This window comes from Gopherus evgoodei, chromosome 2, assembly GCF_007399415.2.
Source record: "Gopherus evgoodei ecotype Sinaloan lineage chromosome 2, rGopEvg1_v1.p, whole genome shotgun sequence".
NCBI classification, from domain to species: Eukaryota; Metazoa; Chordata; order Testudines; family Testudinidae; genus Gopherus; species Gopherus evgoodei.
In genome coordinates, this window is record NC_044323.1 from 26,405,336 (window position 1) to 26,477,424 (window position 72,089).

At 41.3% G+C, this 72,089-nt stretch overlaps 1 long non-coding RNA gene across 1 annotated transcript; it reads right to left on the reverse strand.

Moving 5' to 3' along the window:
- Nucleotides 1–18,339: 18,339 nt before the first annotated feature.
- LOC115644842 lies at nucleotides 18,340–38,437 on the reverse strand. Its single transcript, XR_003998602.1, has 3 exons — nucleotides 38,330–38,437; nucleotides 20,991–20,993; nucleotides 18,340–18,350 (listed from the first exon to the last, which is right to left on the reverse strand). It is a non-coding gene; the product is annotated as an uncharacterized LOC115644842 (long non-coding RNA).
- Nucleotides 38,438–72,089: the final 33,652 nt, after the last annotated feature.

A 72,089-nucleotide genomic window follows, 5' to 3' on the forward strand; every position in this document is an offset into this window, starting at 1 on the left:
CTGTATTTTCCACTGCATGCATCCAATGAAGTGGGTTTTAGCCCACGAAAGCTTATGCCCAAATAAATTTGTTAGTCTCTAAGGTGCCACAAGTACTCTTCATTCTTTATACCATTGAGTGTACATCTACACTCCAATAAAAGACCAACAGCACAGCCATGGCTGGGATAGGTCAATTAACTTAGGCTGTGAGGCTATAAAATTGCAGAGCAGATATTTGGGCTCAGGTTGGAGCCTGGACTCTGAGGCTCAGTGCCGCAAGTTTTTTATCGCAATGTAGCTGTACCTTTGGACAGCTCTGTGCAGTGTAGAGTCATACCACCCCCCAAAGAGAGCACCAGCACAAAGTCCTGAAAACTCAGCCTGGGATCTAAACTTTAATCGGGGGTCTTTCTGGCTCTGGCCCTGTCAGTAACAAAGAACCTGCAACTGGAACATAGTTAATTTTTCTGTTGAAGTGTGAGCCAAAAAATAATCCAGTTCCTTTTCTTATAACTTCATTGGCTCTGAGTGATAACAGGAATTAAAACATAATAAAAATTATTTTAGTCAAAGAGGTATATATTACTGTGAATATGGCAGAAGAAACCTATTGAACAGTGCCAGACCATTTTCACTCAGTCCCTTATCAGTTCAATGCACTTTCACTCACTCTTGAACCACATATGACCATGACTTAAAAATGATGGATCATGCGTGGTATCTGAAATGAACATAACCAGAGAGTATGACATACATCTGAAGGGGCTGCTAGTGTCTATTGCATCCATAATTTGCTTTAAAAAGATTTAAACAATAGAGCACGTTGAATCTGAAGGACCTGTTACTGTCCACCAGGATGATAATGAGAATTTTGAGAGCTTCTTAAGAAGGCCAATCATCTGGATTTTTAAATATGTATTAAATTAATCTGTGATGTAAAATTCTCTATATTTATGCTTACATGAGTATGGACTGTAATGGGCAACAATGGTTTACTAAGACATCAGTTTGCACTTTTGTGAGAGATGTTTCTTCTGCGGCACAAGTGAAGACAGCTATTGAATAAGTGAGTGAAAACAACACAAGGACCACCAGCTACAGAATGAAATTGTTACATTCAGTTGTCTTGTTCCTAAACTGGATTTCTTGATGTCAGTGCTTTGGATATAAATTTACATCAAAGGAAGATTAGTGAAAAGTGTTTTCTGACATGTGCAAATATCGGAACAATGCCAAAATTATATGTATCAGCTGTGAGTACCAGTAAGAAACTGACCCAGTTACTTAAGAAAAACATCACATCCACACTATTGCCCATCTCAAATATTTTTTAAAAAATCACAAGTCAGGGTTCAAAAATTAGTTTTTAAATAAATAAATACATTTAGGCTCATTTTACAAGTCCTCTAGTTTCTTGAGATTTTAGGGTACACTTGAGTGACATTTCAAAACTTTTCTCCACACATAAGCAAGAAACTTGATCTTCTTTTTAAAAAAATGAAAGCTGTGATTCACACATGATTATATAAACCCAGGAGCTGGGGCTTTATGAAAAAACACCAAGTATCATGAGCCTTGCAACAAAACCACAAGAGCTGGCAGCACTGCCTTCCTAAAGATATTAACTGACTGAAACAGACTAGTATAAATTAAAAGAAGCACACAGATCAGAGGTATCACTTTTATAGAGTCATTCTTGCATTCTCGTAAACATTTTATATTTGACTATCCAGTGTTTTCTTATTGTTACCAAGTCTATTACTGTCACTTTGATTGAAATAAGCAGCTGATCTCATTATCTTTATGATCACCACGGTGCACATCACAGCTTGCATAGCAAACAGCAGCGCTTATGTCAATAACTATGTCTGATTAACAACTTTCAGATGCACTCATCTTCCTTGAGCCTTGATCTTTCATTTACAATGTTGACCTTCCCAATTAATTAATCAGGAACTTTCTATGCTATAGCCAGTGACTGAACTGGCCGGCAATAGTTGCCCAAAGCAATTAAAGAGGAGAAAGTCATTGCAGTACAAATGATTTTGTTCCTGAGGTTTTCAGCTAATTAAATGGAGGTTCAAAATTGAATTAAATGGAAAGCACTGGAGATATTTTTTTATTTTATGTTATTTTTTTCTCATTCATCCCAGGGGGCATAAGCAAATGTACAAAAAGGAAAATGAAATACAGTTGCAAAATAATCTGCATACAACTCATAAGTGTGCCCATTTGTGATATGTGTCAGGGCACAGAAACCAGAATAACCCGGGCCAGATGAGAGCACCAATGAGTATAAACAAGTATTACAGGTCAAACTAGTTGTTTCATAATGATAGCCAAAGGGGCTTCTTTTCTTTGCCTGCCAAAGAAAGTGGAGAAGGAGGTCTCCTACTCTACCTGGGTTAATACTGGAGTTTCATTTACAGTATTGGACCAAATGAGTTCCTAAAACACATGGTCTAAATTAGCAAAACTAGTATGCAGCTGCTGCTGACTCTGACCTCAGATTCCTTAAGCCAGGCATAAGACATCTTGCAACATCTTTGGCCTTTCTGTGTCTCTCGCTCTCTTTAGCTTGGCATGTGAAACTGAGAGTAAGTATCCTCTCCATTTGGAAGGCAGCCATAGTAACACCTGTCCGCAAGATGGGAGATCCTGGCAGGACTGACAATTATCACCCTATTTTTGTTCTGTCATCTCTGTATAATATCCAAAAAAAATTAGCACATGAGCAACTGCAAGGATCACTAACAGATTTCAATGCATTATTAAATGCTAATCTAGTTTTGGAGACCACAACTAAACTGAGACAGCACTTTTAAAATCACTGATTCGTGCTCTAACTTTGGATACCAATACAGGGAAAATGATTGGAATAACCTTTGCCGGGGTTGATTTTCTATGTCAGTGTCACTCAGCCAAACAACTAAACTGATGGAAATAGGGCTAGTTTTCAGTCCTAGGAAATAATTTTTAGATTCATTGGAAGATTGATGGTGTTTATGTTAGTATTTGACCCAGGACATTTAGAAGGTTCCAAGATAATTTTGAAATCAATAGCTGTTGCTGTATAATGGAGAAGCAAAAATGTGTAGTACAACAGATTTGGTTTGGACAATTTCCAATCTAACTTGCAAAGCACATGTATATATAATTCACATACTGGTGCCTTTTCCAGCATACCCAATAATAAAGTATTTGCCTTTATATATAGTTCCTTTTAGCTAAGGATCTCAAAATACTTTATAAACACTCATTAATCCAACAGCATAGTCCAATGGGAAATTGTTATGCCCAGGTGCACTGAATGTTAAGTGATTTGCCCAAGATTACACAAGAAGTCTGTGACAGAGGCATGAACCAAACTTAGATTTTTTGACTCTCAGTTTTGTGGTCTAAACATAAAACCAATCCTTCTCCTCTGCTAGCCTGAAATGTGCTATTTTTAAAGCTTCCATGTAAATCTGAAACTAGATTTCCCCGCCTTCATGACTATTTAGCGGGCATTTGGAAATCTCCATGGAGTATGCTAACTTTGAATGTGGACTCCCAGGAAGGCAGAACCAGATCCCATGGTATAAAGTTGTCTCATTCCCTTTTCTGCTACTCTTAGGTCATTTCTACCTTTAAAAAAACCTCCTGTTTGCTCCCTTCTCATACAGTAGGATAAGGGCCCTTAATGCTGAATTTGGAAGTGAATTGTATATTACCATACAGCTGGGAGCAAGGGGAAGGGTTCATCTCAGCTTTTCCATGTTCTGGAGGATATTTTTCTTACAAGTAATTTGGTTTTAACAATGTACTCTGCATGGTTTTGCATTATCAAATTACTTCATAGCTTGTAGTGTGTCATTTTCTCATGTTGTTGTTCACAGTGCTGAACTTTTGTGCAACACCAAGCTCTTCCTCAGATCTGAGAAAGGCTCTCAGAGTGTCCCAGCTAAATACAATACAAGATTGTTAAGCATAAGTAGTTAACACATATTGTAAGAGATCAGTCAAAGCGAAGTCGCCCATTAATACCTCTGCAGTCATAAGACAAAAAAGGAGGGTTAGTCAGTTACAGATTTTATGGCTTATTACAACATCCAGTGTCTTTATTAAGGCTATGATTTTTATTGTCTAGCAAAGTTATGAATTTAAGCTTCCAGGCTCATCTTTTGCAGATTTCCTCTGAGGACAAGGACTGAGTTATCAGATATATGGAGTGATTGTTTTGTCTTATTTCACCCACATAGTTGTTATTGGGGCATGTAGTAAACTGGATGAGGTACACCACATGTTATGATAGGCATGTGTAGGACCCATGGAACTTAAAAGATGTGTTGTGGGTGGGATTGATCAGCAGTGGAGATATGTCTACAGGTTTTGCATCTGTTATGGCAGGATCTCATGCTGCTGGTACCTTTCCCAAACCTGAACCGAAGAGCTCTGTGCACTCAGAAGCATGTCTCTCACCAACAGAAGTTGATCCAATAAAAGATATTATCTCACTCACCTTGTCTCTAATTTTCTCACATAATATTTCACTTTCTGACATCTCCTGCTGACAGGAGTTTCTGGAATGAGAGAGAATGTGTAGGTGTTGGTGAAACACTCTCACAACATTTTGTCTGCCAACTGATGACGAAACTTGTCCAGTCACTGAACATCTTGTCCTGTGGCTGAACAGTGCAGTCTGAGCATTAACTCAGCTGGGACCCTTTGAATTGTTTATACCATTACCAGCTCCACCGAAAGTGAGTTTCCTTCTGGCTGAATTAGCAAAAACTGTGCTAAGCTTGCATCAACTGGAAGTTGTTTAATGCCTATCTTGCAATCACTGTTCCCAAATGCTGATAGTAATAATATACCTAAGCACCTCAAACTTTATTCATAATAGCTTAACACAAAAAACACCTAATAAAACCAGACATGGCATGTCAGTCTGACACACCCACCCAGGAAATTCAGAAACGCTTAGATCTCTGCTGCAAAGCCTCATTGAGAAACTAATTAATATGTTTGCAATGTTATTGATAATGGATATTTATGGTGCAGTTACTTAAATGCAGAAAACAAATAATGATGCAGAAGTAATGATTACCATTTTTTTAAAAAAGCTGTTTTCCAGGAAGCATTCATCCTGGAACAAAAAAAAATCATCATCCCGCAATTATTTCAGAAGTGTAATCCTCAGGCAAAAGTCAAACTATGTATTCTGCCACCAAATGAATTGTACTAGAAGAGCTGGAAGACAGACTGACAGATCCTCAAGTAGTATAAATCAACATAGTTCTGTAAAATTCATTGGAGAACCACGGAAAGAAGATACAACAGTTATGTTTACAGGAACCTTAGAAATCAAAGGAACTGGGTCAAGGAAATGATGAGGGAAAGGGGCAAATCTAAAGCCAGGTTAATTATTTCAAAAATGGTGAGGGCCTGGCCAGGAAATCAATATTTTAAATGGGGAAAACCATTGGGAAGACAGATTAATGAACACCTAGAGATGGTAAGATAGAATTTAGGCTCTTTGCCTGTAAAGCATTCAGATGTATGTGCTTGTATACAGCACTGCTATCTCCTGGATGAAACACGGCAGCCCATTGTCAATGTGTATACCTAGACTTTCTCTACTAACTGAGCCAATGGAGCAGCTTCTTTTGCTTCCTGCATACAGGCATGTGTTTTTGGAATGAGGGTTATGAGATTCACTCCTGCTGTGTGTTTGTGGTTAATAAATGAACTTGAAACCAGGTGAGAAATTGCCATAAATATGAGACATATTGTGTTTAGAATAAAATTGTTTAAGAACGTTAAAACATAGTAAGAACAAAACAACTTGTTTCTTCAACTAAATTTAACAAACAAACACAAAATGAAACATGACAATCTGAAGCAGAGACATGATGCTCCACTGGTTAGGGACTTGCCCGGGGCTTAGGAGACTAGCTGCAATTCTCTGTCTACCACAACCTTCCTATCTGACCTTGAGTCAGATAGTCACTTAAGCCCACTGGGATTTAGGCATCTAGGTCTAGTGAAGACCTACTAAATCGACTACCAATTGCTCTCCCATCGACTCCAGTACTCCACTGGAATGAGAAGCATAAGGTAAGTCAACAGGAGAGTTTCTCCTGTTAACCCAGTGCAGTATAGATACCGCAACAAATCGACATAAGCTACTTCAACTCCAACCACGTTATTCACGTAGCTGGAATTGTGTAACTTAAGTTGACTTAAGCCCACTGTGTAAACCTGCTCTTAGTCTCGATATCATTCAGTTCCGCATCTGTAAAATATAATAGTGTTGCTCTACCTCATAAGGAGGTTGTGAGGATGACTTAATATAAAAAGACTGAAGCATTCAGGCCTGATCTACATATACAATTTGGTTAACAAACCTACAGAGCTCAGGAGTATGAAAAATTCACACTGCAAGTGCCATAACTTTGCTGACCTAACCCACAGTGCAGCCGCAGCTAAGTGGATGAAAGAATGCTTGTGTTGACCTACCTACTGTTGCTCAAGGAGGTGGAGTTCCTACAGTGAGAGAAAAAAAACCCTTCCATTGCTATAGTCTGCGTCTATACTATCGGGTTACAGAATCATAGCTATGGTGTCATGGCTATACGGCTGTTGTACTCATAGTGTAGACATGACTTCAGTGATGGGAGCCAGGTAACTACCAGAGAGAGAGATTTTTCTGCTTAGAAGTGAATTTTATACCCCATTTCTTTCCTCATTTTGTCCTGAGGTAGCAAGGCTCCCTCCCATTTTCTCCAAGTTCTTTAGTGTCTGAATGCTACTAATCAAATACATTTTATCAAAAAAAAAAAAATAAGGGGTACAACAACAAGCTTTCCCTCTCTAACTTTCACTGAACTCTGCATCCTAGTCCAGCCCCATCTTCATGGTGCAGTTTTTCACTCACTGCCTGCAGAAATGTGTTCATCACTGAAGGGGAAAGTGAGCCTGTCTGCCCATGCCCACCTCTCTGCCTTATTAGAAATGGGTGATGCTCACAAGGTTTAATTAGGACAAACTGCCATAAATTTAGTGGAACCACCCAAATTCCCTGAGTCTGTACAATTAGATGTAAATGCACAAGAGGGTATTAGTACCTCTTGCTTCTGGTCTTGGCAGATCCAGAAAGTGCAGCAGGGCACAGGAAAATGAAAAATAATGTAATGTCTGGAAGGAGGAAGCTCTGATACTGTTCATATTTTATCCAGCCTTACCAAGAGCCTTCTCAGTATGGTAAGCAAATATTTCATTGTGGTTAATCTGCTGCTATCCTAGAGTGGCACTGCAGAGATTATTATATTGATTAATTGTATCACAGTAGCACTTAGGTACCCTAACTCTGGACCAGCATCTCATTATAGTAGGCGCTATACGAACACATTAAAAAATGGTGCCTGCTGGAGAAAAGCTTACACGCTAAAGACTAGAGTGAAATAATGGAGGAAGTTGTGTTCCACTGCTGCTTTAGCCCTGCTGTAAAGTGGCACATCCCAGTTCTTTGCCACTCGTTTTCAAGTGGCAGTAGAGCGCTTTGTTTCTGGATATCAAAACCAGTATAAAAGCAACCTTCAATAGGTACAAAATCTCCTGTACAGCAGACGCAATTATTGTAGGTCACATCTCAGACAGGATGGTGCATTTCCAATCCGTGGAAAACCCCCACAGAAAATCCATTCTGCCCCAATTTACATCTCATGAGAGTGAAGTACTAAATAGCCTATTTTAAAAAATATGGCCCATTTGCAGCTAGAACAGTTAGCAAAACTTTACTTGAGAGTTGCACAGGATGGAAATCAGCAGAATAGCATCCAATGCATCTAATCCCAAAATGTCTCTTGGGCTATAGATCTAAGCTCCAGTGTTTAAAAAAACTATTTCTCTTGGCCCAGTTCAGAAACTATCACTTCTGTTTCACTGTACAACCCATGAGCAGTAAAACTGGAAAGAGACAAACAAATTAGGCTATGCTGTCAATTAGTATAACGAGATAGATCAGGTTTGAAAGGGGAATCCTCCTAGCCTTATTGTTCTCTAAATTACAGACATTTCAATTATTGTCTTTGAACCAAGTGACTTCTTGTCGTATTTTAACATAGATAGGATAGAAGATGTATTGTTCCTTTTATTGACTTCTTGCTACTGAGGATTTGATTAATAATTTTTTAATTCAGTTACATTGTTCTTTTGGAATTATACTGAAATAAGCTATTTCACCAACGGCTCAAGAGACTAGGTTCCTGGAATTCTTAATTTACTTAATGTCTAAAAACAGAAAGAAGGGATGAGCTTTTTTTGCATTTAGTAATTAATTATTTTCTGATTGGCAATTGCCATAACCATATGTAATTTTTATGCCCATGTGCACTCTCCTTAATAGCTGAATAAAACTGAATAGCATCTCCTGCACATTTCTTCTGGAAATAGAGAATCCATATCCGTCAGAAAAATAAATGAACACAGTAAATACTCCCTAGGCTTCAGGTCTTCTCACAAGGGTTGCAGAGAAGGCAAAAGTTGAGAGCCACTACACCGCTAACCATTACATAAAGTTTACATAACCACAATACATCTATTACAAGACTACAAGTAACTGCATGGGAATGAAAGCAGAGCTGGTCAAAGTATGTTCAACAAAACTTATTTCCAATCAAAACTGAAGTGTTTCTCTAAATCAGGCGCAACAGGGATCTGAACGCAGCTCTTCTTCAGCCTAAACCATTAGCTTAACCACTATGCTTTATAGACAGAAATGTAAAAAGAGAGAGCCTATATATGGGTGTGAATGAATGTGTGCCATTTTTGTCCCACACTGGAATGGAAACAAGTTTCAAAATGAAATTGTATACGCTATTATTCAGGAACGCAGTACTAAACACAGGGCAAGTCATATAAACAGAACATCACACAAGTTAGCTGAGCAGTGCAAAGCTAGGAGTTCAGTTCTACTCAGCCGATGACACACTTTGAAAGGAGGTTGCATTAGTCAAGAGACTTATCCCCCTCTTTATTTACCACTCCAGCAAGTGTGTCTCAGGTGCAAGTTTTACTAGTGAAGATTTTATTTCTTCCAAATCACTGAAAGTTATTGAATAGCACTGGTCCAAGAACAGCTTCCACTAGAAACACCCCATGAGACAATGATTTCGCATTCACATTTTGAGCTGTATCAGTTAGCCAGTTTTTAATCCACTTTATTTAGGCTACATTGATTTAGCATACAGCTAATTAAACTAAACCTTGGAGAATGTCAAGCAGGACTAAATCAAATGCCTTCCAAAAATCTAAATATTTTGTCAACAGTTACCATTATCAACCAGACTTGTAATCTTCTCATCGTTTTCCCTTTTTAAATATTGAAAATACATTAGCTTTTTTCCCAGTCTTCTGGAATTTCCCCAGTGTTATTAGTGATTACTTGTATTATCGTAGCACCTAGGAGACCCAGTAATGGACCAGAAACTCATTGTGTTACATGCTGCATAAACACAGAACAAAAAGACAGTCCATACTCCAAAAATTACATTAATGGCTCAGAGAGCTTGCCAGCCAATTTTGCTAATACTCTTGGGTATCCAAGTTAAAAAGAGTATTAAAAAGTGCTTAACTTTAATAGTTTCTGTTTAAAGATCCTCCTTGGTTACAGATGGAATAGAAAGTATTTCCTTGTCACTGTAAGATATGAATATATCATCCTGCTTCTTTCCAAATCATCTGCCCCCCACCCCACCTCACCCCCCTCCACCCCCATCTCTGGTGCCAAGGTTGGGTAGGGCCAAGGTTATGAGCAAAGTTTTTGCTTATTTTGCCCATTTATTGGTTAAAGTAAGTACCTGAACTGCCATCCACCTCAGGTCTAGGTAGCCCTGTCCAATTCACTACCCATTAGGAGTCCAGTTCACTACCCATTACATAGCCAGAGTGGGATATTGGGCTTGTAGCCCTGTCAGAAGGTCCCTCCTTCCACTGAAGGTATCACAGGGGTAGCCCTGTTAGTATTTGATGCACCAGCAAGATCAGGAAGCAGGAAATCAGTTCACCCTTTGCAATTCTTCTTTCCAAACACAACAGAAATATTTGTTGACTACTTCCATATTTTCAGAATGATTGACATCCTTATCAGAACTACACCATTGTTAGGATTTTGTTTATTCTTGGCACATTTAAAGAATTCCCTTAACCCTACTGGCCACAGAGTTTCCATTGAAACCTTGAGCTTCCCTTATCAGTTGTCTGTATTTCCTAACTGCCATTTTGTACTCATCTCTATCAACTTCTCCATTTTTCCACTTGTTATAGATGGTTATTTTAAAAACATTTACTTGCTACTTTCATTTACTCTCTTCACCATGATTTTTTTAAACCAAAGAAGTCTTATGTGATTGCAGAACTGGGATTTGGGGGCATCTGATACATACAAAAGTATATATTAGGAGGCAGAATAATCCAGTGACTAGAGCACTCTCCTGACCATCAGGGCACTTGGATTCAAATCCTGGACCTGCTACCAAACAGTGTATGACCCTAAGCAAGTCATTTCACCTCTCAGTGTTTCTATTTCTCCTCCCACCTTTTGAACATAAGCTCTTTGTGGCAGGGATTGCCACTCTGTTTGTACAATGCCAAGCACACTTGGGCGCAAATCTCAGCTGGGGCCTCTAGCTTTGACTTCAGTAGAAATAATAGTATGTCTAAAAAGAGAGTGAAGCAAAAAAAAGAGGTGAGTCTTGCTGCAGTCTCCCTCTCTTTCCTCCTATTGCTTTACACTGTATATTTCTCACATATGAAAATTGCATGCCTCTTCTCATGCTATTTTGCAATAGTAGTTTTTGGTGGTGATGCAGAGGCGGAGGGATTATTTGTTTGCCACAGTTATGACAGGTCATAACACTAAATTTCTATTCAGAAAACCGAATCAGCAGCTTGCAAACCTCCTACAGTTTATTTTTCTTTAGTAAGATTTGGCCATTATAATAAGATGATGCAATGCTGAGAAACACAACTGGTCAGCAGTTTCCATTTCAGTGTTTCCCGCCTCAGTTCACCACAGCTGCTCATCTGTCAACTTGATGTCTCCAGAGATTAACTGACTACGGCTCAGAATGTGAGTTTAAGATCCAAAAAGGACATAAAATAGGGAAGCTAGCTTGTATGAAATAAAATAATAGACACAAACCACCACCCACAACTTTCTGAGGTTCTATAAATGTTAGATAGCTTGTCTCTTACCCCACCCCTCCATGTCGGCATATAGCACATTATCAACCCAAAACAGAAGAAACAAAATGCCATGAGAAACTGTTTATGTGTATTTCTGACCTGGATGAAGCCAAAAAATACCAAATATATCAAGACTTTCAACCCAGTTTCTAATTGAAATAAATCTGGACAAGCCTGTACTCGCTCACCCCCACAGTACGTAGTGCTAAAAAGGTGATGAATGAGGGGTGCAAATTAAGCTAAATGGCTATAGGAGAGTAGAATTTACACAGAAAAGCTATGGACAGCAGTGTGAGATATTGTTGGGTGTGCTCTACTTATACTACAGCTTCTTACACTCTCCTGTAGGTTGCTTGCTGTGATCCGGGGACCCTCTGGTTGCCAACTGGCAGAGGACACAAGAGGTGCACAGGGTTTTGTCGGGATCCCCTGGATTAGATATATGCATAATAGGTCAGCAAAGGGTGGCATGTGAGGTCTCTTATCAAAAGTCAAGAATCCATTGGTGAACGTAATCAGTACAAAATATATGTACTTGATTCCTTAAATAATATCTGTATCTATACTAAAAAATATGTTAACAGGTCTGGGAGTTAAGAGTTCCAGGAGGTGACATACCTTGGACATGTTCCTTTCAGACAGGAGGTAACAAATCTTATCTTTGTCTGGCCATGTGAGTGTTGTGTATTGTATGCCTCACAAAGGATGCCTATTTGCATAGGTGATGGAACTAGGGGTGCAGGGGGTGCTGTCGCACCCCCTGGCTTGAAGTGGCTTCCATTATATACAGAGTTTACAGTTTGGTTCAATGGCTCTCAGCACCCTCACTATAAAAACTGTTCCAGCAGCCCTGCCTATTCGCATATGAGCCATACACCAGTGAGAAGAAGTGTGAAATCTAAGAAAGAAAATATCCAGTATCAAAGGATTAGTCTGGTATATCAGGGAATGCAAAGAAACACAACAGATTCTTCACCAAGGAGACAGTTTGACAGCTTGTGGTGTCTCTTGAAAGAGGGGTCACAGCTAGGCTTGCTGGAAAGCACTGGTGAGCAATACTTTATTAGATATGAGAGTATCTTGTTAGTTAGGCCTAGGCTCTAGAATGCGTGATATAATTTTATATTTAACTATTTGTTTCCAGTACTTCTCCCGGCTTTCACAATAATCTCTGGTCTTGGTTAAATCAACTCAGAGTTTAACATGGATAAAAAGGATGCTGACTTTCTGAGTTTCCCCTGGCCCCCATGTCCTTCCATCCACTTCTCTTCTCTTCCTTGGCCATGGAAGCCCTCCACCTACTTTGCACTGGACATCTCACACCCACATTCCAAAACCAGCTTCATACCAACCACCAGATCATACCCCTTCCATTCCATGGCTTCCTTCTCAGTGCCCACCCCTTTGCCCTTTCCCAGATTCCTTTCCTCTGCACATCATCCCTTCTTTTACTCATCTTCTATTCCCCTTCCATGCCTGGTGTTAGTTATAGATCCATAACTACGTATTTTAAACATTGCCCTGTATGCACAAAAAAACACCTCTGCAAGTGTGACCCAAGCTGCAGCAGCAAGTAACAAGAAGGGGTAAAACAGGTCAGAAAGAAAGAAAATACTGCATTCTACCACCTAAGGGACACACACAGCTCGGCAGAGAGCTCTGCCCTGGTACAAGGCTGACACTTAGGGCTTATCTTCACATACAGCACTATAGTGGCTGTAATGGTGCCTCTGCGCCACAGTAGCTCTTTAATGAAGACACTACTAGGCCAATGGGAGAGCTTTGCCAATGAGAGGCGGTAGCTATGTTGGCAGGAGAAGCTCTCCCATTGACAAAATGCTTTCTACAGTGGGGGGTGGGGGCGGGATAGATTGGCATAATTTCATCGCTCGGGGATATGGATTTTTCCCACCCCAAGTGACAAAGTTATACCAATATAGGTCTGTAATGTAGATCTGGCCTTAATTTCAACCTCAGCCCCCAAACCCTGCAAACAAACAAAAGATAGGAAAATGCTAAATAGTCCTTAACTCACAACATCTCTTCTAAGAAGTAGAGCAAGATGGTTGGTCTGGGTTTTCCAAGTGCTCCCTGCTGCCTGTGCTGGGCTTGGGTACACTCTGACAAACCCTTTTCCAACCTTCCTGTGCCTTCTATTCATATTCGTGCTCTAATGAGTCCCTAGTTATTACTCTTTCTTGCCCACATTGGTGTGGGTTTTATTATATTATAAAACTGTATTATAGGCACAGCTGATAGCAATGCCTATACTTAACGTTGCCTAACACTTGCCATTATAAATCCTCTTTTCAGTTACTTTTAACTTTGCCAAACTTTAACCATTCAGGATGAAAATTTTCATTTTAGGTACCACCCTCAGGCCGGATTTTGTAGGAAGTTTCAGCTAAAATGGTTCAGTGGTTTCCTTGAATAAGGTTAGGGAGAAATATGTTGTTTTATACTTGTGCATATGCATTGTGATACAGTTGTTAATTACGTGATCACATATTATTTTCTCCATAGGATTCTCCAGCCTCATTCAGTATATAGGCTGGACGGCGCTCACTGGGTGGGTAGTTATTCAGTATTTCCTTTTATCCTTGGCAAATCAATCTGCATCCTAAGGCCTTATTTACTATATGCCATCCAAACCCTGCACTGACTGTAAAATGAATTTCCTCATGAGACTTTCTGTGATATTCATTACTGCAGTAACTGAATGAGTCACAAACATTCATGATTTTAAAATCTTGACAACACATCTATGAAATGAGGTGATATTATTATTCCCATTTTACAGATGGGAATCAGTCATGATGAATGTCAAAGTTATATGTCCAGTAATTTTGGATACCCAACTTTAAAGATCTAGAACTTGATTCTTCAGCATATTTAGCATATTTTAACACTTCAGATGTTCCAGGCTCAGCTCCAATGGACTTCAGCTGCAGCTGTGAGAGCTCAGCACTTTTGTACATCAGATCCCAATGCCCTAAGTTAGGCCCCCAGAAAATCAGAAAAACACAATTAGTGGAGATCTGTGCAAAGTTTTGTTTTAAGTAACTTGTCTAGCATCACATAAAAACTCTGTAGCCAATGATGGGATAGCATCCAGTTCTCCAGGAAACTGTCAACTCCTTTAACAATGAGAACATTCTTTCTCTTTCCGTGATTCCCTGCTTCATTCACTGCACACCCTCTGACTTCTGCAACAAGTGTGGTAGAGACAACAGCCTCCTTCACTACACAGCTCTGATTCATCTTCAGAGCAGGTCCAGCTTATGCACTGAATGAGGCAGGGATCCTATGGAAAAAGAATATGTGATCATGTAATTAGAAACTGCATCTTAATGCTTACACACAAGGAGGGCAAACTAAAGTTACACAGGCAACCTTAATTCTAGAATTTTCTAACTCTACTTTGCCTTGGTAACATTCTTTTTACATACATATTTTGTTTGTTTATGTCATTTGTTATCTTGCTCTCTCTCTCTGCAATTCCACCCTTTCCCACAAACATACTAAACGACACTCTCTTCTGCAAGGCCAACACAACAACACATAGTTAGATTTTCTAATCCACATCATTTTAGAGTTACGAGCTGGAAAAAAAAATGGGGACATTTCCAAATAAATAAATAAGAAGGAAAAAAATTCAGAGCATTATACCTTTAAAAATTCCTGTTCTGATTTTTTGCCAAACATCCCCACTCCAAAAAAAACCCCTCTGAGACGAATACAGTATGCAAAAAATTTAGTGCTATTAGTTTCTTTTGATGGAACTTTAACTGTGGAGAATTTCTTGCTCCTGTGAAACTAATGTGGGTGCAATAAGAGCAAATGTATAAGTACTTCACTTAGAGTGTTAGTGCCTTAGAAATTTAAAGTTTTTCTATGGCCAAGATGGTGCTAATAGTAGCCTGTTTCCGTTCCATGTACCAACAAAACATGTAAGAGTTTTTCCATTAGAGACCCAAATTAGTCATGAGCCAGAAGGTTTGAGGAGCACAAAGGAATAAATTACAAAGCAGCATGCAGGGGTTTAGCCATACAACTCCCATCAACATCAACGGAATTTAACAGCGCAACTGCCTGTGCCCCACTTTGAAAATTTACCCCATATAGACTAGTGTGGAAATTCCTGAATAGTGTGCGGCGGGGAAGTGGCTGTCGCTGTAAACAGAAGGGAGCTGCAGCCTCAAACATCTCTGTACTACAACCAAGATCATTTAGAGAAACATGTTGCCCCCAACATGACCAGAGGCCAGGAAACAATGACACTAGCACAGAACTCCAGCACCATTAGGAAATCCAGTTCCAGAAACAAGAATTTTTTAAAATGTTACTACTCTCTCCCACTGCCAGATTCCAAATCTACTGAAGCTAGCAATATCTGATCCCCCTAGTCCCATGAAAGAACTGAGACTGAAGAGCAGCTCACAATAGTAACACTGTACTCTCTCTCTCTCTCTCTCTCTCAAATAAGCTGAGCAACTCAAAAGAACATTTGATTCTGCTGCTTCCTTTGATCCTAGGTCTTAATGAGGAATGACTTTGCATTTGGTTGTAAGTTTTTCCTTCTCTAAATAAGGTTTGCTGGTTTTTTTAATCATAAAAATACAAAACAATTTGAATCAAGAAAAAAAAATTCCCTCAATATTTAAACAAGTTTTAAAAAAAATAATCTCATATAATAGCTGCTCTGATTCTTTCATGATTAGGTACTAGAAGTTCACATCTTGTGCACCATGTATGCTGCCTTGAACTGTCTAATTCCTGCCTGACTCAAGGAGTGAAGATCCTGCATTTCCACAGCTGAGAGACACATGCTAAATGAGCAAATGAAACAAACAGAATACATGAGAGGGTTGGGCAAGAGTGAAGTTACCACTGATATGTTGGGGATGAACAGGACTGGGAGAGTCCAGGGAATTTTTAGGAAAAAGTTAAGAGGCCGTGGTGAAAATGTTTTTTAAAAAATAAACAAATGTATAGAATTTTGAGTCAAAAGTCACAAGTATTTCCATTTCTAGTGCAAGGCAGAAGCAGTGCATGTACTTTGCTGAAGTTTTTGAAAGTAGGACTTGCTGTATCAGAGTTCATCTTTGCAAATCCAACCTGGGTCTCCATATTTCAAATTAAGCCATTGATCCTGCACAGGCAGACTGTTGCACCCATGTGTTGTCTCCTTTGAGCTTCCTCCAGGTGAAGCAATCCGCCCATATGCTATCCACTGCAGGATTGGGGCCTAACATTGTCTTTTCATTACCTGGAAGATACTGATCCCTTTAGGAACAGAGGGCCACAACCTTAGTTGAGGTAAATCTTCAATTGACCCACTACAGCTATGCCAATTAACACCGACTGAAGCTCTGGCTCTGAATCTCTCAAAGACCTCAGTGATCTGGCCCTTCATGTTACCAGAGAATGTTGTCAAGCTCGTTGTCAGGAGCCTTTCCACACAGCTCCAGATTTGACTTTATAGCCCTCAGTTAAAGTTTGTTCAGCATCATGTCCAAGAACTTCCACAAAATCCCTTTAAGTATTGTTTTCAGTCTGAACATATCACCTGCTCTTTGAATCCCTCCACTGGTTGCCTATTATGCAGCACATCAAATTGGGGACTATCCTTGGCCCTTATTAAGTGCAGCACACAGGGCCTTTAAAATCTGCCTTAGATAGGCAGCTGATGAGAGTAGGACAAGAATAGAGGAAAAAATTAAGGCCCTCAGAAATTCCTTCTGCATTGAATTCATTGGGGATGGGGGGAAGGGGAAAGAGGTGGACTTTGATCCTTGATTGTAGATATTTCAATAATTTTAAAAATATGTGCAGGTAAACGCAGTTTTGTTTTAATGCATCTGTCTTTATATTATTGCCAGGCAGTGTCCAGGCACTTCAAATAAAGATTGATGATCTGTACCCAATCTCCCTCAGTAATGGTGTGCCTCTGATTCTTTGCCTCCTTTGCTTCTTCAGTCCAATATTATCACTCCAGACCAGCCTTCTTGAGGGACTGTCAGACAGCAGAAGAGGAAGAAGGATGGGCCAGGGAAGTGGCCAAATACCTTCCTCATTTGCCTCTCTGACTACATCAACTGCCTCATCAGGGCCCTTCAGGGTCTACATTTTCTTCCATTTCAGATTCAAAGTCTCACAGAAGGATCTTCACAGCTGTGTCCCTTATCAGATCTCACAGTAGTGTCCCTTACTATTCACTTGCCAGACACCATACACTGATTCTGTTTCTTTTCACGCCTCCTTTATTGCCTTCCTCCACAAAAAAAAATAAATAAATTTAAAGGCTTATCAGTCTCTCCTCTTATTAACCCTAGCCATTACCTTAAAAAAAACAGTGCATTTCAAAAATTCAGTTAGGACCTTGCAAGAAGCCCCATCACTTGGGACTTCTAAAACTAAACTGGACAAGGCATAAGAAAATAGACAGTAAGGAACAGTTCTTCACTGAGAGGGGGATAAAGTAAATGGCAATGATATAGCCTGTTCAACCTAATATTTCTAGGATGTGTCTCCTTCATCAGACCTATTCACTATATCCAGCAGCCAGTGCATTGATTAGTTTTAGATCTTTACAGTGTGATAAGTAACAGGAATAATAGTAAAACAAATTGTTTAACTATAAATATCTGCAGGAACCACTTGTTGAAATTTGTTGTCCTATCTGATCATAACAGTCTATGAACTAAAGAATTAAGAAAGCCATTGTAACCAAAACACAAAGTTATTGCTTCCATCTTGGGCCTTGTCTACACTACACAGTTTTGTCAACAAAAGTTATGACGTTAATCAAAAAGCGCTATAATTACATCTCTAGTGCATGTTCACAGAATGCTCCTTCTGTTGGCAGAGCACATCCACACTTGGTGCTCTAGCACTGACAGTGAGAGGAGTGCACTGTGGGTAGCTATCTCACTATGCTACTTACCAAATTCTGCAGGTAGGAGTTGTGGGAAGGCGGAGTGGTTTGCAGTGCGTCATGGGTAAGGGTCAATGTTGCATGACGCAGTTTTTGCCAGCCCACCATTCCATGGGCTTCCAACTGGTTTTGTGGCATTTTTCAGCAGTGCCTGTTTACTGTGTGCCCTCCATCTGTGTGTAAAAGGATGGATTCTGCACTGCTTTCTACTGGTGTTCACTGTTATGAACACATAGCAGACGGTGATGCAGTAGATCATGAGCACCCAATCTGAACAGGAATCAGAGTTGCCTAATTTTCTGTGTGCCATGGAAATAAACAATACCAGATTACTTTTGGCATTCATGGAGCAGTTGACCATGGTGGACCATTGCTTTCGGGCTCAGGAAACAAGTGCTGAGTGGTGGGATCACATTGTTATGCAGGTCTGGAATGATGAGCAATGGCTGTAGAATTTTTGGATGCAGAAAGCCACCTTCCTGGAACTGTGTGCAGAGTTGACCCCAGTCCTGTGGCACAAGGACACCAAAATGGGAACCATCCTCTCAGTGGCGATTGCTGTGTGGAAGCTAGGTTGCAAATCAATTTGGAGTTGGGAAGTTCACCATTGGGGAAGTGTTAACACAAGTGTGCAGGGCCATTAATTGCATCCTGCTACAAAGGATTGTTACTCTTGGCAATGTGCGTGAAATAGTGGATGGCTTTGTAGCAATGGGTTTCCCTAACTGCAGAGGGGAGATAGATGGCATACATATTCCAATTTTGGCCCCAGACCATCTTACGATGGAGTACATCAACAGAAAGGGCTACTTCTCTGTAGTACAGTAGGCACTTGTGGATCACCATGGGCATTTCACAGACACCAATGTGGAGTGGTCAAGGAAGATGCATGAAGCACACATCTTCAGAAACACTGGCCTGTACAGAAAGCTGCAAGCAGAGACTTTCCTTCCAGACCATAAGATGCCAGTGGAGGATATTGAAATGCCCATAGTGATCCTGGGAGACCCAGCACACTCCTTGCTCCCATGGCTCATGAAGCCTTACACGGGAAACCTGGACAGCAGCAAGGAGCACTTCAACAACAGGCTGAGCAGGTGTTGAATGACCATAGAATGTGCCTTTGGCAGATTAAAAGCATGCTGGTGCTACCTTTATGGCAGGCTTGACCTAAATTAGGAAAACATTCCAATGGTCATAGCAACCTGTTGCATGCTCCATAATATTTGTGAGGCTAATGGTGAAAAGTTTCCCCTGGAGTGGAGCATGGACGCAGATCACCTGGTTGCTGATTTTGAGCAGTCAGATACCAGGGCAATTAGAGGGACACAACAGGACGCAATTCAAATCAGGGAAGCTTTAAGGCAACATTTTGATAATGAGTACCAGTAACGTGTCTTCCTATACAGACTCTGCCATGCTTTATTAACTTATGTTATCTTATTTTGCATGAAAATTTTGATGATTCCTGAGCTGAATTTGTAGTCAGCAAATGATCAGACTGCATCTATATATTATTACCAATAGCAATCACCATGTGTAGAAGACAAAGATTGGTTATCTCTCAGGGTGTTTGTTTTCATTAAATACTAATTAACAACACACACTAAAGGCTTGGGGGGAAGGGAGATAACAGTGCAGGGTAGTGTACGCTCTCTTAGCTGTGAATAAGTCCAGTTATCATTTTGGAAGCAGTCAGAAGGAGTGGAGTGAATGGGTTATTGAGACATTCCAGGAAGTTGCTAGGAATATGTGGGAGTTGTTTGGGGAGGGCATGGAAAGCAGTTCTGTATCGGTTGCAAGGGTGGGCGAGCACACATCTATTATGAGTGTAGGGTGATTAGGGACTTCAACATCTCTGTTTGCTCCTTCATTACTTTTATCATCCACGTCTGGCCCTTTAGAATGTGTTCCTCACTCTCCTTTCTCTCCTGCCTTTCCATTTTAAATTTTTCCTTGAGGTTCTCTCTCCAGTCCCTGCATTCTCTTTTTTCTCTCTCCAAGAATTGGAGCACATCTCAGAACATGTCCTCCTTGCTCCACCTTGGGCACTTCTTTATCTGGTAGAGGCACTCCACTGATGTGTAAGGGGTTCCCCTGAAGGCCACATCTTCAGACACACAAGCATGATTGTTAATTCATGCAGATCATTGAATTATTACAGTAAAACACACCTCTTGTAACATACCAATCACTTTCTCACTGTCCCTTGGCAAGCACACATCTCGGCAAACACCCTGAAAATGGTAAGTTCAGCCCAGGTGGGGGTTGGGCACCCAAGATGGTGCAAAGGGCCTAGGTGATGTTTTAAGGGGATCACTGCAGGTGACTAAGAACAATATTGTAAATTCTGCCACCATTTTCCACAGGTGGGGGTCATTGAAGCTGATATCTCACTCTTGAAGGTAAGCAATGATGCAAGGCTGCATCTACTGCATGCCTGCAGCTTCAGACCTGGTCCCTCTGCTGCCTACCTGTGTGCCACTTGGGTCCCTGCACAAATAATTGCCAAGTGGCATGCAAAAGTTTCCTACAATGGGGGAAGGAACAAAGCAGCTCTGCCAAGGAACCTTCAGCAGATGATTGGTGAGTGCCTTCAGGAAAGTTTGCTAGAGCTCTCTGTGGAGGATTCCCATGAAATCTCGATGTGCATTAACACACTGTTTCACCACACTATTTACCTGCACAGGGGAATGTGAAGCACAAACACAGCTAGTCTTGTACATTTCTATCCCTTCACCGACTTCTAGAATATACAGAACAAATAACACCTATACCTAATATAACTGAGTAGCATCAACTCAGAAAGATCACTTACCAGGGGTCTTCTCTCCTGCAACACGCTCTCCAGAGCTGGAGTGCTGGGACTGGCTAGACCCCTTCAGAGTGGAAAAGAGGTGCCAATGAATGACTCACTGTGCCAATGGACAACCTCGCCATGTGCTCCACATCGTCCTCCGACTCAACCTCCTTGTCCACAACTTCATCCTCGGGGTTAGGGGCACTGTCTGCCACCACCAACCCCGCCAAAGTATACACGGGGCTCTTGGCAGTGGAGATGGGGTTGCCGCCAAGCATGGACTCCAGGTCCTTATAGAATCGGCAGGTTTTCAGAGCAGCACCAGAGAGACAGTTTACCTCCCTTACCTTCTAGTACGCTCACCTCAGCTCCTTTATCTTCACTAGGCAGTGCACCATGTCTTGTTCGTGGCCCTTCTCCAAGAAGCTAAGAGAAATCTGCCCATAGGTATTGATTCACAGCAAGGATGTGTTATATCCTCTATGATCCAGATGTGCTGTTGCCAACATCCTTGATGCTGAAGAGGTAACATGATGAAAGTTTGCTTAATTAAAAAAATGTTCCTGGAGAGGGTGATCCTCAAGAACACTGTAAATGAAACAGAATTGAATCCAGTTCTCTGAGTTGTTGTTTTTTTTTTATTTAATGAACAGGCTTGGATTCAATGCTGTTATTTTTTTCCAGTTACAGTGATCTCTCCAACAACATGAATTTCTTATCCATCAAACTTTCATCAAGTTATCCATAAAGCAAAAAGGGTCATTGGCAGTAACAACATTTAATAAGTGGACTCACAACATCTGGATTGCATTGGGGAGAACACCCCCTTGCTGAGGATCAACACAGATGTGCACGATGCTTTACGGACAAGCAGAAGCCATATTCACTGCCCCAATAAAATTACTTTTAAGTTAAGATATAATTAAGGATAGGTGTCAGGGCTGGGGCTGGGGCCTGGGCAGCCTGGCCTAGGGATTAGTGTAGGCAAAGGGAGAGTGGTCAGGATGGAACACCAGGAGATTAAAAATAAAGAGACAAACCAGAGGGCAGGGATCAAGAGATAAGATACCCCATGATTGGGTTTGGGCAACAGAACCAAAGGGCTGGAACCAGGAGGCAGTTATCAAGAGTCAGGTTGAATCAGGATACTAGGAGGTCAGGATCAGAAGGCAGAAACAGGTAAACATCAGACCAGCAGTTCATGGCAGGGTAAAGCCCAGCTCTACAGATAACTTCCTGTAGCCTCCTCTATCTTAAATAGGGGCTGTGGCCCAATAAAGAGCCTTGGAGTGCTCTCAACCAGAGCACTGGGGTGGAGCACAAGTGAGCTTCATGGACCCCAACCCCAGCTGTCTGAGAGCTGCCAGGTGGAGATCTGGAATATGATGATCCCCATGGACCCATGTGTTAGACCTGTGGGGTCTGATGGAAAACACAGGAGAGATGAGAAGAAGGAGGACAAGGGTTACAGGTGTAACAATGTCAGGTAGTTTCTCTGGTTGGTGAGGTGGACATCTTCAGGGCCAGTGGTGGGTTGTGTTTCTTGATTATACTGTTTCCAAGAGGAGAAAACTACATTTCATAGGCCTCATGGGCGAATGTAATTTAAGGAGAGATTAAGCTATGATGGAATGTGCCAGGAAGAAGCTTCCAATCCGAGAGTCACATGGACCGGGAATAAAGAGGCGAATGAGAGCCGGCAATAAAGAAGTAGTTATTTCTGTGGCATGGAGAGAGCAAAGTGCAGATAGCTGGTGAAGAGCAAAGGAAAGGGATTGTGTTTGATGCAGCAGACAAGAGGAAGCCAGCAAAGAGCTTTAAATAAGACTGGATGTGGACAGAGATGCAGACAAAGTATATGACTTTCAGGGCTGCATTTTATATGGGTGGGGGTCAAAAAGTGAGGCCAGGCTCCAAAGAAGAATGGCTACTATAGTCATAGTCTGGACCAGGGTTTTGGCAATGGAGATGGAATGAATGAATTTTGGTGACATTGTAGAGGAAGAAATGATGGGAGTAACCCAATGAGAAGAGTAGTCAAAGTAGACAACAAAGTTGCAGGCCCATAGGACACAGACAGGAATGAAGGAGGGAAAAGGAGAGAGGGTGAAGAGAAAGCTACAGTGGTAAGGTAAGTTAATAATAATAATCATTTATATTGCAATAGTAGCCAAAGGCTCCAAGCAGAATCAGGGCCTCCTTGTGTTTGGTGCTGGGCTAATACAGGTGAAGAGACAGTACCGAGCCCAGATAACTTATAAAGATACAGGAACAGACTTAGGGTAGGAATAGAATATACAATTAAAAATCTCAATTATTTAGTGAGACAAAAACATTTTGCTACCTCTCAAACCTAAACATATGTTACTAGCCTGATATATTTACAGTGTTCTCCAGTGTGACAATCCCGCTATAAATTAATGTTCTAACATGTATCTCTCATTTCTGTTAACATCTTGCTTTCTGGTCTTTGAATCCTCATTTGAGTTTGAACTTGGCGTTTCAGTCCACAGCAGCATATGCGTTATATGATAAAAGACATTCCTAGATGGCATCAGCTTGCTTCCGCACTCTCCATTCATTATCTTTGTGTCTACGGCAGGATCAACAGGTATCTATTTCCTCTTCTGTATTATCTTCGGAATCTCACTTACCATGTTCCCATTTGTTGAGTAACTAATACTTTTGTATCTCTTAGCTTCTCTATTAGCACTGACTCTCCTGAGCCCCTTTAAAGTGGATTCTCAGATTAAAATCAGCTGTCCGTACAGTCTCTTCATTCAAAACGTATTGAAAACCACTGAGAGGGGACTATATGTTGTATAATTTTCCCGATAAATAGCTCAGAATGGTGAAATGATACAGAAATTCTTTTTCGTGTTACAAGCATGTGATCACATCAGAGTCATCCTGCAGGGTCAGCAATGCACACTTGCTAGTTCTGCTGAACGACCCCCCGTATTGTTACTTTTAAAAAAATAACTACTTTAAAAATGCACATTGAATCAAGAAAGTCTGTCTACCACTCAACAAAAATACTACTGTTCCTGACAATATATTCCTTTCCTTTATAATATCTCACTTCTTCAATGAAAATACTCCAAATGACACTATAATGCCCAGCATGAATTTGTATAGATGCGTCTGTAGATTATATGTATTTTGTGTCTGATCTGATGTCATTTTCCATCATTTGAATTTTATGGCACTATTACAAATATGGGCTAAGGGGAACAGGGAGAAAGCCTTACTATTACAGACTGAAAACAGTCTTGCCAATTCTTGTGATTTTAATACAAGTTTTGCAATATTTGGTGTTTTTCTAAAAGCTCTGGAATCACATTGTTATGAGAAAATCTCAACTTCCTTTCATTTAAAACAAAAAGCATCTAGCCCCTGTGTAGCGAAAAGCTAGCAAGGAAAAGCTGAAAAACATGAATTTTAAAGGCTAGAAAATAAAAAAGGCAAATAAAAAGCATATCCAACAATTATGTACCCAGCAAAACAAAGGCAAATAGATGCCTAGATATTTGGTTAGCATTTATTCAATGCTATGTAGACAAAGTGCATTCATCTGGGAAAAAATAAAAGCAACCTGTCTTCCCCACTCCCACCCCCGCCCCAATATTAACATTTGATAGAGATGTCTGGTTGGTTAAATAGGTGTCAATCACATAATTCACTCAATTTAATAAAATCACTAGAAAAGACATGTCATGGGTAGTGTAAAGATGGTCATTCTATAACATGGTAACACCCTGTTAAATAGAGAGATCCAATGATTATACAACTGTATAATGTTTCTCTTAACAAAAGGTCACTGTTGTAATGATTATTGTATTGTCTGATATTTATGTGGCTAAGATTTGCTAAGCTGTTAAAACTTCCTGAATAAATATAGTTTAAACAACAACAAACAAAGACTCCAAGTTACTTCTTTTAAATGTATTATTTTATTTTAAGTCTAAAAATTTTTAAGCGAAATGCAAGATTTCTTGGAACCTAATGTGATATTTGAACACAAGTGGTTGGCAAGACAATGGAGATCCTGTGTGGTGACATTAGCCAGTATACTTACATTTAGGTAGTCTGCAAGCTAGAGACCCAGAAAGAACTACAGAATCCTGGCTGTGTTCAGCAGCCTGAACACAGATTTGTCCTGTTTCTTCTTTACCACAAGAAAAACACCTAGCAATCAGCATCAGAATAATAGGACATACAGAAAACCAGTCATAATTGTTTTTATACCATCAATTTTATAAATCCTCTACCTCTTGCTTTTCATGGTGGAGAACCCCACCTGCATGCTGGCTCTTCGCACACACAAGCGGGTCATGGATAACTGCGGATATGTCTATACTGCAATTAAAAACCCATGGCTGGCCGATGACAGCTGACTCAGGCTGCAGGTTTCATTGCAACGTAGACTTCTGGACTCAAGCTGCAGCCCAAGCTCTGGGACCTTCCCATCTTGCAGGGTCCTAGGTCCCAGTTCCAGCCCGAGCCTAGAAGTCTACATTGTAATGAAACAGCCTCGCAGCCCAAGCCCTGCAAGCCTGAATCAGCTGGCACAGGCCAACTGTGGGTTTTTAATTGCAGTGTGTAGACATACCCTTCAACTGCCTCAGGCCTCATTGACTGGCTTCAGGTACATGGGAAGGACTCTTAAATTGGTTCCCTCCCACTTCCATTTTTCTCTCTTTTCCTGTCCCCTGACCAACTGCTTTCTCTGAGTGATGGCAACTGCAATTGTTTCCAAGAAAAAAAAATTAGTCCCCAGCAGGAACTGAACTCATAGCTCTACAGCCAGCCTAATGCACTTTAGTTCCTGAGACTACAACACCATCTATTAGCTTTTCCCCCTGTAAGGGCAGGCATGAAAGAGGCTGGGAATTTGAGCTAACTCTGCTGTCAGTTGCAGTACTGATCTCAAAGGACAGACACTGGATATGTGCAGAGATCAAGACTACCAGCTATAAGAGTTTTGCAATTAGGCAGACCATTGTGCCTGAGTAGAGCACCAATGACTTTGAATGAGGTGCTGTAGGTGCAGGGATCTACCTTTCTGCAACTAACTGCAGGATCAGGGCCTTGTCTCTAGGCTTCAGGTTACTAGTTTCTGTTTCTGATACATTCTCATGGGCAGAAGACTTAAGAAAAAAAATCACCAACTCTTCCAAACCAACATGAGACTTATCAGGTGTTGTAAATCTGTTGTGTGGCAGAAGGAACCACTTGTCAGGAATCCAGTTTCTACACTTTGTCCAAAAGCATCATGATGTCTAAAATTATGGTGTCCATCAGAGAGCTGTCAGTGCCTGCAGCTTTGAGTTGCACTCTATGGTCACACGGGATGTGAGTCATATATAGCAGCAGATAGCTTTCCCTTTTTATAAATTTCACTTGTAGTTTGGGGCTGGAGGCTCAAGAGAAAAGTTACAGTTTAATAAAGAGAAAAAGTCAAACTGTTTAGTCCAGTTCCTTTTTGGGAACTCCCTACCTCCAGCCCTTTGTTTTCTTCAAGGTGTGAAGGTTACTAGCAGAGTTAAGGTGCAACATTCATTCCTGAGTTGCCATTCTCCCTCACCCTAGAGTCCCACTTTGGCTTTTTCCCCAACTGTGTTCCCTTCTGCTGTGCACACTGGGAGTTGGGAGGGTGGATGATTTTTTTTTTATTTTGATATGTGTTGGGGTATTTGGTTTAGTCTGATCTGATTATTAGAGCAATAATGTTACTATGAGGAGAAGCCTCTGCAAGGAACCTATATGCTAAAGTAATGAGATCTAACTTCACATAGTTGGGGCGGGTGGACATTTTCTAGAACATCGATTTGTATCTGTTCTGCACCACATATTTTGTCTTAAACATAAAGGTTTATAGCCATTTTAACTGTGATAATTGTTCTGTGTAACCTATATTATGACTTGTGATTAGCATTAAGAATATACTGAAGTACTGCCCCAAGTTCTTCTCTTCTGAAGTCTCCAGCCAGTGGCCTTTTTCACAGTTGAAATACATTGTTACCTAGCCACTGTCTACTTCCTTTTCTCTGTTAAATTTGGATGTGCTGGATTAAGAGCCCTATAAACTACAGCCCTCTAACCAACCATGGAACAACTACAGCATGGTCATATGCAGGGCAAGTATCTCTTCATTGTTCTACCTCACCACCATATTTCACTGATCATCTGCAGTGACCCACTGTAGGGCCCAGTTTCGGGGCACATCTTTAGGACTGTGTTTAGTAAGACTGACAACATGATGTTGTAGGACAGGGGTAGGCAACCTATGGCACGGGTGCCAAAGGCAGCACACAAGCTGATTTTCAGTGGCACTCAAACTGCCTGGGTCCTGGCCACTAGTTCAAGGGGCTCTAAATTTAATTTTAAATGAAGCTTCTTAAACATTCTGAAACCTTATTTACTTTACATACAACAATACTTTAGTTATATAGTATAGACTTATAGAAAAAGACATTCTAAAAAAGTTAAAATGTATTATTGGCATGCAAAACCTTAAATTAAAGTGAATAAATGAAGATTCGGCACGACGCTTCTGAAAGGTTGTCGACCCCTGTTGTAGAATCATAGAATCATAGAATATCAGGGTTGGAAGGGACCTCAGGAGGTCATCTAGTCCAACCCTCTGCTCAAAGCAGGACCAACCCCAACTAAATCATCCCAGCCAGGGCTTTGTCAAGCCTGACCTTAAAAACTTCTAAGGAAGAAGATTCCACCATCTCCCTAGGTAACCCATTCCAGTGCTTCACCAGCCTCCTAGTGAAAAAGTTTTTCCTAATATCCAACCTAAACCTCCCCCACTACCATTATTACTCCTTGTTCTGTCATCTGGTACCACCGAGAATCCTAGATCCATCCTCTTTGGAACCCCCTTTCAGGTAGTTGAAAGCAGCTATCAAATCTCCCCTCATTCTTCTCTTCAGCAAACTAAACAATCCCAGTTCCCTCAGTCTCTCCTCATAAGTCATGTGCTCCAGCACCCTAATCATTTTGTTGCCCTCCGCTGGACTCTTTCCAATTTTTCCATATCCTTCTTGTAGTGTGGGGCCCAAAACTAGACACAGTACTCCAAATGAAGCCACACCAATGTCGAATAGACAATGCTGTGTGCCATTTGTGGTGGTAGTAGATACTGAGAGACGGAGACCTGTTGACAAGAGCTAGCAGTAAGACACTACCAGTTCACTTCACTGAAACCAGTGAACTTCATTCAAGTAAGTGTAACCCGCACACCTCCTGGGTGTGATGTTCCATCCCATCTAAGCACACGCACACATAAGGACATATGTAATCACTATTGTCCTGGGTCAGATTCAGACCCATAGAGGTAAAAGATAATATCCTACTACCATAACTTGGGCCTAATATCCTACTACAATTACTGCCCTTTCAGTTGCTGAGCTAATATCAGCAACATACCAAAATAAGGAGCTCTATATTTGGATTGTAAGTTATCTGACAAGTGAGCACACTAAAATCTCAGAGGAATGAACTAACTGTTAGGAGACAGGCAAAATGCCTAGCTTTCTGGTAATAGAAGCTACGATGGTATTCATCAGGTAGGAGAAAAATAGCTAATTGCCAAAAACAGTAGATATATTATAAAATATGAAGGAGTATATGCTGTATGAACAGACTTTATTTTCCTGGAATGGTTACAATCAGATAGAGTATATTCATTGGCTCTAAATCTTGAAGAAAAGTCCATCCAAGATATTCACTGTAAATCTATCATCCAGTGATTCCTGTGATATTTTGCTGAGTCTTTGATTTTCACTCCCATATAAAGCTTCAGGTGGAGACATTTTGGCTAGTGTTCCTGTGATAACATTAATAGCCTCCTTCCATCACTTTATGACTGCCTACCCTGTAATTTATTACTTGACTTCAGGAAGTTATAACACTAAGAACAAACTTGTAGGTTACAACCCATTAAAGCAACCTACAATTGTTTGGATTTCTCAAGTCATAACTTGAATATGCAAAGTGAGGAACAAAGGCACAACAGTCTCACTGCCTAAAATGTGAGAGCTTTTAAACTATAATAAGAGGCTGAGGTTCCCACTGTTAATACCACTGACTGCAGCTTTGGTGTCTTTTTTAATCCCTCTATATGCCAAGTTCAGAAGATGGTTTGCAAACAAAGAAAGCCACTGTCAGAGAGGATAATAAGGAAGAAATCGATGCCCATAAAAATACAATTATAAAAAAATTAAGTGTACAGTTTGTACCGTGAGATCCCTGCAATTATTTCTGTTACTGGGGAGAGTCAATGCACTGTGTGTTACCTTCAGAACAAAAACAGGTCAAAACTATTAGGTACAGGATGTCAAGAGCAAAGTATTTGTGCCCTGTGCTGTTGATGGAACTTTTGAGTTGCTTCCACCACTTTGAGACAAACTTTGACAAATGCAAGCCACAGCTGCACACAGAAGCACTGCTGCTGAGTTTGGAAATATTTCTGAGACAGATTCTGCCAACTTAGAAAAATGAGGCTCATTTTCTGGAAGAGACGAAACATCTGTGCTGTACCATGTTCTCGTGGTGGTCTGCAAGGTTTCCTTCCATCAGATATCTCTATATACTACACAGAATAAACATGATTCTAGAAAGATTAACCTCCCTGCCATTGTGTACACCTACTTGCTTTTAAGTGCAATGCAGATTGGACTGCATATTGTCAGGTTTTGTAATTGCATATTTATTGTTCTCCTCTGTCTACTACTGCAATTCTTCTATCCTGTATTGCAATAAGAGCCCTATTCAGCATTCCTTATTCAGGCAAAGCTCCAGTTCTACTCCATTAGGAGATTTGCCTAAGTTAAGAGTGCTCAGTAAGTTCTAAGAGTAAAGAAGAAAAAACCCTAAAGTAAAGCCTTGTATGGTAGAAAAAACTACATTCCATCTCCTAAAATTGCATCAGTTAAAGAAGTTTTAATATATTAGACCTCAGGATGTTTCATGTATGAACTTGAAAAGCTGCCTTTCAGTGGTCAGAAGTACGTTTTGAGCTGTAAGCCGTATGGAGTAACAGAGCTATATCAAATTGCGCATGGAACACTAAAACAGATAAGAGTATCCTTGAACTTGACTAAGTCGTGAGGTATTCATTAATTCCGAACAACTCCAGCTGGTTTTACAGTGCCAGAACTGTTGTAAAGAAGTGTATATTTTCTAATTTTCAGTCAGGGAAAAATCCTTCCAGACAATGGGTTTTGCCTTTAGAGGAGCGGTGTAATGTTGCAATGAAGCTCTTGGTCTCTTGAGATGAAGAAGTCTCTCATATGTTTATTTCTATGAGGAAGAACATACCCGAAGGAGCTGGTAATTTATTACCACTGGTCAACATTTTCCAGAACTGTTTTTTTTTCTGTGATATATTTTTTGTCAAAATTTTGGCTTTAGTTGGGAAAAAGTCCACAAAAATTGATATTTAATTAATTGGATTTCACATTTTCTGACCAGCTACCGAACTGATAGAACAAATAATTTTGAAACTGACAATATTTTTCATTTTAATTCTGAACTTTGACAGAAAAAAATGCAAAGGTTCTATTAAGTTGTATGGCAGTGGCATACTGAGGTCTGAGTCATGGAACAGGGCCCCACCACAGGTGGCACTGGGGACACATATGATGAAATGACATTCTCCATCCCAGAAAGTTTACGATCTAAGTAATCAGAGCTTACAATCTAACAGCCAGATCCTGCAATTGAACTCATGAAGCCTCATGAAGCATGCATAGGAAAACAGGGTCTCTCTAGTAAGTGTTAGGAACCAACATGAAGCTGCAGGTATTTCTGCTGACTCAGGCTGCTAGTAGCACCAAGGATTGGAGTGACCTGGAGCCACGGGCAGCTCTAGGCATTTTGCCTGCGCCCCCTGCGGCTTGCTGCCCCAAGCACGCATTTGGTGTGCTGGGGCCTGGAGCCGCCCTTGCCTGGAGCATGTCTCTGAAGAAAAGGGAAGACGGGGCAGATAGGACACAGAGGAGAAAGAACCTAGGAACAGCCAAGCTCAAGGAAAACAGCTTAGACTAAAGTTCATGTTTTGTTGTTAAGTCAAAAGCCAAAGCAAACCCCTAGGAAGGAAGGGAGAACTGGCTCAATGATTTAAATTAGTTCAGTTTAGAAGCAAATTCTGAACAAGCAATTAATATGCAAATATCAGGGGACACATATGTAGGGGGTTAAAGTGGAAAAACCTTAAAGCTCCCGATCTTTGGAAGTGCAGTGTCAGTAGTTCTGTTACTATGAAGTCATTGCTTTCCCCTGCCTGGGAACTTTAAAACAGCTCTGCCTGTGTGTGGAGCACAGTTGCCATTTTGCTGGGGAAGTGGACAGATGCACTTACTGTTCTCTCAAAGACTTTACTTTCACTGTTTTTCTTAATCTAAAATAACTCATGTATAATAAAAATTGGGGGACAGCACAGAGCTGAGTTCCATGGCAGCTCTTGCTACATTAGCACTAAGGGTGTGACAGAGAGGTCTCCACTGGGTCCAAACTGTACAGATATATTCGCCACAACTGGCTAGAGTGCCAGCTGTTTGCTATAGCCCTTCAACCTGCCTCATAGTAGGGGGTTAAGTAACAAATCTGTCCTCTCCCAAACCTCTTGTGCACAAAGCTCAATTATTATGGACTTCAAATATGGAAAAAAAGATGTGACTCAACATGGGCAAATGTTGGGAAACATCCTAAGAGATACATAAATAACTTACTCTATGATCTAATTCTGCCACTCTTTCTCATGCTGAATACTACCTTCTGTTAGAACTGTAAGGGGCTTCCAAGTGTGAGAAAAGGGGGCAGAATAGGCCTACACAGCTTTAGAAGTCAGAGCTGGATGGGACCTTCTCCTATTGAAACTCTTTGCCCATCCTGCTCAATATTTCCTTCTTCCCCTGTGTGTGTGTGTGCACGCACCTCCTGATTAAAATGGAATCAGAATCCAACCCTACTAAAATCGGAGTTTAAGAAAATTCATAGTTTCGTATTATCCTTTTAAAAAAACAGGATGGAAATCAGCCTTTTTGGTTTGGACAAGGATTTAATACTCCAGAGGCTGCTCGCATGGGCAGATAATGACTTGGCGCCATGCCCCCTTACCCTGAGTGTTGAGAGGCAGGACTGCTAAGTAAACATACATCCCTGGAGTGTGATGAATAGAAAATACAGGATATAAGGATGAGCTCAACCAGAAAAGTATGCAGAAGCTTGGTTTTGCAGGATTTGGTAGGTTGATGTCAGAACCATGAACTTGCTCATTAGCAGCCAAGTATCAGTCCAGTGAAAATGGGCTTGTATAGAATCACAAAGCATGATCTGTCTACAGAGGACCATAAAGGTGAAGAATTTCAGAGAGTCAACTGAGCATTTTCATAAGTTACTTACTTATTGAAACCAAGACTCTTATGATTACCTGTCAAGACACCCAAATATCTTTGCTAAATCCTTGGGGGCCAAAGAGGTTTTGGCAAGTTAGAAAAAGATGTTTAACCTCTCCTCACAGTTTAGATTATCTGAGATTCACTATAGATTCACTATAGATCTTATGGGTTGGATTTTAATCTTCCCCTGGACCAAGAAAAAAAAATCTATAATAAACAGGTGTCCAGAGATTATGTCTGCTCCCTTTGTTTCAGCCCAAATCTGCAGCAGTACTGTAGCTGTTTATAAATAAACACTAGGGAACCAACAAACAAGGTTAGTATCATAGAGCACATGATTCTAGCACTAAGACCTAGGATCATGACATTGCCATGAAGTAACATACAGTAATATGTAATAAAAGTGTCAGGATCTGGCCCTGTATATGTAGAGTAACACCTTACTCCACAAATGCTCCTGATGGCTTCAATGAGACTACTCCCAGAGTAAGATTCGACTGGTCTTGAGTAAGGGTAGCAGAATCTGGGCCACCATGGGTTTCATTTTCTACAAACCAATCACCACTGCACACAAGCATTAACAATCCGCTCCACATGCATAAGCACAATGCACTGCTTTTCTGCTCTGTTCTCTCTCACCAGAATTAACTGGCAGCAGTGTGGATCCACATATTTAATAGATATTCATCAAGTTGCACTCTGATCTTCTGCAGAGTTTCCTGCCTCAGGGATGCATTTCTTGCCCTCCCCCCTCAGAGAGGGGCAAATGACCAAACAATACACATGGCAAAACACATTGCCCACAAAGAAGCAGATACCAGCCTCACAAAATTGTGACCTCATTTTGATCAGTGCTTTATACAAGACTCGCATATTTCTAAAGCCAGGGAGTGTTTTTGACCCAAGTGACTGTTTGTGATTATTCGATGGTGCCTTGTGTAAAGGTGGTTTTGTTGTGTGGTGCTCATGGTGACAACACGTTTGCTCACCTTCCACAGCTTGGACTTGTCGCCTTTATTGGTTATGATCCGCTGGAAAGCCTGCGAACTGTGGGTGCTCCAGAAGTTTTCTTGACAGCTAACTAAGCCGGAGGCAAAAACAGGCTCATACTGCTCCAAACAAACCTACCTGCGATTACTCTCTCCCTTCCACCATGCGCTGTATTTAACAGTAATTGCTTATGATAAGGAGACTCTAATTAGGAACATGTATTGAAATAAGTGGCCAGATAGTCCAGCATTTTATATGCCAAGCATGTGCCACCACTGCGATCATATTACCTCCAAGGATTCTTTTAAATAAGTGATTTTTCATCTAATTTTTAAAAAGAGGGGTTCCCCCCAGTCTACAGTCAATTTTGGGGGGATGCTTGTTCAAATCCAGCCAGAGTTATTAGTGAGAGACTTAAAGATTTGTAAATGGAGTTGCTGGTTTCAGCCCAGTGGCTAGTATGCAAGTGTCAAAGAAACCACAGCAGTGAGCGCTCTAGATGGCAGTCCCCTTGGGGACGTTAAGCACTGAACAAGTGTGCCGACTGAACTATCTACTCTTTCACGCCAAGCCAAGGTCAGACATGGTGAGTGAAGCAGTCGGGGGGAAGCTTGCCCTGCCACTCTATGTGCTGGCTGTGCTTTGTAGCTGAAAGAAAGGAATTCAGAATCTAGGACGGCCAAGCTGAATATCCTGTTCACACACCAATATACCAAGCTACATATAGCCTCCAAAATCATTGTGTGGTGGTGGGTTATATACCCCCCTTGAAATGAGTGCATATGTCGATGTTGCCAAGCGTTCCAGCCACACAGAGAAGAGACAATAGCCCATGAGGATGAAAGATTCAGATGTATAACAACAGACAAGAAAGAGATTGGTAATTTGAATCCAACATTAACATTCCTTGCTAAAAAGTTGCCTACTCACTGGTGCACTCAATATGTTACCTCATTTCTGTTTGGCCAAAGGTAATGTCTGTAATTTCACATGCATTCAAGTTTCAAGCAAAGTAAAGTGCAAGTTAGGATTCCTAGCCTCTGGCTGATAGAAGAATCTCACAGCTGTCAAGGCAGTAGCACGTTCACACATCAGGTAAATGAGAGATCTGACTAGCAAGGGCTGTGCCATGGCAATGTATTTTATCTGATATATAGACAGCAATACCTAACTAAGGAACAAATATATTCAATGCAAACACTTAGATATTAGAAATTAATGAGGTCTACTAATTGAGTTTCTCCTTTTAAAGTAATAAAATTCTAGCAAATATAAAAAAGTGTGTGTTTGCCTTATGTTGCCTACAAACAAATCATTAATACCTTGATATTCTAGAACTTTGTGCAAATATTACAAACAATGCTATTCCAGTACCATGAATTACTAATTTACTGAAACAAAAAAACCCTATCCTGGAGATGTGGGCACTTTTACAAATATTGTTTAAATCTACAGACTAATCCAAAATATGGATGAACCAGGCAGGTCAGCCTCAACCTATAGAATGTAAATCAAACCACCAGCTAGACCACAAGTTTCTCAAACTGGAGATCATGACAAGGTGTCAGTGAGTTATCGCCTGCTGACCCTCTCTGTGTAGCTAAATAGGAGAGGAGTCCCTGTATGGGAATGATTGAGAACCACCGAGCCAGACTATAAATTCCCCAACCTTTGTTCTCCAATGACTCCTACCCAACAACCCACTCTGTCATCTAAAGCCTAAGAAAATAAAGGGGCCCTGTCCTGAAGGTAAAGATATTTGGGCTATTTCAGATCCAGGGATGAGTTTTTAATTGAAAGAACACTGAATAGATTTTCTGGATAGTAAACTAACTCCTGAATGGGAAATGAGACAGAATCTTTCCCCCTCTGCAACCTTCCAAGCTCAGAAGCCCCTGCTACCAGTGGTGGTTCATCTATAGAGGGCATTGGTGCAGCAAAGTACGCAGAAACACACGTGTGTGTGAGTGTGCTTGTGTCACTAAATATGAACCATGAACACACTATATCTATAGCAGCCTTCCATAGAATCCAGCCTCACAGCTGGGGAGGAATCTAGGGCCCAGGTTAGTCATTACTTGGAGACCCAGCTTTCTTTTTCTGTTGTATCCCACAGTTCACCAGCTGCCACTACCAACTATCCTGATGCCAGCTTTAGTTCATAACAATGTGGGGCATGCCAAGAATGATCCATAGCAGAACTGTTAGCAATATGTATGAAATGAAGCCTGATTTTTTTTCATTTCCTCTCACAGAAGGAAGATGATACAGCCTCATGCTTGCTTCAGTGAGAGCAGAAGAATTTGCATTGAAGCTTTTCAGGTGAAAGAGACATTAACCCTTAGCTATCTGTTTATGACAAAGGTAAACAGGAAAAGGCCCACGAATTTTTGAATTTCATTTCCTGTTTGGCCACCGTGGTGAGCTGATCAGAACAGGTGACAATGCAGAGCTTATCAGCACAGGTAACCATGGAGTCCTAGAATCGCAAAAGAGCTCCAGCATTGACCGAACAGGAGGTATAGGATCTGATCGCTGTATGGGGAAACAAATCTGTGCTATCAGAACTCCGTTCTAAAAGACAAAATGCTAAAACTTTTGAAAAAATCTCATGAAAGCCATGAAGGACAGAGGCTATAACAGGGACCCGCAGCAGTAGCACATGAAACTTAAGGAGCTGAGGCAAGCCTACCAAAAAAACAGGGCGGCGAATGGATGCTCCAGGTCAGAGCCCCAGACATGCCGCTTCTATGATGAGCTGCATGCCATTCTAGGGTGTGCCCCTACAACTACCCCACTCCTGTGCTTTGACTCTGTCAATGGATTCTCATGCAACAGGGATGAGGATTTGAGGGAAGAGGAAGAGGAGGAGGAGGAGGAGGAGGTTGAAGATAGCTCACAGCAAGAAAGTGGAGTAACCATTTTTCCCGACAGCCAGGAACTGTTTTTCACCCTGGATCCCAAGGTGGGCTTTTGGACCTAGAAGGTGGAGAAGGGACCTCTGGTGAGTGTACCTTTGTAAATATTGTACATGGTTTAAAAGCAAGCGTGTTTAATGATTAATTTGCCCTGAAGACTTGGGATGCACTCAAGGCCAGTACAGCTACTGGAAAAGTCTGTTAATGTGTATGGGAATGGAGCCTAAATCCTTCAGGGACATCTCAGTGAAGCTCTCCTGGATGTACTCCCAAAGCCATTGCAAAAGCCTTATTCCGTCCTCCGTTACCATGCCAGGCCAATAGCACGTAGTCTGGAATCACTGGATAACAAAGCATGGCAGCGTATGGTTTGCTGGCATTCAAGCAACATCCGTTTTTTATCTCTCTGTGTTATTCTCAGGAGAGTAATATTATTCCTGGTCACCTAGTTGAAATAGGGGAATTTTATTAAGGGGACATTCAGAGGTGGCCGTTCCTGCTGGGCTGTTTGCCTGTGGCTGAACAGAAATCATCGCCGCTGTGTTCCATGTGGTGGGTGGAGGAGTGAAGCAATCATCCCAGAGCATAGAGTGGGGTGGAACTGTTTAGTTGGGTTTGTGCTCCGTGTTAATCCGAAAACTGCAGCTTCTCCTTTTAAATGGCCAATCCATTTTAAATGGCCAACCCAATGGGTGCTTGGTATGGGACATGAGGGCACTGCTGTTTGAAACCATTCCCACATGTTATGAAGGTTAAAAAGCAAAAGACTGTGGCTTACCATATCTGCCTGCAAACCAAATTCTGTTGCCCACCGGACCTGCATATGTGATCTCTCACACCAAACAAGCAGGCCCTCAATATAAGAGGCAAAATGCGACCTTGTAAAGAAAGCACACATGCTATATAATGTTAACAGCTTGGTTCACCATGAAAGAGTCTATCCATTGTTCTCTAAAATGTGTCTTTTTAAATACTACTCTCCCTTTTTTTCCTCCCACAGCCGCAAATATTTCAATGTTCCATGTATCATCTCCATCCCAGAGGCTAGCGAAGATTAGAAGGAGAAAAAAATGCACTCGTGATGAAATGTTCTCTGAGCTCATGCAGTCCTCCCACACTGAAAGAGCCCAGCACAATGCATGGAGGCAAACAATGTCAAAGTGCAGAAAAGCACAAAATTAATGAAAGGATAAGAGGAAAAATGGCGGGATCAAGATGATAGTTGGTGTTAGCATAATGAAAGGAAGCAGGAAGCAATGCTTAGGCTACTGGAGGATCAAACTAATATTCTCCGGCATATTGCTGAGGTGCAGGACAGGCAGCAGGAGCACAGACCACCGCTGCAGCCCCTCTGTAACCAACCACCCTCCTCCTCAAGTTCCATAGTCTCCTCACCCAGACGCCCAAGAATGCAGTGGGGGGGCCTTCAGGCACCCACTCACTCCACCCCAGAGGACTACCCAAGCAACAGAAGGCTGGCATTCAATAAATAAGTTTTGAAGTGCAGTGTGGCCTTGTCCTTCCCTCCTCCCGTCCTCCCACACTCCACCCAGTGCTTCCCTCCTCTCCCACCCCTCCCAGGCTGTCTTGACAGTTATCCCTCCATTTGTGTGATGAATTAATAAAGAATGCAGGAATTTGAAACAGCAATGACTTTATTGCCTCTGCAAGCGGTGATCCAAGGTGGGAGGGGAGGGCTGTTGGCTTACAGGGAGGTAGAGTGAAGCAAGGGAGCGGGTTTTCATCAAGGAGAAACAAACAGAACTCTCACACCATAGCCTGGCCAGTCATGAAACTGGTTTTCAAAGCTTCTCTGATGTGCATTGCACCCTGCTGCGCTCTTCTAACTGCCCTGGTGTCTGGATACACATAATCAGCAGCCGGGTAATTTGCCTCAACCTCCCACTCCCCCATAAACGTCTTCCCCTTACTCTCACAGATATTGTGGAGCACACATCAAGCAGTAATAAGGATGGGCATATTGGTTTTATCTGAGGTCTAACCGAGTCAGTAAACTGCACCAGTGCACTTTTAAATGTCCAAAGGCTCATTCTTTCACCATTCTGCAGTTGAACAGCTCCTCACTACTGTTCAGGGTGCCTGTGTATGGCTTCATGAGCCATGGCATTAAGGGGTAGACTGGGTCCCCAAGGATAACTACAGGCATTTTAACATCCCCAGTGGTTATTTTCTGATCTGGAAAGTCCCTTTCTCTCGCTGTTCAAACAGACCAGAGTTCCCGAAGATGCAAGCGTCATGTACCTTTCCCAGCCATCCCACGTTGAAGTTGGTGAAACATCCTTTGTGATCCCCACCAGTGCTTGCAGCACCATTGAGAAGTACCCTTTTCGGTTTATGTACTGGCTGCCTTGGTGCTCTGGTGCCAAGATAAGGATATGCGTTCCATCTATCACCCCACCATAGTCAGGGAATCCCATTGCAGCAAAGCTATCCATATGACCTGCACATTTCCCAGAGTCACTACCCTTGATAGCAGCAACTCAGTGATTGCGTTGGCTGCTTGGATCACAGCAGCCCCCACAGTAGATTTGCCCACTCCAAATTGATCCCAAACTGATCAGTAGCTGTCTGGCGTTGCAAGCTTCCAGAGGCCTAACACCACTCACTTGTGAAATGTGAGGGCTGCTTTCATCTTGGTATTCTTGCGCTTCAGGACAGGGAAAAACAAGTCTCAAAGTTCCATGAAAGTGCCCTTATGCATGTGAAAGTTTTTGCAGCCACTGGGAATCATCCCAGACCTGCAATACTATGTGGTCCCACCAGTCTGTGCTTGTTTCCCGGGCCCAGAATCGGCGTTCCATGGCATGAACCTGCCTCATTGCCACCAGGGTAGCCAAATTTCAGGGGGCCGTGCTTTGAGAGAAGTCTGTGTCCATGTCCTCATCATTCTTGTCATCGCACCTCCTCACCTGCTTTTGCAGATTCTGTTGCATACGCTGCAGGGTAATGTGCATGGTGTTTATAGTGCTCATAAGTGCCATGGCAATCTGAGCAAGCTCCATGCTTGCTGTGGTATGGCATCTGCCTGGAAAAAAAGACACGAAATGATTCTCAGCCATTGCTTTCACTGAGGGAGGGGCAACTGATGACATGGCTTACGGGGTTGGCTTACTGAACTGTTCCCGCAGTCTCTGCAGCCCATCGGAATTCTGGGTTGCACTCCCAGTGCCTGATGGGGCAAAAACATTGTTGTGGGTGGTTCTGGGTACATGTCGTCAGCCCTTCCTCTCCCCCCATGAAAGCAACGGCAAAAAAATAGTTTCTCACTTTTTTCCTGGGTTACACGTGTAGACAATATACCACAGCAAGCATAGAATCCACTCAGCTCACTGTCACGGTACGTCTCCTGGGTGCTGCTAGCAGACGTGGTACTGCAGTGCTACACAGCAGCATCTCCTTGGCTTGCCCTGTGGATGGCAGACAGTACAATACGACTGCTAGCCGTCTTCATCATCCTGTGGGTGATCCTGGCCGACTTCGGTTAGGTTGGTCGGGGATGCCTGGGCAGACATGGGTGCTCCTGACCGGCCTTGGTGAGGTCGGTCTGGGGCTCCTGGACAAAAATGGAAATAACTCCAGGTCATTCTCTTCTTTAAGTTTTGTCTCATGGAGATTCAGTCCTGCCTGGAATATCATGCCAGCCGGAGGCTTCTGCCTCAGGCTGCTCTCCCAGTCAGTAGGACCACGTGGTCACACATACCCCAGCCTATCCCTTGCTCCCATGGCTCATGAAGCCTGGACAGTAATAAGGAGCAGTTCAACTGTAGGCTGAGCAAGTGCAGAATGGTGGTTCACTCTACTTCCATGTAAGCCAACCACCCTCCCCTCCCGCCTTTGATCTCCACTTGCAGAGGCAATAAAGTCATTGTTTCAAATTCATTCATTCTTTAATATTTCATGACACAAACGGTGGGATAACTGACAAGGTAGCCCAGGAGGGGTGGGGGAGAAGGGAAGCACAGGGGTGGGGTAGTTGTAGGTGCACCCCCTTGAATGGCATGCAGCTTGTCAAAGAATCAAGATGTCTGGGGCTCTGACCCGGAGTGGCTGTTTGCCTCTCTGGTTCTTTGGTAGGCTTGCCTGATATTCCAGGCAGGACTAAATTCCATTAGATGAAACTTAAATAAGAGAATAAACTAGAGTCACTCCCATTTATGTCCAGGTGCCCCCAACCGACCTCACTGAGGCCGGCCAGGAGCACCCATGTCTGCCCAGGAGCCCCCAGCCAACCTCACCAAAGCCGGCCAGGAGGAACCAGGAGACAGCAGCAGACGGTACAGTAGAGCTGGTAACCATCTTCGCTAACTTACAAAAAAAGGAGCTGCTGCTGTGTAGCACTATAGTACTGTATCTGCCAGCAGCACCCAGGAGACATATGGTAACAGTGAGCTGAGTGGGCTCCAAGCTTGCCGTGCTATGTTGTCTGTACAGGTAACCCAGGGAAAAAGGGGAGAAATGATTTTTTGCTATTCCTTTCATGGGGGAGACAAGAGGGGAAGGGGGCTGAAAACATGTACCCAGAACCACCCGGGCCAATGTTTTTGCCCCATCAGGCATTGGGAGCTCAACCTAGAATTCCAATGACGGCGGAGTCTGTGGGAACTGTGGGATAGCTACCCACAGTGCAATGCTCTGAAAGTTGACGCTAGCCTCGGTACTGTGGACTCACTCACCGACTTAATGGTCTTAAGTGGGGACACACACAATCAACTATATCAGATCAATTTCTAAAGAATTGACATATTAAATCGACCTAATTTCATAGTGTAGACATACCCCTAGATTATAGGGAGCAGTAGTGGCAACCCCAACCCCCTATTTATGTTGCCTAGAATTTCCATCATAAAAATAAAATCTTATATCCCTTTTTTAAGAAATTCTAATACCTCAACTGTTTGCAGCAGGCCTTTGAAGTTCATCAGGAAGGAAGCCCATAGGCTAGAGAAGTGTCTTTTCCTTATCTCGTGAAATTCCATTCAGGTTTAGCCAAGCTAAAAATCAGAAAAAAAATCACCATTTCACTTCTTTCTCCTAGGTTTCCCAGAAATATGTTGACAGCCTGCCAAAACAATAAATGAACATTCTGAAGAGCTGAGCTCACACCATTACCAAAGCAGTAGCAGTGCATGCTGCATTGGGATGACCTGGGAGTTACTACTACTTGGGGAAAAGAACTAGGCCAGGCTCCTCCTGACTACCCTCCTGGCCCCAGCAGCCCATCTCTCTCTCTCTCTCTCTCTCTCTCTCTCTCTCTGAGGCACTGCATGGGACAGGAGTTCCCCAAGATCCTTCTCAAGGAGAGGGAAAGGAAACAAAAAGAGCTAGTTTCTCACCAAGAATCTCAGCCAATTTACTTTGTATGGAATAACAGCCTTCTACTGGTGCCAGTTAACATAACTCAAAAGATAGTCATCTGTGCCGCAGTGCTTATGGGTCAGGGTCAAAATGATGGTGATGATGCAGGGATCAGCAGGGTACAGTGGCACATAACAGAGGTATGTAATGTAATTTCTAGAGTGAAGAACAAAATGGAATTTCCATCCAGCAGAAAATCCCAATATTGCAATACTTGTTTTTGTCCCAAATTGGGACAAAAAGTCAAAATATTGAAGCTTCCTTCAGCATGAAAAGCTCAACAAAATTTAGTTTGACATTTTCAATTGAAAATGGAGGCATGCTCTGGACAAATTAAGTTCTATAAAACTCTTGATTCCTAAGAATTCTGGAAATAAACAGCCCCTAAATGTCTCACGTTGGGCTCCCAAAGTAAGTGGAAGCTTGTGACAGTTTTGGCTTGAATCTCTCTTTGCCTCAGCTCCTCATTTGTAAAATGGGGCTAGTAATACCTGATCTCATAGAGTCTGAAGATAAATTCTACAGCTGTCAAGCGGTTAAAAAAATTAATCACAATGAATCGTGAGATTAATCGTGCTATTAAACAATAATAGAATATCATTTAAATTTAAATATTCTGGATGTTTTCTACATTTTTGAATATATTGATTTCAATTACAACACAGAATACAAAGTGTACAGTGCTCACTTTATATTTATTCTTGATTACAAATATTTGCACTGTAAAAAACAAAAGAAATAGTATTTTTCAATTCAACTAATACAAGTACTGATAATCTCTTTATCATAAAAGTTGAACTTACAAATGTAGAATTATGCACAAAAAAATTACTGCATTCAAAAATAAAACAACGTAAAACTGTAGATCCTACAAGTCCATTCAGTCCTACTTAAGCCAATCGCTCAGAAAAACAAATTTGGTTACAATTTACAGGAGATGATGCTGCCTGCATCTTGCTTAAAATGTCACCGGAAATTGAGACTGTTGTAGCCGGCGTCACAAGTTATTTACATGCCAGATGCACTAAAGATTCATGTCCCTTCATGCTTCAACCCCTGTTCCGGAGGAGAGGGCATGTGTCCATGCTGATGGTGGGTTCAGCTCAATAACGGTCCAAAGCAGATCAGACTGACACATGTTTATTTTCATCATCTGAGTCAGATGCCATCAGCAGAAGGTTGATTTTCTGTTTTGGTGCTTCGGGTTCTGTAGTATCCACATCTGAGTGTTGCGCTTATAAGACTTCTGAAAGCATCCTCCACAACTCGACCCTCTCCGATTTTGGATGGCACTTCAGATTCTTAAATCTTGGGTCAAGTGCTGTACCTATTTTTAGAAATCTCACATTAATACCTTCTTGGCGTTTTGCCAAATCTGCCGTTAAAATGGTCTTAAAACAGTATGTGCTGGGTAATCACCCTAGATGTCTATAACATTCAATATATGGCAGAATGCGGGTAAAACAGAACAGGAGACATGCAATTCTCCACCCCAAGGAGTTCAGTAACAAATTTCATTAGCATATTATTTTTTTAACAAGTATCGTCAGCATGGAAGCATGCCTCTGAAATGGTAGCCGAAGAATGAAGGGGCATACAAATGTTTAGCAAATCTGGCATGTAAATACCTTGCAATGCTGGCTACAACAGTGCCTGTTCTCACTTTCAGCTAACATTGTAAATAAGAAGCGGGCAGTATTATCTCCCATAAATGTAAACAAACTTGTTTCTCTTAGCATTTGACTGAACAAGAAGGAGGCCTGAGTGGACTGCTAGGCTCTAAAGTTTTATATTGTTTTGTTTTTGAATGCAGTTATGTAACAAAAACAGTCTACATTTGTAAGTTAAACTTTCAAGATAAAGAGATTGCACTATAGTACTTGTATGAGGTTAACTGAAAAATCCTATTTCTTTTATCATTTTTACAATGCAAATATTTTTAGTCAAAAGTAATAATATAAAGTGAGCACTGTAAACTTTGTATTCTATGTTGCAATAGAAATCAATACATTTGAAAATGTAGAAAAAAACTCCCAAAAATATTTTCTAAATTTCAGTTGGTATTCTATTGTTTAACAGAGCGATTAATCGTGATTATTTTTTTGAGTTAATCACATGAGTTAACTGAGATTAATCGATAGCCCTAATAAATTCATTACTTCTTGTGAAGCACTCAGATACTATGGTGAGAGCATCCTAGACACTCTCATGGGGATATAAATAATTCTGGCTTCAGTGCAGGTTTTGGATGGTATCCTATAAACAAGCCTAGGGCCACACAATGAGTGAGGAGGTTAAAAAAGGAATATTGAAATCACACTAAGCAAGCACCATCCTGTCTGTGCACTCAATGAGACGGGGTCCTGTGGGGAAAAAAATGTGATTACAAAAATAAAATGTATCAAAATGCATACACACAAAGGGGCCAAAAATGTTAGCAACCTTATTTTGGGCATTTCCTCTCTTTCAAATGCTTGACTCGTGTGTGTGTGTAAAGTATAGATTATCTAAGTGACAACAAAGGTCTGACATCGTAACTATCTAAAGTTATATGAAGTATGCATACATCAATGAGGGAGATAAATTATTTAGGGTAATGTAAGCAGCAGAAATACTGGACTGAAATTAAGAAAAGGAAAATTTAGGCTAAACACCAGGGAAACTTCCTGACAGCACACTCTAAAACCATGGAATGCTCTCCTAAGGGAAGAAGTGGAAAGCTAAACTAGACAAAGTTATAGAAAACTAGACTAGAAACAAACTAGATGATGGACTAATTGAACTAGGGGGTCTTTTATATCTCTGGTTTATAAGCTTCTATGACTGGCTTCACAGTAAGTTTAAATGAATATAGCAAAGTTCCACTATAGGTCAGTTTAAGAATGTCAAGCCTTCAAGATCTTATACGAATTATAAATTTTTAGGCATTTTTAATCATTGTAGAGTGTACATTTCACAATTTTGATGCAAGATGCAAATTAAATCGTATCATTTCAAATTGGTTTAATCAAGGGATCAAATATCATGAGTGCCAATTCTCTCATCTCTTCATACTGGTCATAACCCAGCAGCTGCTATTTATGCTCCTTTTATGTTAGAAAGGGAGCTGAGCCTAGTCTTTCGGATTCAAGAAATATCTATGTAAATGATTTACATTTGGAACCAGCTGTAGGGTGCAGGAAGTGATTCCCCTGGGTTTTGTTTTGTCAGTATTGTTGGTCAGTTTCTTTCTGCCCTCAGCTCCACATGTAATTTATTCCAGGTTTCTCTCTTTCTTGGTTAAGATTCCCTATTATCAGTGACAGAAGCTATGTGCCAAACAAAAAGCCATCCTCTGGAATCACTCGCAGTAGAGACAGGACTTGGGTGTCATGACTATACACAGGTTTCTTTATTCAGAGTGCTGGGCACAGACACGCCCTGCAGTTCTTCCTGGCTCTTTAGTTCCTAAACCAACTAGCACAGCTACTCAGTGCCAACACAAAGGCCTTATCTTCACTTTATTGGGGTAGGACACTACCTTGCAGGGTTGAGTTAACTAACATGATATTAACCACGACTTTGCAGTTAGCATAGACAAGGACACGTTGTGTTCAGCATCATGTCAGCTATTCATGCTACATTCTGGTCCCTCAAATTTAAGATATTCAGAGTGCTATATATTTTTACAGTAACGCCTTGCTTAATGTTTTAGTTGTTATGTTCCTGAAAAAATGCGACTTAAGCAAAATAATGTTAAGCAAATCTAATTTCCCCATAAGAATTAAAGTAAATGGTGGGGGTTAGGTTCCAGGGAATTTTTTTTCACCAGACAAAAGACTATATTATATATATGTATATGTATATTATAAAGTTTTAAACAAACAGTTTAATACTGTACCCAGCAATGATGATTGTGAAGCTTGGTTGAGGTGGTGGAGTCACCTGGTGGGATATTTCCCAAGGAATGCCTTACTGCTAAATGATGAACTAGAACTCGGCTGAGCCCTCAAGGGTTAACACGTTGTTAATGTAGCCTCATACTCTACAAGGCAGCATGAATGGAGGGAGGGGAGACAGCATGGCAGACAGAGACAGAGACACACACGCTGTGTGTGTGAGAGAGAGATTTGCATTGCCTCTTTAAGTACGCTGACCCCACTCTAAGCACATTGTTTTTTTAAGTAGATTATCAAGTTGAGACAACAGCTGCTTCCCGCAAGCTCCCTCTGTCCTGAGCCCTGTTGTGTGTCCCTCCCCCCACCACACTCTATGTCGATGGGGTAAGCGGGGGGCAGGAATGGGGGGAAGGGGGCACCCTGACATTAGCCCGCCTTTCCCCCCCGCCCCCCGCACAGCAAGCAGGAGGCTCCCAGGAGCAGCTCTAAGGCAGAGGGCAGGAGCAGCACATGGCAGTGGGGGGAGGGACAGCTGAACTGCCAGCAATTGATAGCCTGCTTGGCGACTGCTGCACAGGGAAATTAGGAAAGCGAGGAACTGGTAGGGGGGTTGCTGGTCCACCCTGGTTCCAAGCCCCCACCAGCTAGCTCCAGTGGGCTGCTCTTTCTGCAAGCAGTAGACAAAGCAGGAGGCTGCCAAACGTTATAAGGGAGCATTATGCAACTTTAAACAACCATGTTCTCTAGTTAATCAGCAACAAATCAGTGTTAACTGGGACGACTTTAAGTGACAAGTTACTGGAATGGACAAGTGTAGACGTTGTCAGGGCAAGTTTGATAGGGAGCAGTTGGGCTTTTGGTGCACACACAAACATGTGGCTTTGTTTTTTGACAACCAGGAAGCTGTTGAGGCTCTTGCTAAAGAAGAGAAGATACATCTTCCTATAGTTCTGCTTTTTTAGCAGGGGCAGACATGACATTAAATTTGGAAGAGGAGGGATTTGAATTCTTCATTTCTCATTAATCTTGTCATCAACTATATGTCTCACAGTACAACACATTATCTGCCATACATCCAATCCAGGTAGAGAAGTACATTGGCTTGATGTTTCTGCTAAAATGAGTAGTAGTAACATGGTTAAAGTGTTGTCATGAGGCTTCAGAGTTGACATCCCTTTGAGAAAAATTTGTCATTTAAGAACTCTGTTTCAGGCTAACGGAAGACTCATGCAGGCAGCACTTCATCACTGTATGTTTCTTTCACATTGTGATGGTTTTCTTTGAAATAAACATGTTAGAGAATTAAATTATGTTTTTCCAGTGAAAACTTGCATTTTAAAACATTGTTATGTAGCAAATTCAAAGGAAAGAAACTTGTGTTAATTTAAATGGCAACATAATCTCTTTATGAACTCAGTATATGTTATTGTTATATCCACCATGCTTTACTATTAATTGATGGCTAGGATGGAAAAATACAGTATCATCATTATATCTATACACTAGCCTTCTTCAGACTCAACAGGAGTTACAAAACATATACCAAGAACGACCTATTTACATTACAACATTAATCAGGGCAGTAATGACAAAAAACCCAAATAATTATTCATGTCTTTCTCCTTTGCTCCCCAGAGACTTCAAATACATATATTTTGGTTACTTATTTAATGTTGACAAGGACAAATTAGTTAGCACTGTTGTTTGAATTAAGAGACCTAACTTCTACTGCTAAGTTATGGCAGTAATTTTATTTCAATGCTTGATCGCTGTCTTGACTACTGGAACAGCAAATGGCTCTCAAGAGATGTTCAGGTGGGAATATAAATGAACACATACTTTTGCCTATAAGATAGGCTAAATATTTCAGTAGAAAACTTTAGATTATAATTAATATAATACTTTTGTAACACTTCCTAGCAAATAGCTTAAAAGTCTGGAAAACATAAGAATCTATCATAATATCACCCTCCAGATACATAAAGTCTTCAGGCTTTAATCTCCTTTCACTTACAGAATCATAGAAGGGACTGCAAGGATCATCTAGTCTAACCTCCTGCCAAGATGTAGGATTTGTTGTGTCTTCTACTGATGTAAGACAGTTTAAGTCAATGGGGCAAAAGAGGCGTGAGAGAGGAGAGTCAGGCCCTTCACCTGCTTAATTCTCTAGTCTTACGCTTTTTGCTGAAATGTCACTCCATCAGTCTAAATGTCACACCCACAAAGATGAATACAATACAGTGCTGAACGATATAACTTTAAAAAAAGCCTACATAAAATGAGAGAATTTGACTTTTTACCAGCTTCCCAACAAAGCAAAAATGTGTCATTTTCATATTACTGCAGGTTTGAAAATTTTCCATGAGCAAAACATGTTTATCATATCCTTTCCTGAGTAATTTCCCAAGGCATAACAATGATTCTTTCCTTGAAGAATTTAGCTTTACAAAACATTAAAATTTGGATTTTAGTAAAAAGAGACTTGTGGAGTGCATTAGAATGTAATACTGTCCACTAATCAGGTAATAATTCCAGCGGCAGCAGGAATCCTAGAAGTGGGGACAAAATAGTTGCTAATGACTCTTCTTTAAAGGTTTTCTTTCTCAATGCTTACCAAGCCTATTGCATGCCAGACTAGCCAACTGAACAGTGGTACTCAACTCAGACAGTCAGCAAAATGTTTTTGTTTCGATAGATCAGATTCAAGCAGAGGGGTTGGTGAGAGGTCATGCCACACATCCGAAGTTACACAGCAAAAGTCTTTCTTTATGTACATTTACATTTTACACTGCATTTACTATACACTGCATCCCAGATTTTGGGATTGGCTTGGTCACTTTGCAGGAATCAATCACCATACAGCACGCTCTGTCCACGCACTATCCATGCACGACTTCTTCTGTACCTCATCTTACGTTTCAGGCTTATTTTATCAATTGTTATTCTGTCCATTGTAAATGGTTTCCTGGGCATCCCCCCCCCCCATATCTTTGCTAGTACAAACATTCTGTTCCCAGCAGGTTGATCCATTTACCTCCCTGTTCCTGTCTCCCAAGAAATCTAGCCTCACCCATATCCAATCACTAATGTTAAACCAGGCCTACATGCCACGGCTTGTGTTTTTCTATTTTATATTAGCATTTCTTTTATTTGCATTTGGGGGCATGGGGTTAATTTTTTTTTTACATTTGCTACCCAGTAACACATTTATCAAGAGCACAATAGTTGCAATTAATTATTAATACTAGGTTTAAAGTACAAACCTTCTCTGGTATAGCCCACTAGGGCATAATCCCACATTATAAACTTGCTCCGCCTTTAAAGTATTTTTCAGTGATTTTAACTTTGCTTTTTATCACGCTATAAAAAAATCTACAAAATATAAAAAAGCCTGGAATGTAAGATGAGGTATGAAGAGTAAGTCATGCATGGTGCTGTACAGGGATTGATTCCTGCTAAGTGATCGAGGCAATCTCAAAACGTGTAACACACCATACAGTAAATGCAATGTAATGCGTAAATGTATACAAAGGAAAAGGTTTGCAGTGGAACTCTGGATGTGTGGCGTGCCTTACAGCCACCCCTGTACTTGAGTCTGATCAACTAAGTGTAGCTCTGCTGTATGTCAAATAAAGGACTGGAGCGGAACTGAATTCTTGGGGAACCAAATAGAAGAGGTCTCAGGGGAACCCCAGCATAGCCTTGACCAGTGGTTCTCAAACCAGGGTATGCATACCCTTGGGGGTACGCAGAGGTCTTCTGGGAGTACATCAGCCATCTAGATATTATCCTTCTTTTACAACAGGTCACATAAAAAGTCAGTATAAACTAAAACTTCATCTGACAAAGTGGGTATTCACCCACAAAAGCTTATGCTCCAATACATCTGTTAGTCTATAAGATGCCACAGGATTCTTTGTTGCTTTATACAGATAATGATGTGTTTAAACTACTCTATATATGATATACTGAAATGTAAGTACAATATTTATATTCCAATTGACTTATTTTATAAATATCGGGTAAAAATGAGAAAGTGAACAATTTTTCAGTAATAATGCACTGTAACACTTTTGCATTTTTATGTCTGATTTTGTAAGCAAGTAGTTTTTAAGTGAGGTGAAACTTGGGGTACACAAGACAAATCAGACACCTGGAAGGGGTACAGTCATCTGGAAAGGCTGAGAAGCATCAGCCTTGATTATATTATAAAATGAGCAACTTTCTTCTCTCAGTGTTTCTCTGTAGGTTCTGGGCCAGGGCCTGGAGGAAGAACATCCCTTTCAGAGTTTCCCTCCAACTCATGTCAGTTTCTCTCATCTCCTGTCTCTCATGTGGTACTGGTCCCTCCAAGGATTCAAGGGGAGAGGTTTTAGTTCATCTGGAGGCTTGACATAGTGTCTGTGTCCGTTTCTACTGTGGTGACATTATAGATCACTATGTGCTTGTGTTTCCTCTACTCTGTTGCAGAGCTTTGGTGTCTGGGAGACCCTGCTCTGGCTATCTTTGAACTGTAACACCAACCCTGAGCCACTTTAGACTTAATACAATAAGTATAGCAAGTGTGCTAACTATTTTGACAGTGCTGAACTTCCTAATGCTCTTGTTCCTTCTTTGTTTCTTTTTTCAGGAGCTGAGGAAGAGTGCGCCCAGGCTTGCTTTCATGCTTTGACCATTATAGTGTTGTTCCTCGTGCTGGTTTCGGGTTTGGTGGGTTGGTTTTGGTTTAAGCTCACTAGTAAAGTTATTTATTGACCATGTATTGTGTTCAGCCTGTTATGTCATGTGTCAGCAGAGCAAAAACCAGCCCCAGGGTAAATGGCAGGTGCAAATTACTGCTGTCAGGGAGTAAGGAAGGAATGTGACTGAGTTAATTCCTTCCCAAGGCACTTCCTGGAGCCATACACCTATACACCACCCTTGACACAAGGTGTTGAGAAAAGACTCAGTCTAGCCCTAAGTGAATGATGCTGCATGATAGTTAATGTCGTTTGGGAACCTCTCTTCCTAACAGTTCTGCACTGTGTTCTGAATAAAGGACATGGCAGGGATTCATCTTTCCCTACAACTTTTCCTTAATGTTTTGGCAGATCTGAAGCTCACCCTTTAAAGATGAGCTCCTGCAGGTGTGTTCTGGTCACCCAATGCATTATTTCCACTAGCAGGAACACATTCACTTCCTGGAGCACAGTAATATGTGCTGAGAGAGGAATGCTTCCTGTTGCAGGTCACCATTCAAACACTGTGTTTGCATATAGAACAAGTGGGGTGGCAGGGTGAAGGGGGAGGGAGGAAATGTGTAAGGAAAATACTTTTGTGTATGTTAACCTGGCCAAAAGCCATTTCCCCAGCAGCTGGATTTCTCTCACATAGCTCTTTCATTCCAGGCTAGTGGTGCAATTTTTCTTTTTTAACCTGTCATGGAAGAGAATTATTTTTGTTTTTCTTTTTGTTTACATTACACATGTATTAAGAGTTATCCAAGCTCATGCTTCATGAAGTAAGCTGATGAGACTGGTATATCCTCTCCCCAACCCCATGTGCAGTATTGCATTCTTGACTGGAGGCGGGGGGGACACCTTCTTCTGATACGGCTGAAGGCTAGGTACCAGACTTGATGAAATAGTGATCTAAACTGGTATGGCAAATCATATGTCCTTTATCCAGTCTTCACCTGCTTGGTGAAGAGACTATAGTAAAGTAAAAATCTAACAGAGGAGAAAAAAAAGAGACTTTAAAATGGTCTTTTTCATTAGAGCCAAAAAAATAAGCCTGATGCATTTAAAAAAAAATCAGTGATATTTCCTGAAGTGTTAAAAAATTGCATACTGATGTAGTTGCATTCAACCAATGAAGCTCTAACATAAGAGAAAGAGTGGTTGAAAGAGAAACCCATGCCCTAAGACTCCAAACCTAACAATGAATTCCTGGTCACCACAAAACAAATCAATGCCTATGCAGGAGGATAAGATTGCTACAATGCCTAATAAGGATAAAACACTGTAGAAAGAAGAGCCAAAATGTCTGTACAGGCAGTTATGAGGTATGGGTGAAATCAGGGGCCAAATCTGAGTAATGGTGATCTGCACCAGCTAAAACTCTGGCCTCAGGTGGTCTAATGTTGAGCCCACTCAAATGTTGTGGGTTTGAAAGTTAAACAAATATTACTGGGAACTTATTTCATATAAGAACTACTTTGATAAAATGGGTCTTAATGCAAAAACAGATATAGAAGGACTGCAGTAAAAAGGCAGAAAAGAAAAGAAATATATACAGGCCATGTATTGCTGCCAGCCTGTAACAGGGTTCGAGAGATAGTCTATCCAAGTACACAGCACAAGCTTCCTGGTAACTAGAAAAAACTGTTTTATTTGACTCGCCCTTGGGAACGAAATCGGGGGTTAATTTACAAGAAATACAATTTTTCTGATTCAAAGTAGTTTTTGGAATACCATATATACTCCCCCAAAAAGATTGCAAGGTTCACAACTCAAACAAGTGTACATGTCACACAACCCCAAGAGTTATTTTTACTCAGTGTTAAGAAACTCAGCAGCTGCAACACCATGTGTAGTTTCTGAAGGCCTGGTCCTGCAATTCAATCCAAATGGGTGTCCCTTTGTGTGCATGTGTGACAGCCTCCATCTTGGTCAACACATGCGGGAGTGAACTAGGCACCTCCATAGCTAAGAGCATGGAATTTATGCAGTGTGAGGAAAAGAGCCAAGGCTTATAAATGGAGCTGTAGTAGACTCATATCCATTGTGGATCAGGCACAGAGATGGACTTGTAACATCCTCTCAGGGGGCTACACAGGCCAAGCCCTATTAACTTTAAGCCAGGGGTTCTGCAGAGGCACCAAGGTGCCACCCACGTAGATCCAATTGCAGGACTGGGGACTAACACTTGTGACTGGTTAGGAATTAAACAAAAAGACGGCCTACTATAAATGCCCTGCCACACACACACAGTCACTCTCAGAAGTAAAGCCATCAAGAGGTAGTGTTCTTGGAAAAGTGTTTCAACATTTAAAGTGCTTTGGCAGAGTGAACATAGACTGTATGAATCCTCTGTGAAAGTTCCCGTGAATTAAAAAAATGTTTTCCAACTACTTAAATGTTATTAAAAAAATACCATATAATATAGAGTATGTCAAAGCATTAGAAAATATAGCTAATGTAAGACCAAATATAAAATTTACTGTTAAACACAGTGTTTAGACTGCTCAATCAAGCCCTCAGATCAGGAAATTCCAAGAGTTAATGGGCCAAGGTCATTCCTTGTAGCACTCCATTGAAGCTGTTTTGCACTCACATAACTCAGCCACATTACACAAATGAAACATTTCTATTCCAGTTTAATGTATTAATGTTTGTGTTATTTAATCCAGGTTATGGAATATACAGGATGTGCCATATGTGTGAGTTCACACTGTAGTAGAATTATTGAGCTAAATCATCCTTGTTGTAAAGATTAGGTGTAACAAGACAACTGAACTAAAGAAAAGATGGTCCTGAGACTAGGGAATTGGGTTGTAATTCAGGAGACCTATGTTCAGCTCCTGTCACTTCTACAGACTTTGTGTATGACCTCTGGCAAGTCACTTAGAGTGGGTCTACATTTACTATAGAGTGTACCATGCAGATACTGCATACCAAGCTAGCACGGGTATAAATAGCAGTGTAGATGCTGAGGCACTACATAGTAGAGTAGAGTGCCCTACATGCCTGAATCTTAGGGTATATACTCTACCCTTCCCAAGCAGTGTCTCCCACATTTGCACTCCTATTTTTGGCAGTGTAATGTCCCTTTGCTTCCCCACTGCCAGAGTCTTTAATTTCATGGGGGAAAGCCTCCAGCAGCTCCTCCTTCCCAGGCCCTTTCCCCAACGCAGTGAGAGGCTCCGGCAGCATGGAGCTGCTGGAGACTTTCCCCGCTGTCACCCCTTTGCTGAAGCCTTTCACAGCCACATGTAACTACATACCATAGTGGGTGAAGATACAGCCTGCCATTCACTGCAGCACGTAACTACACATACACATACCCTGGGAGGCTAATATGAGGGAGAAAGATCGGCAGGAGAATTGGATGTATTTGAAAGAAGCCTTATTGAGGGAACAGGAATAAACCATCCCTGTGTGCAGAAAGAATAGCAAATATGGCAGGCAACCAGCATGGCTTAACTGAGAAATCTCTGGTGAACTTAAACACAAAAAGGAAGCTTACAAGAAGTGGAAATTTGAACTGATGACTAGGGAGGAGTATAAAAATATTGCTTGAGCATGCAGGGGTGTAATCAGGAAGGCCAAAGCACAATTGGAGTTGCAGCTAGCAAGGAATGTGAAGGGTAACAAGAAGGGTTTCTACAAGTATTTAGCAACAAGAAGGTCAGGGCAAGTGTGAGACCCTTACTGAATGAGGGAGGCAACCTAGTGACAGATAATGTGGAAAAAGCTGAAATACTCAATGCTTTTTTAGCCTCCGTCTTCACAGACAATGTCAGCTCCCAGACTGCTGCACTGGGCAGCATGGTATGGGGAGGAGGTGAGCAGCCCTCAGTGGTGAAAGAACAGGTTAAGGACTATTTAGAAAAGCTGGATATGCACAAGTCCATGGGTCCAGATCTAATGCATTTGAGGGTGCTACGGGTATTGGCTGATGTGATTGCAGAGCCATTGGCCATTATCTTTGAAAACTCGTGGCGATTGGGGGAGGTCCTGGACAGTTGGAAAAAGGCAAATATAGTGCCCATCTTTAAAAAAGGGAAGAAGGAGAATCCAGGGAACTACAGACCAGTCAGCCACAATCCATTTTGAAGCACTTGGAGGAGAGGAAGATGATCAGGAACAGTCAACATGGATTCAACAAGGGCAAGTCAGGCCTGACCAACCTGTTTGCCTTCTATGATGAGATAACTGGCTCTGTGGATATGGGGAAAGCAGTGGACACGATATACCTAGACTTTAGCAAAGCTTTTGATACAGTCTCCCATAGTATTTTTGCCAGCAAGTTAAAGTTTTGCCGGTTTTGTTCAACATCTTTATTAATGATCTGGATAATGGGATGGACTGCACCCTCAGCAAGTTTGTAGATGACACTAAGCTAGTTGGGAGGTAGATACGCTGGAAGGTAGGGATAGGGTCCAGAGAGACCTAGACAAATTGGAGGATTGAGCCAAAAGAAATCTGATGAGGTTCAACAAGTCCTGCACTTAGGACAGAAGAATCCCATGTACTGCTACAGGCTGGGGACCGACTGACTGAGCAGCAGTTCTGCAGAAAAGGACCTGGGGATTACAGTGGACGGAAGCTGGATATGAGTCAACAGTGTGCCCTGGATACTAGCATATTGGGCTGCATTAGTAGGAGCATCACCAGCAGATCGAGGGAAGTGATTATTCCCCTCTATTCGGCACTGGTGAGGCCACATCTGGAGTACTGGATCCAGTTTTGGACCCTCAACTGCAGAAAGCATATGGACAAATTGGAGAGAGTCCAGTAGAGGGTAATGAAAATGACTGGGACACATGATTTATGAGGAGAGGCTGAGGGAATTGGGTTTATTTAGTCAGCAAAAAAGAAGAGTGATGGGGAATTTGATAGCAGCCTTCAACTACCTGAAGGGAGGTTCCAAAGAGGAGGGGCTAGGTTGTTCTCAAGTGGTGGCAGATGACAGAACAAGGAACAATGGTCTCAAGTTGCAGTGGTGGAGGTCTAGGTTGGATATAAGGAAAAACCATTGCACTTGGAGGGTGGTAAAGTATTGGAATGAGTTACCTAGGTGGGTGGTAGAATCTGCATCCTTAGAGGTTTTTAAGGCCTGGCTTGACAAAGCCCTGGCTGGGATTATTTAGTTGGGGTTGGTCCTGCTTTGAGCAGGGGGTTGGACTAGATGACCTCCTGAGGTCTCTTCCAACCCTAATCTTCTCTGATTACATGATATGCCAGTGGTTCTCAACCAGGGGTGCACATACCCATAGGGGTACACAGAAGTTTTCCCAGGGGCTACATAAACTCATCTAGATATTTGCCTAGTTTCACAACAGGTTACATAAAAAGCACTAGCAAAGTCAGTACAAACTAAAATGTCATACTGACAATGACTTGTCTATATTGCTGTACATACTATACCAGGGGTGGGCAAACTTTTTAGCCCAAGGGCCACATCTGGGTGGGGAAATAGCACACAGGACCATGAATGTACAGCTGGGGCAGGGGTTGGGGTGCGGGACGGAGTGTGGGAAGGCATGTGGTGTTCAGGAAGGGGCTCAGGGCAAGGGTTGGGGAGGAGGAGGGATTTACAAGGGGGCTCAGGGCCAGGGGTTGGGGTGCAGGGAGGGGTGTGGAATGTGGGAGGGGGCTCAGGGTACTGGGGTGCAAGAGGTGTGTGGGTGCAGCAGGGGCTCAGGGCAGGGGGTTGGGGTGTGGGATGCAGGGGGGGTCAGGGCAGGGGTTCGGAGTGCAGGAAGGGAGTAGGATGAAGCAGGGGGCTCAGGGCTGGGGGTGGGGTGCAGGGGTGTGTTGCAGAGGGCTCAGGGCAGAGGATTGGGATGCAGGAGGGGGATCAGGGCAGGGGTTCAGCATGCAGAAACGGTGTGGAGTATGGCAGGGGGCTCCGTGAAGGGGATTGGGGTGCAGAAGGGGTGCAGGGTGCAACAGGGGCTCAGGGCAGGGGGATGGGTTTCAGGATGCAGTAGGGGGAGCAAGGCTGGGGTTCAGGAGGGGTGTGGGGTGTGGCAGGGGGCTCAGGGTGGGGGGTTGGGGTGCAGAATGCAGGAAGGGGATTAGGGCAGGGGTTCAGGGTGCAAGAGGAGTGTGGGGTGCAGCAGGGGCTCAGGAGAGGGGTTTGGGGTGCAGGAAGGGGATCAGGTCAGGGGTTCAGGGTGCAGGAGGGGTGTGGGGTGTGGCAGGGTGCTCATGGCAGGGGGTTGGGGTCCAGGGGAGTGTGGGAGGGGGCTCAGGGCAGGGGTTGGGGTGCAGGAGGGGTTCGAGGTGCAGGCTCCGGCCTGGTGCTGCTTACCTGGAGCGGATCCAGGGTAGCAGTGGTGCCATGCCACTAAGGCAAGCACCCCGTCTGCTGGGACCCCATGCTGCTCCTGGGAGCAGCCAGCACCACATCTCTGTGGCCCCGGGGGGGGGGGGTGGCAGTGGGCTCTGTGTGCTGCCCTCATCTGTGGGTGCCACACCCGAAGCTTCCATTGGCCCCAGTTCCCCATTCCCGGCTAATGGGAGCTGTTGGGGGAAGTACCCACAGGCGAGGGCCGTACATAGAGCCCTCTGCCCTCCTCCCCGCTAGGGGCCACAAGGACATGGTGCCTTCCACTTCCAGGAGCAGCACGGGGCCCGCGGCACCACAGGGGGAACAATCCCGCAGGCAGATCCAAAGCTCTGAAAGACCGGATCAGGCCCACAGGCCGTAGTTTGCCCACCCCTGTATTATAGACCGAAATGTAAGTACAATATTTATATTCCAATGGATTTATTTTATAATTATATCATAAAAATGAGAAAGTCAGCATTTTTTTCAGTAACAGTGTGTTGAAAGGGGCACAATTGTCTGGAAAGGTTGAGAGCCAGTGCCCTACACACTGCCGCAAGTGTAGACAAGTTCTTAATCTCTATGCCTCAGTTCCCCACTTGTGAAAAGCAATCAATGGGCATTTCTCACTCACTTCAATGGAAGCAGAGTTAGGCCAAGGCTGAGTGCTTTTGCAAATCCCACCCATAAAATTTATACTTTCAATCCCAAACTAGTTTATTTCCATTTGAATTGTTTTTCCTTCCTCCACGGGGACAATGAGACAAGCTAAGCTTCAGACACATTTTCATTTATTTGAGTGCTTATATTTAAATCAGATCAAAAGGGAATGTGTATGGTTTTTTCACTCTGTCATAACATAAAAGTAGCTGAAAAGTTGTTTGTTCAAAATTCAAAAAAGAATCATCAGTCATGGAAAATGTCAGCTTGGAAAGTGAGATAGTTAAGACCATCTCTGAAAGGATTGAAATGGAGCTGGAGCTCAATGGGCAAAACTCCTATGCTCAGATCTTCAAGGATATTTTTAATCAATGGGAGTTAGGTGCCTAAATGCCCTTGAAGATGTGGGTTCTACTGACTTCAATGGGCCTAGGATATTACTCATTACCATCTGTAGAGTTTGCCACTCTGGCTGCTGTGGGTATTGTTTACACTGCAGTAAAACACCTGTGGCTAGTCCATCTTAGCTGACTCAGGCTTGCAGGGCTTGGGCTGTGGGTCTATAAAATTGCAGTATAGACGTTTGGTTCAGCTGAGATGGGCCAACCACAGGTGTTTTATTGCAGTGTAGACATACCCTGTATCACACTCACAGCTGGTTGGTTAGTGGGGAGACAGAAGTAAGTATATTTCCCAAAAACATTGAAAGAAATGAAAAATTCTCATTTCATTTGAAATTTTCTGTGACTTGTTTATTTGGGAAAGTTTAAAAAAAGGTGTGTGGGGGAAACAAAAAGCAAAACACCACGTTCTCTTGCTTTTTTACTCCCCATTTCTGCTTTCTGCCCCCTACCTTCCCCATGGAAAACAAAATTAGTGAAAGTATATTTTCCCCCCAACTTAAGCAAATTAAAATTTCTTTTAAAAAAATCAAAATTTATCAAAGCACCCAAGAAATAGAGAAGTTGACAAGTTTTGCAACTATTATGCCTTCTCTTGTATACTGCTTTCCTTCTAAATTTGTCTTTTACCCCCCCTCCCAAAAATTAAATAGAGCTAGTTAAAATGGCCAGTGTCTATTATGTTTAAAAAATTCCCAACACCTCAAAAGCTTTGTTGCCTATTTTTAGTCAGAGAAAAGCTGAAGCTGCTGCAGTATCAACACTACCACAAAATCTTAGACATACTGGTGTAACGCCAACTTTGGTTGACGTATATCTGGAATAAATTTGGCCCAATATTTCTGATTCCTTTGGCCACTCTTTGATAGAGTATAACATTCCCACCTTCTTCACAGGTACAATACACTGCTAAAGAACTTGAATTTTTAGAGGTACCTGGATAGTTCTAAACCAGTGTAGACCTCACACCTCTGAACTGCAGAATACACATTATGTGTTCAAGGGCTATATATGGCCTTCGATCCAGGCTCTCAGTCCCAAATGTAATATACTGTAATGTATTGTAACATTAGGTAATGGGCATTGCATCATTTTGTGGCAAAGGGCATGCACGTTCACTATGTGTTTCAGCAGCTGAGGTTTAGTCAGGTAGTGTGTCATACCACTGCTACCTAAAAGTATAGCACAGCTTAGTTATCATATTGTGCCTCAGTCAAAAAATGTGTGTATGCCCGGCCCTTGATTTATTGACTTGTGCATTACATTAATCCAATAACTGATGCTCCATTGCATATTTTGTACAAGACATTTCTATTCCAGGGTAATCACAGAACACAAAACAAATGAAAACAAAAATTGTACCCATTTTTCTCAGCCCTGAAGCATGAAGGTTTAAAAGATGGTGCCCAGTTAGATGTCAGATTTTGCCTCTTATTCATGCTAGGAGATTTTTTCCATCTGGATAAATAAGTGTGAAGAATACTTGTGCGCAAGACTATATCAGTCACATATGAAAATAACTGGCCAAATTCTACCCTCTATTTGAGCAATGCAACAGCACTGACTTGCTTGGGAATTAATGGGTGCATTGTAATTGAAAAGAAAATCTGGAACAGTATCAGGCTCATTGCAGTCCATTCATTGCTTTGCAGACCCAATTTGCCTCCACCGTGTGTCACAAATCCACATAAGGCTCCTTAGTGCTAATTTTGTGCATGAATCTTGGTTTTAGCAGACAGATGTGAAAACAACACATGTATCCAGACACCTCCCCAATGATTACACATGAGCAGATGCTGAAGAGCACACGTATTCCAGCTGAGGTCAGCAATCATTTAGGCTTGAAATTAAAAACTAGATTCAAACAAGAAAAATTACACATCAGTCAAAGAAACTGAGTTTTGAAACTAAGAATTATGAGCTGGCTGTTCCTCATCTCTAAAAGGTCAGCTACAAATAACCTTGGTATTTTCAGGATTTAGAATCATTCTGTTTCTAAAATAACCTTAACTTGGCCTTTTATTCTTTTTCCCTTTTAGCAGAGACTGCTGTACTTATGGGTTGATTAAAGATGCCTCGGAATGCATTGTTCCAAGATGCCTGAGATATCAGATGTCTCCTGCCACTATTGCCTCTTCTGACATCATTAACATCTAGAGTTAGAGCATGCTACAGTCTAACTTTCCTGCACGATTTGTAAGATACACATTTGACAGTAGTTTGCCTTCATACAGACACAAAATCCACTGTTCAGGTTCACACCTCATTCCAAATTTACAGGCATTGCCCTTGAGATCACATGAGCTTGCTCAACCAAAAAGAGACTCTTCTGTGTGCACCGGTATCCCACCCCCTAACTATGATGTTCTTTGATAATTGCAGTTTTATCCTACTTTCACTTAGTACATTGGATCCCAATCCTGCAACTGCCTCTGCATGGGCAGACTGCTGCACACACATTGAAGTCGACCTTCAGAGTCCCATTGAAGTCAACAGGGCTCTGTGTGGGGCAGGAGCATATCCACATGAAACATCCTGAAGACTTAGGGCCTTATAGTGCAATTATTAAATAGCAGCCCTCTGAAGTTTGCAGATGAAACTACCCAGTTGAGAGGTGGCTGATGCTGAGGAAGCTATGTGACATCTGTCCTTTCTTAATGGCTTGTTGATAATACTTTTTCATATGCAACTGCTAACTGATGTTCTTGTGCCTGACCTTTCTATGTTCTGATATGGCCCCCTCACTATTGTATCCCTGCACATCAGTGATAAGAACTCTTGAGATTTTATCTCAAGTCTTATCGCAATACCTGATATTTTACTAAAAGCCTGAGCTACTGGAATGTAGTGATTGTATGAGAATCTCACCTTCCATTTTAAAAAAATAATAATAGTTCCTTGTAGCTGTGGAGAAAAGCTTGAAAACATGGCCTGAGTGCACCCCAATGCTTCAGAAACAGAAAGCAAGTAAAAAACCCTCCATTTTAAAAAAATTCAGGATTTTTAAGTAGGGCTGTCAATTAATCGCAGTTAACTCGTGTGCTTAACTCAATAAATCAATCACGATTAATCACGCTGTTTAACAATACAATACCAATTGAAATTTATTAAATAGTTTGGATGTTTTCTACATTTTCAAATATATTGATTTTAAATTACAACACAAAATACAAAGTGTACCGTGCTCACTTTATATTTATTTTTATTATAAATATTTGCACTGTAAAAAGTAAAAAAATAGTATTTTTCAATTCAGCTAATATAAGTACTGTAGTGCAATCTCTTTATTATGAAAGTTGAACTTACAAATGTAGAATTATGTACAAATAATAACTGCATTCAAAAATAAAGCAATGTAAACCTTCAGAGCCTACAAATCCACTCAGTTCTACTTCAGCCAATCGCTCAGACAAACAAATTTGGTTACTATTTGCAGACAAATCATGCAGACAAACAAATTTGGTTACTATTTGCAGGAGATACTGCTGACTGCTTCTTGTTGACATTGTCACCTGAAAGTGAGAACAGGCATTCACATTGGCACTTTTGTAGCCGGCGCTGCAAGGTATTTACTTGTCAGATATGCTAAATATTTGTATTCCCCTTCATTCTTCGGCCACCATTCCAGAGGACATGCTTCCATGCTTATGATGCTCATTAAAAAAATAATGTGTTAATTAAATTTGTGACTGAACTCCATGAGGGAGAATTGTACGTCTCCTCTTCTGTTTTACCTGCATTCTGCCATATATTTCACGCCATTGCAGTCTTGGATGATGACCCAGCCAGCACATGTTCATTTTAAGAACACTTTCAAAGCAAATTTGACAAAACACAAAGAAGGTATCAATGTGAGATTTCTAAAAATAGCTACAGCACTCGACCCAAGATTTAAGAATCTGAAGTGCCGTCCAAAATCTGAGAGGGACAAGATGTGGAGCATGCTTTCAGAAGACTTAAAAGAGCAACACTCATATGTGGAAACTACAGAACCCGAAGCACCAAAACAGAAAATCAACCTTCTGCTGGTGGCATCTGATTCAGATGATGAAAATGAACATGCGTCGGTCCACTCTGCTTTGGACAGTTATCAAGCAGAACCCATCCTCAGCATGGACACATGTCCTCTGAAATGATGGTTGAAGCATGAAGGGACATATGAATCTTTAGCACATCTGGTACGTAAATATCTTGCTGCACCAGCTACAACAGGCCATGTGAACGCCTGTTCTCACTTTCAGGTGACATCGTAAACAAGAAGTGGGCAGCATTATCTCCTGCAAATAGTAACCAAACTTGTTTGTCTGCATGATTGGCTGAAGTAGAATTGAATGGCCTTGCAGGCTCTAAAATTTTACATTGTTTTATTTTTGAATGCAGGTTTTTTGGGAGGGGGTTCCACATAATTCTACATTTGTAAGTTCAACTTTCATGATAAAGAAATTGCACTGCAGTACTTGTATTGGGTGAATTGAAAAATACCATTTCTTTTGCTTTTTTACAGTGCAAATACTTGTAATCAAAAATAAATATAAAGTGAGCACTGTGTTGTAATTGAAATCAATATATCTGAAAATGTAGAAAACATGCAAAAATATTCAAATAAATGGTATTCTATTATTGTTTAACAGTGCGATTAATCACAATTAATTTTTTTAATCGCTGACAGCCCTACTTTTAAGACAGTTTCACAGTGAGTGGGGAGTCTTTCTTGTGGTTTTTGAGCACTTAAGGTTGGCAACGCTGGCCATGGCATTGGAAATGCCTGAAGATAAAGCTAACAAGATATAAGATAAGAAATAGTAAATAATAAATCAGTTACCAAACAGTAAGTTGAGGGTATTCCAGGAGGAAGCAAGCTGGGCCTAGCAGAATGAATATGCCTTTGTGTTCACACCTCCATATTTTGTATCAATAAAGAGCTTAGCATCAGGAGAATATCCTCTTGAAATATGGACTGTAACTATTCAGATCATATATAAAACACAACTGCAAAAGTTCCTAATAATGTGGGGAATTAAAGAGGTGATAATGCATGAGGCCATTTTCTGCAAGACTCACACAGACGTGAGTGCTAGGTCATAGGTAATTTAATTAGATTGTCCCAGATCCATAAAGGCATGCTCAGTGGCCACCTATTGGATTGGATCTCATTCAAAATATAGGTGGAGGAGGAGCCATCATCCACCTTATAACTTTTAGCCCAGTGGTTAGAGCACTCACTTGGTTTGCAGGAGATACAGGTTTAATTCTCCCTTCAGAAGAGAGAGGATTTGAACAGGAGACTCCCATACCTTTCAGAAGCATGTTCGAGCCACTAAGTTATGGGAAAATCTGATGTACAGGTCCCTCATTCTCTCCCGCTGAAGATGTTCTACTTTCGATAGCTAATTAAATAGTGTTTGGGACAGGGGACTAGATACTGAGAGTCCCATGTGGGTGCCCTAACCACAAGACTATGAAGTCATTCTCACACTGTCTCTGACCCAACGACTCTTTAATTACCTGAGAGATGGCAAACTGGGGAATTGAACACAGGTCTCCCACATCCAGATAATTAAAAAGTCATTGGGCCAGGAAAGAGTGTGAGAATGACACTGAAGTTCAGCATTTAAAGTAGAAGACTTCTTTCTCCAAAGAAGTCAAGTCCTTTACAATTGCCATCCATCCCCACCGGAAGAAGGGGAGAGTAATAAATCTCTCTGCCATAACAAGAGCAAAGGGAACAAACTTGGTTTGAATGTCATCCAAAGCAATATACAAAATGCAAACTTCAGGGACAGCAGGAGTATCCTTATGGAAATATTCCACAGCATGTTGTGCCAGAAGTCTGACAACTGAGGACTGGAGGAAAAGACCAAAACACGTGCAAAAGTTTCAACCAGATTTATGAGGAAGTGTTTTGATTATCCAAAAGCCACAAACTCGTATGCAATATCCTAGTTCTCTTACTTTCTATTATCTAGGGCTATATTTTCTGGCTAAAATAGGTAAGAGTGGTCTCATCTCATCCTTCATCTGTGAGTTGGTCATGTGACAGAGCCATTTTAGTCCCCATGTTATTTTAATGTCCATTAAAGCAACATTGTCAAGTAGGTGAGAACCCAGATATAAATTCTGGAAAAGGAAAATAGATTTTTAAAAGGTATCCTACAAAAACTAATCTGAGTAGAAATGTTGTTATGAGCCTTTAAAATTCTATAAAAAGTTTTTTTGGGAGGGTTAATTTATGTAGGGCTTGTCTACACTCACAGTGTTACAGCTGCACCAGTGTAGCTCTGCCGCTGTAGCGCTTAGTGAAGACTCTACCTATACTGACTGGAGAGCTTCTCCCCAAGAGGTGGTTACTATGCCAAGGGAAGGAGTGTAGATTTCCCTCACCCCTGAACAATGTCGTTATACTGACATAAGTTGGCAGTGTAGACCAAGCCATAGTTACCCTGCAGTGCCAGAAAGCATGAGCCCAATTCTGTCACTGTTACTCATAGGGGTACTCAGAGAGCAAGGTGCTACTTACCACAGATGGCAAACTCTAGCCTTATAAATCAAAACCAAGTGGTATTCCTAACATTATTGAGTGAAAGGCAAAAAGTCAACAGCGAAATAGTGAATAGTAAAGTTAGGTTTGGGGAATTTTTTTAATTCTTTCAGTTTTAATAGTTGTTTTAATTAACTCAGAGAGTTTCTTTGTTTTGGAGTTTTCTTTTGTAGATACAGTGTGAGATCTTAATGCCCCTTTAAGCTATGGCCTTTGTCATGAGGTGATTACTAAGATTAATGTTACAACATTCCTAGTTCTATTGCTTTCATTATCATTGCCCAATCCAAATTTTCAGTTTCCAGAAGGTGCCAAATCCTTAAGGAAAACAGAATTTTATATATACTTTAACTGATGGATTAAAGGTGAATGGGTGCATATGGGAAAACGTAATCACGGTTTACAGTTAGGCTATTATTAAACATTCCCCTTCCCCCCCCCGTACAAGACAATATATGCTATTAAAAACATTGTTTTGACACAATTCAAGGAAATTTGGATTCTTCTGTCTATGCTGATACTTTTAAAATAGCCTAGGTTATTTAGACATATCTTTCTTCCATTAAAATTAAAATTAAAAAAATATGGACCAGATTCTCAGGTGGCCAAAAGTAAAATACGTTCACTGAAGTAAATTGAGCTACATGGATTTAAACCAGCTGAGAATCTCCGTGTATGTGTCTTAATCTCCAGTATTGCTTTGGAAAAACTCAGTGCTAGCTCTTTTTGGTGGGAAGGTAGTGGTCAGTAACTCTGAGTTATGTCCTTTTAGTCTTAATAGCATTTCTCTCATTTTGGGCCCCATGCTGTAAGCTCAGAACATATGAAGTACCCCCTCGCACCAGTGAAAGTTCCACAAATGAAGAGCTTGCACGACTGAGTCCTTTGTGGATACAGGATAAAATATAACTTTAAAGATGCATGAAGCTGGCTATACTGACATGTAGATCTGGTCAAACATTTTCCAACTTAACTTTTTTTCATTGGAAAATGCTGTTTTCTTGAAATAAAAATGTTCCATGGGAACATGATCATGTTAATTTCAACAAAAATATGACTTCGATGTAAAAAAATGTTCCATTTCAACATTATTGGAATTGAATATTTCAATTTTTTGTATCAAAATGACTTTTTCAGTTTTTAAATTGCATATTGTAAACTGTAATAAAAATTAAAAAGTCAAAATCAAAACATTTTTATTTTATCAAAATGAAATGTTTAAATTGACTCAGAAAAAAAACCTTCAAAAATTTGGTTTCACAGGAACCTACCAAATTTTGGTTTTGTTCTGATTTGTAATAAAAATTGAAAAGTTACAGAATTTCTGGTTCCCACATAGTTTTATTGCCATAGTTTTCTTCAGTTTATCCTTCAAGAGCATATTTTAACTAAAAATGAAAGAAAAGAAAAACACAAATCCACCCTTTTCTCTACATTTGCAGAAGCCACCAGTCACACAATCAAATAACAGAATTGTATAAAATCCAACAATTCACTTTCTAGTGGGTTATGCAGATATTTTCTTCCATCAGTCTAGGTAGGTTTGAATTTTAAGCCCAAATTACCATCACAAAATTCAGTAAAAAAAATGACAAATTTCACCTCCCAAAGATTTGCATCATCTGATGCTAACCATAAAACAATCCTTGTTTGATCAAAAGGTTTATGAACCTTAGTAAACTTTGTGAGTTTTGAAACTAATGAAAAATTAAATCAGAAAGTGGCCCATGGTACATCCTCACGGCCACACAGGTAGTATATATATTGTGTGGATGCGGCCCACATAACACAAAGAGAGCTTCATACGCAGCCCACAAAGGTAAATAGGTTGAGAACCACTGCTCTAACCCCGGCCATCCTACCAGACCAGTACAGCCACTGTCTGCGTTGAGCTCAATGCCAAACAAACAAAAACGTAGAAGATATATTTTTTCCACATTTAATCATCTGCCACACAGGGGAGACATTTGTTTTTTAATAGTGTGCTTTGTGAGACCCACTTGTGCAATCTCATGGACTCCCGTTTTGTGATACAAATGTCACTGAAAGCAGAAACAGGCTCGTCTTCACAGAGTCCTTTTACAGACACAAATGTTCACCTAGAATGATCTCTTACAATACGTGTTAACTACTTAAGCTAAACAGTCTCTACCACCTTGTATTTAGCTGTGACACTCTGAATACCTTGCCCAGACCTGAGGAAGAGCTCTGTGTAGCTCGAAAGCTTATCTCTTGCACCAACTCCAATAAAAGATATTACCTCACCCACCTTGTCCCTCTGAGGCAATACAAAAGCATATCTCAAAAAGTCTATGATTATACAACTGCCATCTTAGGTATCTGTTATGAATTTCAAAAGGAATTTATTGGAAAATACTGTATCCATATAATTGATTTTATTGTATTCCTCCAATATCATACAAGGGTGGGAGGGTTAACATAACAGATTATATAAGTCATCATCACAACATCTACTACTGGCTATGTGCCCGTATATCTTGAAAGCCTTGATGCAGAGTTAATCTAATAAAATCAGGGAATGGTTCAAGCCAAACCATCGTAAATGAAATATAAATGCTAGAGCAAAGGATTTGGTTGAAAGGGGTATCAAGCCAACCCTGTTTAACACCTGGGTAAGAATTCGTCATATGCTTATGGTACTTCTCCTTAAGTTCTGTGTTGCCCTTTTTTTAGATGTGATCACAGAAAAACTTCTATAGAATCAGATCCTCCTGCTCCAAGGATAAAGGGTTTTTTTTATTTTGTGCGTGCACACACATGTGTTGTTGTAAAGGTTTTCTATTCCATGCTAGTTTCTAATGTTGAACTACTGATATCCAACCATTCTTTTTCAGCATTTTCCCCACTATAAGGAGACAATGATTTTAAATTTACAAAGAAAAGTCTTTTCTACACTGAATCAGCTACTGGTGTAACAATATTTTAAGGTTAGGGAGCAGCATCGGGGGAGAGTAGGTGCAAGGACTTTCTGCATGTTAGAGTCACTGCGGAGGTGAGACATACAGAAGTGAAGACTGACATTCCTTCCATGCAGCTCTAAAGACATACAACCTACAGCTCTCAGTATGCCATACTGACATTCATCTCATTCAAATCCCTCTTAAGAACATTTGCTTCCTTCGGGCCCACAGGTGAAACAAAAAGTAAAATATCAGATATGGGGGAAAGATGTCAATGTAAAGTAATTGTTACACCACAGAGTGAGCTCCCCTACTGAATGCTCACCAAGCTGCTGTACTTGGATCCATCCATTGGATCTCACATACCGTTGGTGTGGGCAGAGTCTAAACACAGTCTCTGGTCCCCTAGACATAATCTCAGGTTACAGATCCTCCATCTCGCACTCTTCCTGAGAGATGGGGATTCCACAGTCCAACTACCTAGGCCCCGAAACTAACACTGTCTCCCCAGTAGCTTGTGCATGCTCCCAGAGTTCTACTGAAGCGGTGGATACTCTAGTTTACTGTTTCCCTCTGTGGGGACTATGTGACAGTGAAAGGAAGGGGCACAGACTTTGCAAAGCAATTTCTAAACCAACCACACTTTACTCACAGACAAAGCAGAAGAGATAAATTTAAAATCTATTTAAAAGCAGCAATCACCTCCATAATCTCCAAGGAGCTTACCTTAGTTCCTGGGTCCCTGTGTGCTAATAGCTCAGGGGGAGGCACTCTGTCCTGGGGGAAAAGGTGACCGAGAGCAGACTCGGAGTCTGCTAGGTAACCAACAGGGAGAGAGGAGAGATACTATTTCAACCACCCTGTTTGCTGGGGTGGGTAGCAGGTCAGCTTCCTTAGGGAAGGAGCAGTGTCTGAGGAAAAGAAGGGGTCAAATGTTTGACAAGTAAAAGACCGGGAAGGAAATCTAGCCTGACCAATAGGAAGGTTCTCAGTGAGAGGCCTATCCCTGGGAGCATTGTGAGAGGGGAGAAGCTATTGTGCAGGAGTTTGAAGCCAGCCAATGCAAGGGAAGAACCTGCTGTTTGATGAGCGCCTGAGTCCCAGGCTTGCATATAAGTTGGCCCTGAGACCTTCCCTCTGGATACCTGGAAGCCATATCCCTAAGCTTGATCCTTTCCCTGTTCAAGGTAATTCCTAGTGGCTAGAAATCTAGTGGGAATATTCTCTACCCACTCAGGCTGAGTTAATCCTTCAGCTCCCTGGAAAACCCAGTTACCACTTGGCAAGTGCTGCTCCTGCTGCTAGTACAGTGCTGCCTGCCTGCCTGCTGTGACTGTATCTGAGCACTAGGGTAGGAGACTCAAGTTAGGATTTTTATTAGAGTTGTTATAATTTGCACCTGAGCCCTGCATCCCTTTGTGGTGAGGGAAAATCTTGGGAATAGAAACACCCTGATGAAGAGGGTATCTGCCAATTGCAATTGTCAGCCCCTCTGCAGAGGCTGAGAATTAGGGATTCATCTCTGAAGCTGGGGGAGTTGTGATTGCACCATCCTTTAGTTAGATAGTCAGGGAAATTGTTCAGGAGATCCCCCTATTCCCTGAACTGTTTCCTCAAGATAGGGAGTAAGGGTTTGGGGATTTTATTACCTGCTGCCTATTAAACCCTTATCCCACGTGTGAGACTTTGGGGCTGTACTGAACCAAGTCAGCCAAGCTGCTTTTTGCTGCTACTGAAGATTTCATTGTCACAGGTCATCAAGGCCCCTACAAACGGGACACTAAATTTTACTCTTGCTTACTCAGGTCACTTGACTGGGAAAATTCAAGGGTATTGTCAGAGAGGGGACTGGTGACCCTGAGAGGAATGTTTGACCCTGTTATATTTACTTTCTATTTAATATAATTACTTTGTTGAATACATAATGTGTGTTTGTGTTATTTCTTGGGAGTATCCCATTACCTGGCAAGTAAATGGGGGTGAACCTGTGGTTAGAATTTTCCTTCCAAGCTACCCTGATGCTGCTGCCAGGAAGGAGTGAGGGGGTGCAGGCCTGCTTCAAGTGCCTCATCAGATGATCCATAGTTTAGTTACATGCCCATCTGCCAGGACTGGTTTCTCTAGGTTACAGCTAGCTCATGTCACATGTTTCTGTTTGAATGGAAGACAATCTAATTTAATAGTTCTTGACTGCTGTCCATGGTTAGGCCTCTGCTAGCTGCAAAAACTTCTCCTGACACCTCCCTGGAGGTTTTAGCACAAGCTGGAGGTTAAAAGACAAAAGTGCTGGCATAGAATAGTCTTACAATGAAAATGAAATTCACAAAATCAAATGGAGTTTGCCGATTGATATAGATACATGCACACCTGTGCTGAACTACCACAGTAATTCCTTCCTTGTATTTTTATTTCTAATAATCTCTCTTGGGCAGGGATCAGCTTGACATCTGTGGCCCTAGTTCAGCACAGTACTTTAGTGCATTCTTAAATTTAAGCACTTGAGTAGTCCCCTTGAGGTGAATAAGATTACTATCATGCTTGAAGTTAGGCATGTGCAGAAGTGCATTGCTGGACTGGGGCCTGTTTCTTTAAAGAGTCAAGAAAAATAATTACTTTTAACTGAACCACCGTGATGTGCACACATGTCTAACAGCGCCACCATGGGATCTTATTGCTGTAACCCTAGCCATTCCTTGCCTCCACTCCACTCCACTCTGCTGCATCATATCTAAATTTAAAAGGGCAACTGAGACTTTTTCTATCTGAGTTCCACAAGCACCTGTTGGGACCCCCTAAAGATAAGAGATTACAATAGTCATAACAGTAGCATTGTTGATGGTTAATTAGTAAGTAAGAAGTCTAGAAAAGGGTTGTGTACTAGCATTTAGCAAGTACTAGTGGTGTAGCTCCTGTTTAAGTTGATAGGAATTCAACTGGAAGGGTATGAGATGCTCCCATGCTTGCACCTCTAAATTCAGTAAATGTAACTGACAAAATTCACCAGCTATCAGCTTCAACTCAGCAAGCATTCTCCACCTCTTCAAACAAATAACTTGCTTTCAAGGCCTGCACAGCCTATCTACTCTCTCATTCACTATCAAGAATAATTATTTAATTACTTAATTATTAACACCTAGAGGATCATAGGGTGACAAGTAACAGCCCACATGGATTTGTTAAGAACAAATCATGCCAAAACAACCTAATTACCTTCTTTAACAGGGTTACTGGGTAGGGGGGAAGCACTAGACATGAGCTATCTTGATTTTAGCAAGACTTTTGACACCGTCCCACCTGACATTCTCATAAGAAAACTAGGGAAATGTGATCTAGATGAAATTAATATAAGGCAAAACTGACTGAAAGACCATATTTAAAGACTAGTTGTCAATGTCCCACTTGTTAAATTTTCAAACACTGACCTTCATACTTTCTACTGCTCCTCAATGCTGCCCCTCTCGCTTGAGAGGAGCTCTCTGTAAACACCTACACAGACACCTCATTGTCCTCATTCACATCTCTTTAACCTTACTTTGCCACAATACCTACAAAAAAATGGACAATGCTTGGCTCTACTGGTGTGCTGAGACCACAGCCTTTCTCTTTGACTAGTATTGTCTCACAGTTTCCTTTCGCTTTCCTTATTTGTCAGTTGTACCCACCAATTGTGTCCTATCTTCTTCCACTTAGATGGTAAGGTCTTTGGAGCAGAAACTGTCTTTTTGTTTGTGTTTGTACAGCACCTAACACAATTCTATGACTGGGGCATCTAGGCACTATCACAGTACAATTAATGTAGAAGAAGAATTCAGCAAAGGGATATTTTTAATTTGCTCATAAGTAATTAATAAATGTCTATTCTTATTCCTTATTCCCTTCTTTTTTCAGAGTAAGCGTCAATAAATTCCACAGTTCTTAAGAGTGTATATGTCTAGTTTTCATTATTCTCTAAAAGCCATCACAGCATTTTCATATTTACATGTTTTATATTAACTCTTTTATTTCTGGTTTTCCATAAATAATGAAAATTGATTTAAGACAGTGAAACTCACATTCTGTATTTGTCTAGTCAAAAGCAGAGAAACAACTAATAGGGCTGTCTTTTAGTCATTAAAATTCCCCCAAGACAAAAATAACTACTTGTTATCAACACTTTGATGAATCCAACCAATTGTTAATTTATAGAGCTGTCTGGTTTTGAATGGATTTACGCATGGAAATGCTTTAAAAATGTATGTGTAACAGAAGTATTGTACATAAAATCTTGATTTGCAGAATGCTGTGTCCTTTATGGTGTATGTGCACCAGATGCTTGAGAAATGTAGGTTTTATTGTTGTTAATTTAAGTGACGCTCGATGAATTCTTAAGGACTTTTTCCTAGGATAAAATATTTACCTTGCAATGCAAGGATAACCCAAAAACAAAACAAACCCTTTATCTATGGAGCTGGACAGAGATTTTAACAGGCGTAATCTCGTCTAGGTAAAGTTTATGGGAGGGATCCTAGGGTCTTCCTTGATCAGCTAACACTTTAAAACAACAACTTCCTTGCCTACACCTGAATTTCAACATGTGTTAGCTAACATGTTAAAACATTTTTTTTCCTAGTGAAAACAAGGGGTTACCATTTTAAAAGTGCTTAAGTGAATTAGGAGCCTTAGTCTCATTGGAAGTCTTTGGGCACCTAGGTCACTTAGGTGCTTTTGAAAATTTTACCCAAGGTTTAGGAAGCAGCAGTCCCTGCATGACGCAGTTGTGGAGTCTGTGACTATGCTTTGCCCTTGTTCAGAAAATGCAAATAGAGCATAGGAAAGCAAAGAAAGACCATTACACCCTTTCTGCTATAGCCCATTCTGCAGCCCTCCTGACCAATACTCGTCAGTGAGAGTTTTGGCCTAGGAAGGACTGCAGGATCAAGCCCATGGATATTTTCCATACCCATACGCATGACTGGCTATATGCTTATTGGAAATATTTTGTATGTAAGATGGGTCTGAGAATCTAAAA